Source organism: Aquarana catesbeiana, linkage group LG02 (genome assembly GCF_042186555.1).
Source record: "Aquarana catesbeiana isolate 2022-GZ linkage group LG02, ASM4218655v1, whole genome shotgun sequence".
Taxonomy (NCBI): domain Eukaryota; kingdom Metazoa; phylum Chordata; class Amphibia; order Anura; family Ranidae; genus Aquarana; species Aquarana catesbeiana.
The window spans coordinates 443,387,663-443,459,751 of NC_133325.1; the positions used below are offsets into that span (position 1 = coordinate 443,387,663).

Genomic DNA, 72,089 nt, shown 5'->3' on the forward strand with positions numbered 1-72,089 from the left:
GACGTTCCGTGACAGGTTTAACCAATAATTTTTTAATATAGAATTCTTCTTTAAGGGGGCGTGCCTTATGCCTACATACGTTTGGTGTCCCTCATTCCCATCTCAAAATGTTGGGAAGAATGCCTAACCTCCTTGTGGGAATGCTATTTGACCGGCTATTATGAAGATCTAATCAAATCAGCATTTTCCAAGTTATTGACCTGAAATCAGTATGTCTATTGGTCAGTCTACCTCCATCTCCAGCAGGGAGATGGACCCTATAGCCTTCTATTGGGCTCCAGAGCGCAGGCACGGATAGGAGATGTGGGATGTAAACAATTCATGGAGGCTTCAGTTGTTGTATTGAAGTAAAGCTGGCCATAGCTAGATAAAAATAAAAAAATTTAAAAAATCGAACAAGAAATGAGTCTGTAATTTTCATATTGTTAGTGCGTTTACTGCAACAGCTGATTTTTGTTTTAAAGTGGATGTAAATCTGATTCATGCAATTTGACCTAGGCACATACAGTATATCTGTAGTGTTTCCTTATCTTCTCCAAAGCACTAAGTCCTGTGTAATTCTGCTGTTTCGTTCCTCTGTTATCAGCATAACTTCTGACAAGTTCTCAGAGATGGGCGATAAAACCACTGAAAAGTGTCGGGGTGGTTGCTATAGACTAGCAGAGAGCTTGTCTTGTCACAGCACAGCTCTGCAAGTATCTTCTGCCTATGCGGAGATGGGGGGTGTGCCTTTCCTCCAATCAGCTGTCTCCCAGTGTAAGCCAAGACTACACTCCTACTGCTGAATGAGGAAGTGAAAATTCTAACCCGATGTAAGAATTATAAAGAATATAGCAAAAACAGCAGATATACATGTAAAACTTATATAGGGAGATTTGTTTCATCTCTGTGTATCATCCGAGTCTGTTCACTTCACTGAGTATATGTGAGGGTTTACATCAACTTTAAGGGCCAATTCACACCACACGCAGTCCAGTGCATTTTTTCTCTCTGCATCAAAAACACATGGATAGCAGGTTATATGGTTTTTAACAGCATAGCTCACACCAGTGCGGTCAGTTCCAGTGCGTTCCAGTACCAGAAAAAAAGAACATGCTGCATTTTTTCTGCACTGAACTGTACTAGAAAGTGGTAAAACGCAACGGAACCCACCTAAATGCACAAAAAACACACGTCCTTATTTAGGATGAAGAAAAAAAAAGTGGGGGGGGGATACACTGGAACGCATCAAAAACGCGAATGCAGAAAAGCATCCTGTCTGCATTTCTATGGTGTGTGAACTGGCTCTAAGATCAAAAATGAACAAAGATGCTGGATTATTTTTTGTTTTTTCTAGAACAAACGATTTTCTAATTGTAGATCAGTCGTTCAAAAAATGTTTTTGAAAGTGGAAGTAAACCCTCCTATCGTTTTCAGCCAAGGAAACTGCCAACTTGGCATCTGTTTGATCTTCAACTTCCCTAATGCTGCACATGTGATCAGTTTGTAACACTAGCCATTGTGACAATGTCAGAAATGTAATGTTTTTTTAGAAACTGTTAAATCGATGGGTTTACTTCCGCTTGTAACATGCCCATGAGCAAGTAGGGGTAGTAGAAGAGTAAGTGATTGGGAAAAAAAAAACAATAATTAATACTGAAACAATCAGAAAAATGTAGAAATTCACTGAAATTTTTCCAGTACAATGACTGGGCCACTGAATGCTAGATCAAAAGAACATTTTCATTTTTGTTTGAATTTTTATCAGGTTTCTACTCGCTTAAAGTGGAACTTTAACAACTTGAAAAAAATAATGTTCTTTAGAAAGGACCATACATTCCACATTTATAATTATGCTACCAAAATGAGTGTGTGCTGTAAATTGCCTCCAGCTTTGCTCCTGTTTCTTTTTAAGCGGAACGGATCCAAAAAACAGTTAAATAGCTAGAATGCCGGAATTGCTATCTGTCACATCTGCTTGTGTCCTCAACTAAACTGTCAAACGGCTGGTGTCATAACTAATCACATGTACAGCACCCATGTTAGTTGCAGATCAAGGATAGAACGGTTTAGATTGTGTGAACCCAATGCAGGAAGATGCAATGCAGGAACCAGCGCAATTCCTGTGCAGGTTCCCGCATCGCCTTGTCACTCGCAGGCAGTTCACACTGCCCTCTGTGCACCGCTGCAGGTATCAATAGAAAGTTAATGACACCCCCAGATCAGTTCGCAAATTGCAGTGTGAACTGTTAAACGGTACAGGAATCGGATCGCATGGGTGTGAACGCCCATGCAATCTGATTCTTGTGCAGACCAAAAAAAGAATTTGCATCGCATGTGAATTTGGCTGAATTTGCATTGCATGTGATCTGCACAGCAATGCGAATTACATGAGATGTCTGTGTTCGCACTAGTGTGAACCCAACCTGAATTCCACTTTAAGGCTGTCAGCAGATCGGCTTCTACAAATTTAGCAGTGCCTAAAAATAGAGAGTAACTGAGCATGTGCAGAGTGTGCGTTACTGGATTTTACACAGTACGGGCACTTCCTAATGTTTTTCATAGCTATACCTGCAATAGGGGCCAGCCTGAAGTGATCTAACAGGACTTAATGTTCTGACTAAAGTTCTGCTGTTACATACAGTAAGCAGGCATGCTTTTTATTGCAGAAGAAAAATGCAACAACACCTACCTCTGCCTGCTCACAGCGATCCCCAGACTGTAAACTAGGTTGCGCAGGAGTGACAGCGTCCCACGCCGGCCAGTGAAGATGGCTGTAAATCAGCACACAGGAAAAGAGGCCAGTGCTAGCGACGGACTGTTGGAAAGGTGAGTATTGACACTTTTGTTTCCCTTTACGTATGCATCTGTTGGGTCAACTTAAAGGGGCAAACAGGATAAGTGCACATTATCTATTAGAGCCCACTGATTACCAATGATTGTAATTAGTGTGGCCAAACACACTGTAATGCTGCACTGGCAAGCGGATGTGCTTCAGGGGACACACCCCTCTTCTTCAGAGCTGAGCTTTTGAGCTCTGAAGGGTGTGCATCCCCCGAAACGCATCAGCTTGCCAGCGCAGCATTACAGTGTGTTTGGCCACACTATTCCCGCACTGGATTTAAGTTTAGTGTCACGCAACGTCTGGATACATCTATTTTTGTGAGAATCCATTTGGCTGTTTGTTTTGTTTTATACATTAAACATTCGGTAGTGCACTAGGCATGTGCACCCTCCTATGTGCTGATTTACATTTGTCTACTAGATTTCCCTATCCGAGTAGGGCTGCATCAACAATGCATTCTATTGCTTTTGAGTATCCACTGCATAAGTAGACTGAGGCAGAACTCTATGCGCTGGAAGTGTTTGTGTTTTGTGCAATTCTCTTTTTCTGAATCAAGGATGTCCATCATCATCCAGCTTTTTCCTCAAAAGCTTTATTGTTCCTGTCCCACCATTTTCATTCATTTTATTTCAATTCTTTCAATCATGTAAGCTTAGCATCATATGCGGGTGTTACTTAGGGCAGTCTGCATTCAAATGCTGCCTGCCTAGGAATGCCCGCTCTCTCCAGGCCAGCATCTCCCATCAACACATTTTGATATTTGCATAATTCCACTGCTTGTATCAGGGCTGATTATTCTTAATAGGAGAAATGAGGCTAGGTGCTCTGAGGTTTCCAGAAAGAAATGTACAGCACCATGTGCTCAAGCAATGATCTGCCTGCATGCAGATGCACAGAGACCTCATGCTTATTACTTTGTATTATATTGCAAATTAATGTGTTAAGTTAAAGCAGTTGTCAAACACATGGCATACTTACCTGCTCTGTACAATACCAACCTCCTCCTCTGGGGTCCCCTGCCAGCGCTCTCAGCTCCTTTTCTATGTGTGCCCTCATAGCAAGCTGTGTGCTATGGGGGCACACATGCAGGCATGCTCCCAAGCCCTGCATCCATATCCCCATGATTAAGCTCCAAAGGGCTGAGTGACGAACATGGAGCGTGGCTTGAGTCCGAGCTGAGGCTGCCATTCATCTCACTTCATGCACATGGGGCTGCTTCTTCTTGTGTGGCTTATGGATCTTTTCCTTTGACATTGCTGGAGCTTGGAGCTAGGGAGAGCTTCATGTCCCTGACTGCACTAACAGCAGTCTAGTTGGATTTTACCTCTCTACCCGAGTTGAACCTCAATTTTGTCTTTTCAGATCACTGTATGTATGTATACACACCTTGGCCAAGGCCCCTGGTCCCTCCCCTTCAGGCATTGACAGGAGCCAATGACTCCTGCTGCTACCCATCTGTCCTGTGGGAAGAGAGACAGAGGCCGCCCACCACTGCAGACAGGCACAAAACTGAATCAAGATAGGACTCATCAACTATATATTAGGGATGGGGGGGGGTCACATCTAACAGGTTGGTTATGCTCCAGGAAGAGAGCTTTCAGAACTCCAAAACTGGTCACTGTGGTTTCAGTTCCTTCAAGGGCAGAGGCGCTTGGAAGAATCTGTCAGCACTGGGGTCACATTAGCTGAGTGGGGGGGGGGGGGGGGAGCAACATTGCAATACTAGTCAGTAGCAGTGTGCAAAAGGTATATTTGCTTTGGAAGAATAAATCACATTGGGTGCCCTACATGTGTGGACATTGCTGCATTATGTAAAAAATGTGTTTCGTTTTTAGAATGGGGTTCCTCGTGATTGTGCAGAATCTTAAAGTGTGCCTTGACTGACAAAAAGGTTGAGAGACACTGTTCTAAGTATACATATTGTAATTTTTCAATTTTTTTGAAACTCTTCAATAGTTGGGGAAGATATTATGACATTGTGAGATCATTATGAGAATGTTTTAATTACACATATTTTAGTCTTTAGACATCAAGTGTTGCTTATGTAATGTTAACAGACAACAGTTAGAGAGGCATAATGGTGGTAAGCATTTGATGACAGCTAGTAAGAATGGCAGGGAAATCAATGTATGCCCTGTGTACTAAACTGAAGTTTTTTAAATATATGGATTAGTTAAACAACAAATAAATATAACTTAATGAATACAACTTGAAAACAGCACTTTGTCTTTTACTTCACTGTTGCAAATTTTTACTTCTATACATATATTAGTTCTCGTCACTTGGGTCATTCCAAGATGATTCAACCTCAAAAAGTATAAAGAAAGATGAAAGAAAATATATACAGGTTATCACGTAAATTAGTGTGTATACACATAACACAAGCCATAAGAACAATTTATTACTTTGTCCCAGTGATATAAAATATTAAGATTTTTCTAATTGCTAACACAGATTTTAAACACACAGAAATGCACGTAAAAATGAAGTTATGTCTTCTCTACATACACGTCTTATTGAAGAAAGTGTCTAAAGAAAAAGCATTTCTTGTTGCAACCAGAAAGCCCCATTCACTTACAGTGTTATACAGGAGAATGAAAGACCTTGGTGGTTATGGGCAGAAAGAACAATTCCTACTAGACTTTTATCAATAAGGCCTTCTGTGCAGGAAAGCACAAACTAGAGGAATATTTCACAAGTTAATTTTAGTAAATAGGCATGATGTTATCTACATTGGGCTTTCTTTAAGAACATGGTGCAAAAAGCAGTCATCTATAGTAACCAATCAAAAATAGGCTTTTAGCAGAATTATTGGCTGTTATTCCTCACCAATGTTTGCACAGTGCTATTAAAAAAGCCAGAATGTATTATGGTCTACACTACAGCACTTAGGAACCCAGCAGCTGAATGGCAGTAACCAGCGTAGTGTCTCATACAATGAATTGCTAAAGGTACTATTGGGCCGACTAGAAGGTCAACTGCATAGTAAAATGTTAGTTTTCTTTTTTTCCAGGCTAGCCATTATATGTTCGCAGTCTGTGCAGTTACTGTAGTTTTCTATACAGGCTCTTGCTTGCATTCCATTTCTGTGTGCTTTCAGAATACTGTCTCTTTCACATTTATGTTTTTTTTTTTTTTTTGCACAGCAGAATCTCAATATATACAGAACAATGGGAGACATTTTCAGGAGTTCTGGGTCCTCCAGTATAGGCTGAAGTGCATGGCTCAGGATTTTACTGACAGCCATATAATAATGCCCAGAATTATAGCTACAATTGCAAGGACAAGAACCAAAATACAAATCTTCTTCCGGGACTTTTTCTGAAGGGCAAGAAAAAAAAAAAAAAAAAAAAATACAGAGTTAAAAAGCAATTTATCATCAGTGAATGGAGAACACAAACAAGAAAGTGCTCAAACTATGCTAAACACCATTAAAAGGTTTGTCAACCAAAAAAAACAAAACCCCTTAAAAGTATGTTATACAGCAGTGGTTCTCAACCCTGTCCTCAAGTACCCCCCAACAGGCCATATTTGCAGGTTTTCCTTTATCTTGCACAGGTGCTTTAAATCAAAGTCAATGACTTTGTATTTTGGACAGCTATTTTATCTAAGAGAAATTCCCAAAACATGGCCTGTTGGGGATACTTGAGGACAGGGTTGAGAACCACTGTTATACAGCATGTGCTGTGCAATTTGGCGCCTGCAACACCTAAAATACCTGGCTATGCTCTCCCCCCTGTAAGCTGACCACGGTATATATCATAGCTACTGAGCCCTGACACCGTGGTCAGTTTACATGCCTCCATCATTGGCAGCTCTCCTCCGTCCTCTCCTCTGTCTGCTTGTGTCAGCATCCGCTCCTGCTGCTCTCATAATTAAAATAAAATCCTAACATGCCCTCTGTAATAGAATAATAAGTGCCCCTGTGCCTGTGTTATATGAAAAAAATGCCGATCTGTACTTATAACACAGCGGCTCCCGGCGATCACGCAACTCCTCGGCTCTCTCCTCTCTTCCCCTGCTCCACGGCTGACATCATTGGGAGTGCTCGGCCCCACCCACTGGAGCTGTCAGCCGGGCAGCGGAGAGAGCCGAGGAGTCACCTGATCACAGGGAGACGCTGTGATGTATAAAAAAAATATATACCTTAACATGGAGTTTTACGTAATCCTCTGCAACATTTCACACAGCAACCCACAAATGTGATTGGTGTGTCTTCTTTCACAATTTTTGCAACTGCCACGCTCTCTGCTTGATGTATTATCAACAGATTCAATTCTGATATAAGAAACATTTTTTATTGATCTACTGACACATCGGTCTTTCAGTATGTTATACACAGCAGAAAGCATACAGTGAGAGTGTTTGGGAATCCTTCTCAGGTAAACAAAATGGGGTTCCAAAATCACCAACTAAAGAGATTAGGAGGCAATGGATATAAAATATGATGTACTGAGAAGGAAGGCCATTTTATGTGTCCATTTTAGATTTATTGTACATATTACTACATATTACTGCAGTACACACACACACACACACTATACTGCCTAGCAAATTGTTGACTAGTGTGCATTTGAAAATTGGATTTGGACAAAATATATTCTAGTTAAAAAAAAAAAAAAAAGGGGGGGGGGGGGGGCACAAGGCAGGTGCACAGTCTATTGAGCCAAGTACAAAAAGAATTTCGGCAAACTGCTTTATTGTGATTAAAACTGAATATAGTATTCACTATACGCCTTCCTTCAGGGCAACAGGAACCCCATAAAGGACCTGACTGGAACAGTAAGTAAAAATGCTGTGGCCAAAAGGGTATTTTTTCTTGGATGCCAGGGAGGCTTTCTGTTCTTATTTCAACTCCAACAGGTTCCCTCTAAAATGGCAAAAAAAAAAAAAAAATATATATAAAAAGGAAGAAAAAAGTTTTTTTTAACCATAATCTTATTTGGCCTGAAACTAATAAAACCACTAAAGTAGTCAAAAAACACACAGTGGTTTTATTAAGGTTTTGGGTCAAATAAGATTATAGTTAAAAAAATAAAAAATAAATAAAAAAAAAGGTCGTCTAACTGAAGATCTAACTGTAAATCCTAATTATGTACATCCTCCCATTTTATTAAAATCAACTATTGTGTACTTATAACAATGTGGAAGAGTGTGTTGTCCTGATGCTGAAATGGTAAAGTACAGTCACAAGTTGCTAAAGTGGGTTCAGGCCTAAGGGGAGATATCATCGAAATGTGTCCCTGTGATCCCTTGCGGACAGAAGTAGACGGAGCAAGAAGTGGGAATACTACATGGGTTTTCCCAGCCACTTGCCACAGTAGGGAGAAGACTTTTGGCAAAGACTGTGCCTTTATAGTATCCGTTCCCATTGTATTCCATTTTTCCTTTTCTAATCTTAATAAACCTTTAACTATTACACACTTACAAGTACATATTATGTTTTCTCCAATTTCTATTTTTGCTGTTATTTGTGTACCTTTTATTTATATATTTTTAACTTACCATTTTGAAAATATATTTTTATCCTCACTAATAGGCAGCTGCTGTTAATATTATTTCCATTATGCCAGAAATCACCTATGTACTGTCCAGTAGTTTGGCCGTTCGTTTTTTTTTTTGCTTGTTCAGACTCTCCTATATATTCCAAACTCATAATGTTTAATTTTAAGTCAGGTCAGTGTTTGGACATGCCCCTTACATATCAAAATGCAATGCAGGTGCTTCAGCCACTAAGCACCACAGCTCCGATTAAGGCCGGGTTCAAACTGGTACGACATATGCTCTGACTTTGGGAGCACATGTCGCATGACGTGTACAAATCAATGGTTCCCTATGAGAGTCATCTCAACTGGTTTGACACAAGTCAGTCCAACTTTAGAAAAGGTTCCTGCATGACTTTGGTCCATTTTCAGCCCATTCAAGATCAAAGTCGGATCCTCGTCCTAACTACCAGACTTGTGACATCCGACATGGTGATTACAGCAGCAGGAAAAGGAATTTGTCACACTGGGATTGTTTAGATCAGTCAAATGACAAGTCGGACTATCTCAAAGTCAGAGAAAAATCGTATCCTGTTTATTATAGTCGGATGGAAGTAGGACCGATGTGGCAGGGCAAAGTAGGATGTACAACAGTCACAACGTACCAGTGTAAACCCGGCCTTAGAGAAGTCAAGATTTGTATACTTCATAGCGACAGGTTCACTTTAAGATGTACACAGTTAAAAAGTGATTGTAAACAACCCATTCAGTTTAAAATAGAAATTAAAAATGCAATATACATACACACAATCCAAGGGGTGAGGTGCATTTCAGTCACAGATGGTCGTGCTTAGCAATCAAGCCTTCCCACAGGCTTTAATATAGAAAAAAATTCAAATGGGATTACTGCACAAACTGTATTTATTCAAAAAGATATCATAAAATCAGGCATACTTGATATTAAACGTTTTCTGGCTATTGTAGCTCGCGCCCTTCCTCAGAAAATCATGCATCAGGCATGATTTTCCGAGGAAGGGCGCGAGCTACAATAGCTCGAAAATGTTTAATATCAATATCATGTATACCTGATTTTATGATGTCTTATTGATATCTTTTTGAATAAATACAGTTTGTGCAATCCCATCTGAATTTTCTATATCATAAAATAAATAAATAATTATATATATATATATATATATATATATATATATATATATATATATATATATATATATATATATATATAAACACACATTATAAATGCCTTTTTACACAAAGTGATCACATTCCCTGTGTTCTCAGCTGCATAAGAGCTTGGGGGAGGAGAAGCAACAGCACACTGATCTACCCAGTGATTGGAAGAGAGCAGGCTGTGTTCCCAGCACAGCTAGAGAACTGACCACTGTGTGTTCTCCTGCTTAGTGTGGTCAGTTTTTAATAGGAAATTCTAGGGACTGGCAAGAACACCAGCAATTTCACACAAAGAAAGCAATGCAAAGAGAACAGGAGACTTTTTCATACAAGTACACGGTACAGCAGGCACATGTCAGGAATATGAAATTTGGATTAAGCTTTATGTCCAGATCAAACATGTACTTACCTGGTAATATGCTGCTCTCTGTAATTGTTCCGTCCCTCTTTCTACATGAACTTCAGCACTTTCAACGTTAGCTTCTATACTATCTGCAAGAGGTTATTTTGACATCAGATCATATGCAGTACAGTTCTTTGTGCTTGATTTAAACCATTTACTACTACCTAATGAAATAGTTAAAAAAAAAAACAAAAAAAAAAACAAAAAAAAAAACAAAAAAAAAAAAAACAAACCTTGACCCCTCATTCGGCAAAAAAGTAAACTTGGTGGTTCACACAGTGGATGATATAGCATGTTTAAAAGTATTGTGTACTTAACACCAAACTTAATCTAAAACAAAGAAGTTCTGCTCATCCTCCTCCCCCTTCCTCTCTAATCATTGCAATTTTTTTTTGGAAGCGGGTACCCATTTCTGACAGGTGGTGACTGCCGCTTTCACTTTTCTCACCTAGGCAAGAAGAGCAAACATTTTTCCACGCCCTCCCCACAACCTCCTGGGACACATTATACATCCCAGAATGCTGTGGGACCAGTCCAAAAGTGCAGCACGTCTTCTGCGTGCACAGTGTGAGCCAAAAGGAAGTCACAGCTGGCTTCCCACAAGAAAGATGGCAGCGCTGGGGACCTAAAGACTGTAGAAGAATCACCCTGGGTGATGACAGCTCTGGACTGGAAGTGTCTGCTTATTAAAAGTCAGTAGCTACAGTATTAGCTGCTGCCTTTTCATTTTTTGAGAAAATGACTGTAGTTCCTCTTTTTTTTTTTTTTTTTTTTTTTTTAAAGTAGGGAAGAATCTAAAACTAAAAGAAAACGTTTTTTCTTAGAGTAGGGAAGCGTTATAATCCCTGCTTTTTTGCTTTCTGTATGCCCTTGGGGAGGTTTTGCTTGCCTGTCTGCGAAAGTGTAAGGAAGTCTCCCAAAGTGAGGGAAAGTCCCCTCCTAAACAGGGCAGCACAGACTATAAGAGTTCTGTCTTGCAGCACTAAGGTCACTGGTTTAAATCCCAAACACATGACTACTTTCATGAACTTTAAAATGTTCAGCCAGTGCTTGCGTGTACTTGGGTTTCCTCTCACACTCCAATGACATGCTGGTAAGTTGATTGGCTCCTCTCTATGTTGTCCCTAGAGAGTGTGCATTGTATGCATACATACACATGAGGTAGCAACCTTAGATTCTAAACTCCTTGAGGACAGGGGCTAATATGAATGTACAATATATGTACAGCTCTGTGTAAATTGGCGCTATAAATACCTATACCTTATCTCATGTTCTAGGAACTCTAAAATTTTGGATTTCCCCACACTTTCTTGGTGACAATGGTCAGGGCTGAATCTACCCAGTGGTGACACTAGCACACTACCAGATAGTGACATCAGCAAAAACCTCACAGAAGGTCAAAGCTTTTCTCAAAATAAAACAAAAAAATAAAAAAAAGGGGGGTGGGGGGGGAGGGGACAGATCCAAAACAAGAATAAATAAAAATGTAAGACCACGTTTTCAGCCAAATACAAAATTGCAATGGTGGAATGCTTACCAATCATTTCTCCTTGATCATGAATCATTACTGCCAGGTCTTTAAAAATCTGATTGACATCAAGAATGTCCGCCTGTGTCAAAACAGAACAAAGAAAAACTTCAGCTGATGATTTCCTGTGTTAAAAATTCTAAAAACAAGGTTTCTTTTTTTATTATTTGAGCTTTTGTTTCACATACAAGAATTTACATTGACCCAGGTGTAGACTCCGTGTACATTCTACAGGAGATTGCCAACAGGCATGTAGGTGTACTTGACTGCAGAAGAGACATTGCACGTCTCTTCTGCAATAAAGATCTTGCCTGTTTGCATTTTTTTTATTTTTCAGCTTTAAATTCCACTCTTCCTTAAAGTGAACTAGTCAACCACTTTACATTTTTAAAAGATACTGCCATTACCGTTTGTTCGGCAGAAAAAAACTCTAGCACATGCTCCTGTGATCTTAGTTCACCTGGTTAAATAAAAAAGCCCCAGTGGAAAAAAAAAAAGCCCTCTTTGGACAGTAATGGTTGGTGGGGTTTGGCCCCGAGCAGCCAGGGACAGGATGGCTGCACAGGGGAGGCTTCATTGCCAATGAAACAAAAGGAGCTGGCACCTTTGTGATGTCTGCTCTTAGGTAGTATTTTTATTGGTAAACATGACTGACAGATCACATTACATATTGATAGAAAGCCATGTCTTCCAAGTAACATTTTGTATAAAAAAAAAAAAACAAAAAACACAAAAACACACACACACACACACACACACACACCTTTAGTCAAAATTAAAAGTTAAATACTTTAAAATTCCTAAAAAAACATTAAAGTGGATGTTATTGATGGTGGTATTGTAATCTAAAGCCTGACACGGTCAGATTATTGGACTAATTTGTCAGTTTTTTGTTGGATGCTGGTCTCAAATCGAAAGTGAAGAGGGTACTAACCATCAGAAAATTTTCGGACGACGGAATTCAAAGTCAAAAGTGACATAATGTGTTGAATTGTTTTGAATGTGTTCTTTCATTTCTGAGCATACCTAGTCTTACTCTTTTTTTTGGCAGAAAACCGTACCAATGAAAAGAAAAATTGGACGTTGTGGTCACATCAGACAAAAATGTTGGAGCCTGCACATCCAGATTTTGTCTGCTGAAAATGTATAAAATCGGCTGTCAAAAGCAGCATACTAACGATCAGAAAAACAGCAGATCGTTCATCGGCCTTTAGGGTGCATTACCTTCCCTTCCCAAGACTGCCAGGGAAACACCTTTAACAACTCCAAAGTTATTTAGTGCTAGAGAAATTGCAATAATTTTGCAATTTTGTTTCTAAAAAGCTATAAAAAGATTAATAAATTTGTATTTTTTCATTATTGATTAAATGTTTACCCATGTGACAAACCTTACTGGAACTAGAAGATATAGTTAAGTGTCTACAACTGAACAGACAAGAACTTAAAAAAAAAAAATATATATATATATATATATATATATATATATATATATATATATATATATATATATATATATATATACACATACATATATACATATATACACACACTAATCCTAATCGTGACGGCCAAGCAGGAGGGTTTTATTGCTCCTTGCTTCAAAGGTATTAGGTCTTAACCAATTAACAAAGATTGGTTCCCAACTTAGCTGCATCCCATGCTACCCCAGATTGGCAAGGGTTTTGCGCAAATATGCATTATAGACAAGAGACCATAATGCATTTTATTAGACATCTGACCCTAATACTACCTATTCCTGCATTCAGCAAAACAACCCAAATGTAATTTACATTTAAAATTACCCCTCTGAGTAAATAAACAAAATCAATGGAAACCATCTGGCTGATAAACACTTTGTGGTCTGTGTTATCTGTTTCTGTCTTACATGTTTCTTATGAAGGAGAAGAGAAGTACGGGTATATCAAAAAGGGAATTTAGGTGGATTCTGGGAATGATTAATATTTCAGTAAAATTTCAACCATGATGCTGAGAACATAAAGGCTCAATGGTTCCTGCTGGCAATTTTTTTAACATAATTAACTAAACCTACACAAACTACATAGGGCGCATTCCCAGCAGTTCAATAAGATTCTCCAATTTGATTGTCAACATTATTTATGCATACAATCCTTTGTCTAACAGCATAAGGAAGCCACACACAAAAGTTTTGGAACAGTGTCAAACCTCTAATTTCTTGATGGCGCTTTCTCGCTCTTTAATGAGTTCCAGGTCCTGCTCCGTAATTCCAAGATCTTCTTCTTGGTCCTGCATCTGGTTCCAGTCCTCATTGCTTAGGAAAAAACAAAACAACAAGTTGTTTTAAAACAGTAGGGAAGTCCATGGGCATTGTCAGTTTAAAGCCCAATTCTGGGAGGAAAAAAAAAAAAAAACCCCACACGGTAGAGCCCTTGCTCAAATGATCATTAAAGCAGTATTAAACCCAAAAGCAAACATTGTTTACCAATTCTTAAAATGTGAAGACTGCATTTGTTTCCAATTTTTAGTCTCTTTCCAAGCTGGTTCAAACAAACAGTTTCCTTCAATGTCTTCAAGCATTGTATAAATTGCATGCAGCTTCAGCTACATACAGTACACAGTGCTGGGTTCCAGCTGTGAGACAGACACCCGAAACAATGCAGAGTCGGTCTGAGCGGTGCTCAGCCATTCATAGGAAGCTTTGTATTTGTATAGTCAAAGGGGCAGGCTGATGACGACACACTCTTCAACTCAGCCAATCTGAGGAAGCTTTGTACTCATTCACACAATACAAAAAAGGTGCCTGTGAACGGCTGAGCACCGCTCAGACCAACTCTGCATTGTTCCGGGTATGAGATGGGAAGTCTCTGTCTCACAGCCAGAACCCAGCACTGTATGTAGCATAAGCTGCATACAGCGCTTAGAGCCAATGCAGCACTGTAGTAAATAATTTGATTGGACCAGCTTGGTCCCAACAAACTATTTAAAGTCACAGGAAATTTGCTTTAAAAGAATATTGTACAATCAGATTGTAATAGGTTTGGTAGGGGGTGCCAACAGCATGGATTTGTCAGCTAATTATCTTAGTGTATTTTGGTAATAAATACTGCTGAAAAGAGCAAACCTAAATCACGTTTGTATGTAAGAGCTTGCTTTTGGCAATGGGAGACATCAAGCGGTTTGCAACGTAACTGCAATTTTCCACTCTGCAGTAAAACATTTAACCAGACAATACAGCTGTGGGTATAACAACCAATATTGGGCTACACAAAGTATTACTTTTGGCTGTATGAGATATAAAAGGTAACCATGCAGATGATATAAAAAAAAAAAAAAAAAAACACACACCACACACACACACGGGTTTGAGGAATTCCACATAAAATTGTAACGCCTTTTGGATAAGCACAGCAGCTGTAGAAGAGAGAACATCAACAGAAGTGTAATTCTCTAATGTCTTAACACAGATAGCACTAGGATTCAACACGACCATTATGGGAGTCCCTTCCATGGCAAGTGACCCAACATGGTTCTAACAGGTTTCTGTTTTTCTGGCCCAGAGTTCATAACACACACGCTATAAAGAATCATTCAGATGCTGCACAAATTACAAAGATCGCAAAATGATGCGTTTTTTCCTATGGTTACTTACTTGTCGAATGAAACAAGCTGTTCTTCCTTCTGCCTTTCATCTCCCTAATTAAAGAAAAAAATAAAAATTGCTTTTGATTTTCATTTTATCAAGTGTATAGCAGTCTGAGATACAAACAGCTTTGTAAAATCTTATAACTCCCCCCCCCAAAATAGATTTTTGCCATCTACCAGTTTGTATAAGCTATTCAACTACAGTACTTAGTGGCTGCAGATTATTTTTATCAACATTAAATGACAATATGAGATATATTATATATATATATATATATATATATACACATATACACACACATATATATATATATATATATATATATATATATATATATATATATATATATATATATATATATATATATATATATATATACACACACACACACACACACACACACACACACATACATATATACATACACACACACACACACTTTTTTTCCACAAAACACAAAATTACTGATACCAGAATGCCTTTTCTATTTACTGGATTTAAAGTATAACTAAAAGGCAAAACTTTTATTTTAATTTTGGATAGAGTGGAGAGGGATTAGAACACCTGTCAGTTTTTATTGCCGTCTATGCCCACATTAGTGAGATTCATTCTCTATTTGTCCTGTTTACCATTTTCATTCAAAGTGAAAGTAAAAGAAAATCCCAAACTCTGGGTTGTCCCCAGAAAAGTAGAGGGGGATTTTTACAATGGAGACACTAGCTCTGGTTACCTGGGGGTCCCCAAGGAATTCCCTCGATTTGCAAGAATTTCCTCACACTCCCCATTTGGCTATGGGACAGGAAGTGAAGGGAAATCTCCACAATGTAACATAGATGGTGAAAAACCTAACAGGGGTTATATAACCCTCCCTTAGTCTATCCAAAATGAAGACCAAAAAAAAAAAAAACCAGAAAATTGTGTGCAACTTACAGTAATTTTCTTTTCCTGGTGCCTATCCATGGCAGCATACATATGATAGTAGCCCCACCTACTAACGCCCACGGGACCAGTGCATAGTTATAGAAAAGTTAACACCCACACAACAGCCCATTTCCTGTACATCGCTAGGAACGAACTGGGTGGGTTCAGTATGCTGCCATGAATAGGCACCAGGAAAAAAAAAATTACAGTAAGTAGAAGACAATTTTCTGTTGTCCTGGTGCCTCCATGGCAGCATACGTATGACAGATCAATAACTGGCTATCAGGGAGGGAAGCTTCAGCAAATTAGATCATAAGAAAGTGAGCAAGCTACTGGGTTCCTGCCAATGACAAGTGTAGTGAGAACTACTAAGCCCATCAGTAGCGCTGAAAGAATGCGCCATAATAGAACCGGATTGGCTCCCTTGCCTTCCATGTTGGCTGACATCTCACTATGGGATAGGCAAGCAAATGCCCACAGGCTCCTGATCCCACGACAACAGGAAGGCTGTGAACTTCCCTCAGCTCGAAGAGTTTCCCCAATAATTCTTATACGAGAAGCTGGCTTCTGATATGGGTGAATGTCTAAATATATATGTTGTTAATTAATCTGCGCTAACCCCAACACCCTAGAATGTGATGCTTTAACAAAATAAGCAAAAAACGTGATAAAAATAAAAAAAAAAAAAAATGAAATGCTAAAAATAGAAAAATAAATTTTGAAATTAAAAGGTGAATGCTGCTATCTTCTGACAAAATTAAATACTTAATTAAGACAAATTATATAGACACAAAGAAGATTGCGCAAATTAATACACCCAAATATGTGAATAAAGGTGCCACTCATTACTACATAAAAATAATCTCTAAAGTGAAAAAAAAAAAAAAAAAAAAAAAAAAAATTCCAAAAACATTAAAATTTGGTTTTTAAAAAGAGAAAAAAAGAGAAACTTGATTTTTTAATAAATATCCAGATTTTATTGCACAAACAGATTTTTTCATATGCACATCGCAGAAATTGTTTGAGAACCTAGAGCTGTGTGTATATTTCTGCAATGTGCATGTGAAAAAATCTGTTTTTTGAATAAGTATCCAGATTTTTTTGCACTATCAAGTTTCTCTTCTTCTCTTTTTAAAAACCAATACCCACCGGAGGAGCCTGTGAAGGGAACAGAAGGAAAAGTCTTTTGATTATCCATCACGGGAGAGAGCCGCCATCCCTGCCCAGAAGACCAGGTAGAAGCATTACAGCTAGATTGCTGGAGTCATTGGAGTGCATGAGGCGATCGTTCCAGTGTGGCGTTCCTGATGAGAAAGAGCCGCTGATCCAATCTCTGGAGCCAATCGGGTGAGGGATTGCTGCAGTGTGTGGCTGCTACCAGGCGAGTGTGACCCTTATCATCTGGGGTCCATCTTTTTCAGTAAGAGACCATCCATGTGATTGTATGTTCCCTGTCCAGAGTTCAAATACAGGACCATTGTGCGGGGCGGCATCATCAAATCTCCTTGTCTTTACATTTGCATATCTGTTGCATTTTTGGACACTTTTGATACATTTTACATAAATATTTGTGTGGAATATATTCACTTTTTTTTTTGGGAGGATCATCCTTTCATCATAGACTTATTTAAACTTTAATGTTTTTGGAATTTTTTTTCACAGATTAATTTTATGTAGTAATGAGTGGCACTTTTATTTACATATTTGGGTGTATTAATTTGCGCAATCTTCTTTGTGTCATATATGTATGAATGTCTGCCCGGTAGAAAAAAAATTGAGCACCATCTGCGATACCCTCCCCCAGTGGCGTCACTAGGGTTGGTGTCACCTGGTTGTGCGGTTTAAGATGGTGTCACCCCTCCCCTCCACCCCACCCTCCTCCTGTCTAGCCGGCCCAGTGCCTGCTAGTTTTGGGCTAGCAGTGCACGGTCAAGGGGCGCACCCCAACCCGGCCCATGTAAAATGATTCTGTCAGTACCGTTGCACAGATCCATGCTCTGTCACGGATAGGGGTGACACCATCGCAGTTGAGTATCACTTCCTACTTGATGGTGTCACCCAGGCCCAGACTGGGACAAAAAAAAAATAAAAGAATAGACTAAGCAGCCCAATTTTTTTTGTTTTAAACCAAATTACAAAATGACGACAACTACCGGTTTTGATGTAATACTTACCTGCTCTGTGTAATGGATTTTGTACATAGCAGCCCGGATCTACTCAGGTCCCCCGCTGGCACTTCTGGCTTCTCCCCCTGACTCGGTAAGACACACAGAGCCATGGCTTGGCCCGGCCCCCACTCCCTCCTGTCTGTGATTGACAGCAGTGGGAGCTAATGGTTCCCGCTGCTGTGTCTCAGCCAATGAGGAGAGGCCCGGGAGAGCCACTGCTCCTGTGCACAGCGCTGGATTGAGGATTGGGCTCAGGTAAGTATTAGGGGGCACTGTGGGGTCAGCAATACACAGAAGGTTTTTGACCTTTATAGATAGAATGCATGAAGAGAAAAAAGAAAAAAATGCAGCACAAGAGGGTTAATTAAGTGCCACTGGTCACTAATGCATCAGTGAATACATTAACCCCCATCCATGTTGCATATTACAAATTGTAAATTGATTTAAACCCCCCCCCCCCCAAAGCAGTAAACACTTCACACAGCTAAGTCAATTTGACACACAACTCTGCTCACTTACTTGCAGTGCACGTGGGTTCTGGTTGCTGTAGTTACATAATGATACTGCTGACTGTTGTTCAATCCCGCGCTTCTCTGCCTATGGATCATGTCAAGCCAGCCGAAACTAGGAAGCTCCTGTTGGGCAGAGATCACTCTGCCTGACAGGGAAGCAACTGAAAGACTTGTGCCGGCTGGATGCAGGAGCATGCTGGGCACACTCCCAACACTCCGTTGCAGCTCTGTAAGTAACAACTGTGTGTAGCGACAGCCCCCGTGTCACCCCTCTGGTGGGTGTCACCCGGGTGCGGCCCGCACCCCCATAGCAACGCCACTGCCCTCCCCATGTGCACTAACATTCAAATTTCCAGGACAGGCCCCCGGAGCGCACCCCCTTCTCAAGGGGACACCCTACCAAAGCCTGCCCTAAAAATTATAGCGCAAACGGAAATAGGACAACAGACAGCACCCAAATGCTCCCGCAACAAGTGTGTTTATTTGGCTACAATCACCCTAAGCCCCTGGTAGAACACAGGGAAAGTGAGGATAGAAGCCTAGGTGGCAGCCTTGCCAATCTGTTAAACTATAATCTGTAGCCAAAAGCTCAGGATGCACTCAGATTAGAGTGCATGTTGTCAGTACAGGGTGGAACCTGAACCGTAGACCATGGAGATGGTTGATGGTCTGCTGATTCGACTTGACATGATGGAGCTACAAATCAAAGCATCAATACAGGATCCATCTTGAAATACAAGAGGAAAGCAAAGGCTGAGAGATAAACTTTCCACCCCAACTACATTCAACCAAGAGACGGAAACTTCCTTTGGTGAACTGGATGCAGATCAAGGAACTGAATAAGGATGTCCTGTTTGAGAAGACAGAAACTAACTGGAGAAAAATGGAGAACTGGTTTCTAATAACCTTGTCTTGTGTTAAACCTGTGAAAGTTTCTATGCCAGAAAAGGTCACCAGCCAACAGTTACCTCCCCAAGTGAAAGCTATGAGTAAACTACTTAAAGTGGTTGTATAGTTTTTTGTTTTTTTTTTAAATAACAAACATGTTATACTTGCCTCCACTGTGCAGTTCGTTTTGCACAGAGTGGCCCGGAACCTGCTGTTTTGGGGTCCCATGGCGGCTGTCTCGGCTCCTCCTAAAGCTAATCCCCTCTGGGAAGCTCTTTCCCGAGGGGGTTAACTTGCGGGCGCACTCCCGTGTATGACTTGATCCCGCCCCCCCAGCGAGACAGCAGTGCGAGCCAATGGCTGCACTGCTATCAATCTATCCAATCAACGGCCAGACCCCGTGGAGAAGAGGATGCCGGGGGACGCACACAGCAGGTGAACGGGCTCAGGTAAGTAAAATGGGGGGGGGGGGGGGGGGGGGGGTCATGACAGCGAGGCGTTTTTTCACCTTAATGCAGAGGATGCATTAAGGTGAAAAAATACAAACCTTAAAACCCCTTTAAAATCCCATAAGTCACTTTGGCAGCAATATTAAGAGGCAAATGCTAGCCTAGGCCCAGCTGCAGGAGAGGACTTGTCCAGCGAAGCAACTTTGGGAGAAAGTCCTGAGGCTTACACCATTATAAGCAAATCACCACATGTTTAGCAATAGATTTAACATGAAGTGGTAGACCCCACTGCTTAGCATCAAGGGATTCCTAGACTCCATGATGCCCGGTCTCAGAATTTGAGCTTCAATTATCAAGCTGTCATAGGCAGTTTGAAGCTGGATGGCAAAACACATTCCTTGGGAACAGATGTTTCTGATCCAGTAGATCCCTTGGAGCAACTGGCCAGCACCCCTTTAGGTTGGAGTACCACAACTGCCTGGAACACTGGAATGCTTTCCATTCCAAACATGCGAGACAAACATGAGAAGGAAGTACTGAAAGTCACAGGAGCATCCTACCAGAGGACCACTGCACCTGAGCCAAAACTGCCTAGCCTTTAGTTTGACCTCAGGGGTCCCATAGTCAACCTCTGAAGTTGCCTACCTGGGACACACCTCCAGGAATAAATCCAGGGGTAGAGAGCAAGCTCACGGGTTTAGGCACTGCTGTCTGATGCAGTCTGCCTGCCAAGATCTATACTTGGAATGTTCATGCCTGACAAGGCTGGAGCCTGACCTTTTTGCCAAGGATACCAATCTATCCTTTTACTACTGTAAAACTCTGAATCCACCCGAAAATTTAAGTACACCACCTTTATGGCATTGTCTGCTTGGATCCAGATTATGTAAAACAGCCCAGAACTTCTGGATGTTACCTTGGAAAAGACAACGCCAAAGACAACCAACCCCTTTGAAATCAAGGGTGTCCAGGTCTCTTAAGAGTGGTCCACTGTCTGAGCTGTCTTTCCATGGCGATTCCTTAACAGGAAGAGAAGCCTTCCTTACTCTAGAGCCAGACACCTGAATCTCAGCAATAGGGAAACAGCCTGAACAAAGACTCAACTTGTCCCTCGAAGAACAGAGGCCTGTAAAAGCCTGGGGTGAAACCAGGCCAAATGAATTGCCTCACATTAGGCTACCCTCAGTTCTAGGCTTCGCCTACACAAGTGGAGATCCAGATCGCTCTTGGTACAGACAGTTTGAATCTGAGATTAGAATGTAGAAAGTAGGGCCATCCAGACATTCCCAAAGTGAGCCAGTTCCAGCAACGATCTCTGAACCTATCCAAATTACTGACATATCTGGAGGACCAGGTCAGGTTGCTTGATAGAGCTTGCACCAATAATTCTCCATCTAAGGATCTCTTCTCTATGAGAATATTTCAAGAAGGCATTGAGGCCAATACTAGGTCCAGCATCCTAATACATTAGGTGTTGACCAATAGACAAGGAGCAGGATCCCAGAATGGTAGTGCATGGGTCCAAAAGCAAGGCACAGAAATGCTTAGGGGTGGGAACATTAATTATCTTTGATGACTGCCAAGCCAGAAAGTGTCCTAGGCAAAGGGAGGCAACGCAAATGATGTATTTTTCTATGGAAAACTCGCATCTGAACCAAGCACCTTAAGGCTACGCTTCCACTACTGCGATCCCAATGTTTTGCGATTCAGAGTGCGACCTCGAGTGCAACTTTACAGTCTCTGGATCAAAATTGCATCAAGGTAGTGCAGGAACCCCTTCAAAGTTGTTGCAATTTTAAATCGCACAGACTGGAACGGGTGCCACTGAAACCAATGGGCTGTGACCTGTCATGCGACCCCGTGTCCAGAATTGCACCAGTGGAAACAGAGCCCAAAGCTTTAAGATGCATACCAGATAGTGCCACCATGGGCTTTTTGGATAGTGAACAGTTTGCCACCAAAATTGGGGCAGAAACATCTTGACCCAGAAAACCTTTAGAGGATATGCAGAGACCACAAATGGAGAAAAGACGCTTATTAACAATTAGAAGGAGAAAAAGACCTTGCAATCTGTACTCTAGCCTTCTTCTGCTAGCAACGACAAGTGTTCAACTTCAGCCATGTCTCTAATGCTGTTGACCTGGACTGTCTCAAAGAGAACCTGTCCCTGGAAGGCCATGCGGGCTACTTCTTCCGACTGAGGAAATGCTGTAGCAAGTTTCTTACCTTGTCCATCTGGTTCTTCTCCACTTATGGTAAACTTACCTACCTTAAAGAGAATGGCCAATAGAGGCAAAGCCTTAGGCTGAACTTAAAGTACAAGCTTAACCTCCCTGTTCTTCCTTGCCAGCAGTTGGCCTGCTCTCTGCTGAGGGAGGCTTTATGCAGTTGGTAGCAACAGTATTGGAATGCAGCCTGAGGTTTCTCAATAACATAGATGTGGCAACTTCACCCAGGCCCACAGATATCCTTTGCAGCTATGAATAGTGGGCAGGAGAGCTTCTGTCTACCCCTTTAAGGCAATCTCGACACACTATCTTGTAAAGGCAACTTCATCCAAGCTCACAGCAATCCTTTGCGGCTATGAATAGTGGGATGGAAGAGCTGTTGTCCTCGTTAAAGCAAGCTCGACACATTATTTACTCTGTAAATGCAACTTCACCCAGGATTCACAGCAATTCCTTGAGGCTGAGCATAATCGGCTGGACAGCTTCTGTCTGCCTTTTTAAAGGCGGTCCCGACACACTCTTTTAGGCCATAGTGTTGGCATTCGCAGCATGGAAGAGAATTTTCTCTACCTTGGACTGGATTTCTGCTGTTCCTCTAATGCTGAGCTCCTTAGCAAAGGGAGAGGTCAGTTAGAACCTGAATGCACACTTTTAGCAGCAAAATACCTACCTGGTCTGATGACCCTTACCTATAGGAACCGTGTGGATCTTTGTTATGCAGTGAGCTCATAGTGCAGGGCAGCTGGAACACTGACATTTAGTCAGGTATAACATTAATGCCACACTGAGACATGAGTTAGAACATATCTATCCACTAGGCAGCAGGAAATGTACTTTGCTGCAGGGTTTTGCAGCTATGGGCGTGCTAGCATGCAGTCCTAGCATGTGAATGCCCTATCTGTAAGCCACTGGGTCTTTAACCCCATGTTCCTCAACTCTTCTGCCTGCTTCCCACTCCTGGCAAACATATCACCTTGCCCACTTCTAGGATGCCTTCCAAGTAGTCTTGCCCAACTCCAAGATGGCAACTGGGGGAGTTTTTGCCCAAACCAAAGATGGTCCCCATGTGAGCTTTAGCCATTTCACCTGTTCAGCATAATGCATTATGCTCTTGAATGTAGACACTTAGCTTTCTCTTCCACATTTGCCACTAGAATGCATACTGGAACACAGTGCAGCTGCAGCTCATCCGAGAGGAGATGTAACACACAACTTATGAGGCCATTCATAGATGAATTCCGAAAAATTAGAAAAACATGCTTATCCCGGAAATGCGGTGTCAGTAAAATGAATCTACTGACCTGTGGGAGGCAGGCTCCAGACACGGATAGCTCTTCTGAGGAACAAAGCACTGGCTGCACTGCTATATGTGGGGCTAGTTAGCACCCGATTTTTCACCCCAAAAGATCCACAGAAGGGGCTCCCTGCCTTATCAGAGCATTTAGCATCCCAAGGTCAGGGACTGCACTTACAGGAGAGGCTGAACCTGAACGGAAAACCACCAAAGGTGGCAGGTAAGGGCTTCTTCTCTTCACACTGGCTGTGAGTTCCATGAGGACAAAAAAGGAAAAATGGGCTGTTGTGTGGGTGTTAACTTTTTATAGCTATGCACTGGTCCTGTGGGCGGAAGTAGGTGGGGCTGCTATCAAAAGGTATGCTGCCATGGATAGGCACCAGGAAAAAGTTTAGCCTATAGTTCTACATTACAGTGTAACTAAGCCCTGCATTCACTAGATCTGGTTTCCCACAGTACAGAACATGGAAATGCAACTTTTTTAGTAAAAATAAACTGCTAAATACCTCTTCTCATCAGCACTATATAGCAGTCTTCAGTGCCTGGTAAAAGCCTGTAGGGGGAGTTTTCATTCTACTCTGACTGTCCTATGAGGCTGCAGGACCCCTGACCCTCTGTATGGACAGTGCTGATTAGCCCTGTGCTGATCACATGCATCCTCCCAAGAAAAAAAAAAAAAAAAAAACTCCTCTCTAGCAATACACACCAAACTGAGCATGTGCAGAGTGACTCCAAAAGCTCTGTTTTGTCAGGAGATGGATTGGGGACAGTGAAAGAAGGGGAGGATAAGAGAAGACAGGATCAAACAACCTTTACACATAGCTAACCCCTTAGGTTCCACTGTGAGTATAATAAGCATGCTTTACTGCATATGCAGACTGATTTTACTGTTGTGGGTTTAGTAACACTTTAAGGTTTTCACATAACCCTATTTGTCGGTCTGGCTTTCATACATCTGCTCCAGCTATATGCGCTTCTTCATAAAGTAACGTCAATGCCTGCTAATGGACACAGGACTTGGAAACTTTTTTCATAAGCTTGATAATATGCAGTATCTCCCAATAGCCATGCCCTGCAATGCACCACCCCCAGAATCATGAAATATTTTTTAGGATTACCTGTTATAGTTAAATATAGTTAATATCTCTCCCACTCCCACCCCCTACCCAAATTCCTTTAACATAAAATGGATGTAAACCCCATTCATGAAATTTGAGCTGGGCACATATCTGCAGTGTTTTCTTATCTCTCTCCAAAGCACTAAGTCCATTGGCTTTCTCCTGCTCCATTCTTCTGTTATCAGCCTGATAACTTCTCACAAGTTCTCCAACACCTGTGATAAAAGCAGCCTGAATTTTGTGTCTGGGAGGGAGCTATAAATAGATTAGCAGGCAACTTTCTGTGTCACAGAACACCTCTGAAAGTCTCTACCTATGAGAGGGGGTGTGTGCCTTTCCTCCAATCAGCTGTCTTGGCTGTATGCCCAGATTTCACTGCAGTGGTGAACAGGAAGAGAAAATCTAACAGGATCTAAACTTTCTAAACAGTATATAAGTCTGAAGACAGTAGATATAGATGTAAAACTTATATAGGGAGATTAGTTTCATCCCTGTGTATCATCTGGGGCTGTTCACTTCACTGGGTATATGTGAGGGCTTACATCCACTTTAACACCAAAACAAAAAACATGGATATACTACTGTTCAATAGATATTTAAATTTCATCTTGTATCAGGATTTATACAGGATACAATACACTAGGCCCATTGTTTTTTTCTTTGATATAGTTACTTATTTACCTCACATCTCTCAGATTGCAATTCACAAACAAGCTTTGTTAATACAATTAGTGTCATTTCACCACTACTAGTGCGGTTCTATCACGGTCAGTGTTTTATCGAATATATAAAAACATTGCAAAAGTCAATTCACAAAAATGACCACATAGGTATCACAGGTGTCAAAGCTATTCATCCAGTGAGTATTTTATTCTTATGACCATCAGCTCCATCTAGTGGCCATAATGCAGTATTTCCAACCTGGAGAGAATATAGCCCAAGACCCCATAAACACTACAGTATACAACTTTTGCTGTACGATTTCCTTTAGATTTACCAAAACCATGTAGTGCAAGGGCCTGCCTGATTGCATACAAAAATTGAAAAACGCTTAAGGTTTGACCTCATATTATATGGTTTTGGTAAATCTAAAAAGAAAAAAAAAAAAAAATCTAAAGAAAATTGCATAGTATGTATTTTTCCCCATTCATGCAGAACAATTCCTTGGTTGAATCATATCCTCTGTAGAGCAATATTTGGAGTTCCGAACAAATGCTGTCCAATATACATATCTGTTCATTAGTACATTCAGCATCTGAACACATTTATCCATCTTCTGCTTACATAAAGACCTTTGTCTGAAAATACTAACATTAAAAACTAGTTATACAAAAAACATTTGCTGCTACTTTTACTGATGTACTATTTAAAATAAAACAGTTAAAAAATTAAATAAAAACAATTTTTATATAGATATCATAAGCACATTCTTGTCTTATATTGGGAGAATGTGTGGTATTAGTTGTCTAGAAGGGTGGTCATGCCAAGTATACCAAGCTCAGATTTCTTAAATTCTCTGTTCTTGATAATCAAGACTGATATACCATTTTCCAGTGTTCTCTGCTGCTCAAGAATGAAATGGTCTGCCTGCATCCATTTTAAGGCAATCACTTCCCATTACTTACTTCATATACTGCTGTATTAAAAAAAAGGCTGATAATCTCACTGTGGCTACAGTATATAGGAATAAAGCCGTCCTTGATTAGCACGCTACGTACCGACAGACGAGATCCAGCTCTTGCACGAGCAACCGTCTCCTTTTCCTTCTCAGACACTTGTCTCTGGACAGCTTGGAAACGATTCAGTGCAGCAGAGAAATCATTCATAAGACGCTCCTTCTGCAGCTTCTGCTGACGCTGCAAGATGAAAATAGGGGCGATATCACTATAATACAATGTTCTAAAACACAAATTTCTACAAGGGGAAGTAATACATATACACAGTATGTATGATAAAGAGCAGGTGTAGAAATTCAAAAGGAAAAATATCCAAACATAAAATAAAAAGTTATCTTTAGCTTTCATTAAAGTGAACCAGTTATCTCAAATGGTTTTTTTAAACACTTAAGGACCAGCCTCATTTTGAGATTTTGGTGTTTACATGTTTAAAACAGTTTTTTTTCCAAGAAAATTACTTAGAACCCCCAAACATTATATATTGTTTTTTTTTCTAACACCCTAGAGAATAAAATGGCGGTCATTGCAATACTTTTTTTTCACACTTTATTTGTGCAGCAGTCTTACAAGTGCACTCTTTTTGGAAATAATTCACTTTTTTGAATAAAAAAAAAATAAGACAGTAAAATTAGCCCAATTTTTTTTATATTGTGAAAGATAATGTTACGCCGAGTAAATTGATACCCAGCATTTAAGGCTTCAAAATTGCGCCTGCTCGTGGAATGGCGACAAACTTTTACCCTTAAAAATCTCCATAGGCGACGTTTAAAAAAATTCTACAGGTTGCATGTTTTGAGTTACAGAGGAGGTCTAGGGCTAGAATTATTGCTCTCGCTCTACCGATCGCGGTGATAACTCACATGTGTGGTTTGAACACCATTCTCATATGTGGACGCTACTCACGTATGCACGCAGGCTCGTCGGGATGGGGCGTGTTTAAAATTTTTCTTTTATTTTTACACTGTTTTAAAAAAAATAAATAATATGCCACTTTTATTCCTATTACAAGGAATGTAAACATCCCTTGTAATAGAAAAAAAGCACAACAGTACCTCTTAAATATGAGATCTGGGGTCAAAAAGACCTCAGATCTCATATTTAGTTAAATGCAATAAAAAAAAAAAAAAAAATTGTAATTTAAAATTTTTTTTTAATAAAATGGCCCTTTAAAGAGCTGTGTGTAGAAGTAACGTTTTGACGTTGCTTCTGCCCAGCAATTATATGAAGACGGGTGGGGGCTATCTTTCCCTCACTCGTCTCCATACCTGACAGGACGTGATCGCCTCTGCCGCTGGCTCCGGTAAGCGGCAGAGGGCACCCACCGATAAAGGTGATCTTGCAGTGAATCCGCCACAGAGACCGCTTTTATCTTGTAGCGGACCACTCGCTGAAGAAGAGGATACCGGGGTTATGGCAGCTAGCTGCTGCCATAACAACGATATCCTCCTAACAGCCGCCGTAAAATTGCAGCGGGCGGTCCATAAGTGGTTAAGCAGCATGCTGGAGGGAGTTACGTCCGTGTCTTTAGATATTTTACGCTCCGCTGATCCCAGCTGAGCAGGCAGATGACAGGTTCTATACGCTCCGCTGTGCAGAGCTGACACAGACACAGTCCTGCTCTCCTCTATGGGGAAAGCAGGCCGCCTGTCCATTTTCATCCGATCCACCTGACGGATGGAAAATAGGACCACCATCTGTCTGGATTTTGCGGGCAGGATCGGATCAGATGGCGGCAGGTGTCAGCGGACATATCTCCGCTGACATCTGCCGCTCCATAGAGGAGACTGCAAGGTCCGATCAGGTCCGCCCGAAAAACTGACAAGTGAACCTGATTGGACACAGCCCGTGTGAAAGGACCCAAACTCTGAACATTCTCAAGAGCTGCAGTGAGCTGTACCCTCAGGAAAATAAATAAAAATTTACATACTTGTACTTTAAGTAAACAGGCAGCAATTTCATAAGATGTCCTGTAAAAAACAAACAAAAAAAAAAAAAAAAAAACCCACACAGCTTTTACCTGCTCATTTGGAGACAGCGGAGCAGGAACCGAGGCAAGATCCTTCAAATAAGTGTTTGTTTCCTTCGCCAAGACATTCGTGGAATGTTGAATCTGCTCTCTGCATAAAATTTACAAAAATTAGAAAAAGGACTTTAAAATTGAATATTACAGCTTTATCACTTTAAATAGTTTGAGACAAGCTGGCCAAACAAATGATTTTCATTATATAAAATGGTGCAAGCGCTGGATGTGCAGTGGTTCTCAACCTCATTCCTCAAGTACCCCCAACAGACCATGTTTTTGGAACTCCTCTTAAAATAAAATAGCTGTCCAAAGTACCAAACCATTGACTCTGATTTTTAAAGCGCCTGTGCAATATAAAGGAAAACCTGCAAACATGGCCTGTTAGGGGTACTTGAGGACTGATGTTGAGATCCACTGCTGCAATACACTGTAGTAGCATCAGCTACATGCAGTAAGTGGCACAGATGTAAGGGAGACTTCCCATCTACTCTCAGAAGTAAAGATGTCACCCACCCACCTCTTCACTCGCCAAACGAAGCCTTGTATTCATTGATAAAAATACAAGTATTCTCCTGAATGGCAGAGAAGCATTCCGGCTGACTCTTTATTCCAGCAGCAGATAGGAAGTCTCCCGTACTGTTGGCAGAGCACAATCCTGCTTACTGCATGTATTTAATGTTACTACAGTACGTTACAGCACACCTGCTTAGCGTCATGTAAATAATTTGTTTGGGCTAGCTTTCCCAAAACAAAAACGATTTTAAAAAGTCATTTTGTAAAAATTAAAAAAATCAGCAGCTACAAGAACTAAACTGAAGCTGCAGACTTTTTATAAACAGACACTCATCTGTCCCAAGATACAGCACCATCCTTACCCGAGCCCTTTTCCCCAGCCGTCTTCTGTTCCAGTCACCGGCATCTTAACTGTGGGCACCCGGCTGTGACAGCTTGTGGCTTCATTGCCAAGTGCCCACTGTGCATGAGCAAGCTACGCTACTCTTTATGACATGTCACAGAAGACTGTGGGGAGGAACTGTCAAAGAACAGGTACCTAAAGGTAATTTAAAAAAAAGTTTAAAACTTCTTAAAGTAAAGTGGAGCAGGGAAGGAGGCCTTAAAGTGGAACTTGCCCTTTTGGGTGAAGCTCTACTTTAAAGTGATATTAAAGCTGGAGTTCTACTTTAAGAAAAAAGGATGAAGAGTCAATTATACATCACAGCTCATTTGGCAATAAAACAGCAGTAAACCCATCAATTTAAAAGTTTGTGCTCTCAACCAATCTGTCAAACCATCAAATGGCTGGTGCCATAACTGATCACATGTGCGGCACCATGACAGTTGAAGATCAAACAGGCCAAGATGGCAGCTTCCTTGGCTGAAAAAGATAAGAGGGTTTACTTCCACTTTAACCCTTTCTAACCCTTTCTAAATCTCCAGTACATTTTACTCGACTAAAATCTAATGGGTGTAATTAAATTGTATTGCATTAGTTAACATTTCTCTACAATTTCCAAACTTATTATATACTGATGGAGTGAAAAATCGAATATGTTATTATTTATGGTACTGAGGTATGAACATGCACTACAGACCAGTGTTATTTGACTTCAAAATTTTCAATTTAGTTTTAGTCTTAGTCTTTTGACTAAAATGGCATTTTAGTTTTAGTCCCATTTTAGTCTTTTGCCTAAAATTCCATTTTAGTTTTAGTTGTATTTTAGTCATCTCAGTTGTTTTAGTTTTAGTCGTATTTTAGGCGACTAAAATAGTATTCATTTAGTTGACTAAAATGTTTTAGTTGACAAAATTAACACTGCTCCAGTTATCCACAGTGCCACCTGTCAGTGCTCACAGTGCCACAAATCAGTGCCAACAATCAGTGCCACCTATCAAGGCTCACGAGTTTCACCTATTAATACCTACCAGTGCCAATCAGTGCCCATCACTGCCACCCAGTGCCCTTCAGTGCCGCCCAATGCCACCTTATCAGTGCCCACCAGTGCAGCCTTATCAACGTACATCAATGAAGGAGAAAAATTACCCGTTTGCAAAATGTATTAACTAAATATAAAACGGTTTTGAATTTTTTTTTTTTTTTTTTTAATTTCGGTCTTTAATTTAAAAAAAAAAAAAAAAAAAAAAAAAAATAAAAAACCCAGAGGTGATCTAAAGAAAGCTCTATTTGTGGGGAAAAATATGATTTGGGTACAGTGTTGTATGACCACACAATTGTCGTTCAGCGACAGCGCTAAAAGCTGAAAACTGGTCTGGGCAGGAGGGGGGTTTAGGTGCCCAGTAAGCAAGTCGTTAAAATACAAGAATCAGACAATAACAAAGGGAGTTTGAAAATTATAATGACTAAAGCAGAAGCATGAATCACATTCAACTTACAGGTTCTGCTGAAGTTTACTTGAATCTTTACTGGTTCCAAGCTGATTTAATAACGTCTGAATCTGAGCGGCTGAACAAGGAAAAAAACAAAACACTATTAAAAGGAGTTGAACTGAAAGAAGCAATGTTCAAAAGAAATGTGCAGCTAAAATAAGATGTAGCATTCAAACAAAACCTTCCCTTTAATGATGGATGGTGTGCATAAGGCTCTTGCAAACATAAATCACAGGTTTATAGGGAGATAATGGAGCCATTTCTACACATATACTGCAGCTGCTAACTTTTCTGGGCCTCCATAGGAACCCCCCGACCTCTTATCAAAAAGGTACTACCCATACAGAGAAAAATTAAAAGGATACCGGTATCTAAAGCCAAACTCCCCCCCCCCCCCCCCTTTTGGATAGTGCAGGGAAGCATCTTTTGCCACCTGTGTAACCATTGGGGAAATTTCCCTTTGCTTCCTGCTCCACACAACAGAAAGTAAGAAGAAAGATCTCCAAAATTGAACAGCATCCTCTCATAGCTGCCAACCAACAAGTGCCCCCACTAATACATTACTCTCTTTTTTTTTTTTTTTTTTTTGGTTGAAGCTCAGACTTTTGGATTTGAATTCACTTTCTCTCCCCAAAACAGAGAGGGTGAAGCTCCCCGGGAAAGGACAGAGCAATCAGACAGACCTGACAAGGCTTCTAACAAAAAACAAAACAGATTAGACTGTAAAACACTTTAAAATTATTCATGAATTATCAATGGAAAAAGTCGTCAAAGGCAATATATAAAGCCGGTCATAGACAAAGCAATTTTCTTTCCTGCAACCACGGACAGTATTGATGGGGAAATCCCTCCCGTGAAGCCGTTGTTATTTCCCGGCAGGTAAACTGTCCCCTTTGGGAGAAGACAGTGATTATTGCTAGTAGCTATTATAGCCTTTAACATTAATCGCATTTAAAATCCGACAGGCTGGTTGTACCAAAGTTGATCAACTTGGCTAAATCAGCCTGCCCATACATGGTTCGAATCTTGGCTGGTCCCTTTTGAACCGGCCGAGATTTGAACCATCTATGGCCATTAAAGTCATACCTTTGACCTAGATAGATAATTTTGAACACGTGAGCTTCACTCATTGTCTATTAACCACATGCCGCCCAACCACCGTCAAATGACGGCTGGGCATTGTGGCTCTCGTTTTGGGAGGCCGTCATGATGTCCACCCAGAACGACCATTCTCGATCGCGGCTGCGCCGTGTTGCTAGGACATGGCGTGACAGCAATCTGTGTAAAGACCTGCGGCCCTTTAACCATGTGATTGGCTGTGTCCAATCACATGTAAACACAGAGATGCCGGTAATCGCGCTCCTCGCCTCACACTGACAGAGTGAGGAGAGCCGATCAGCAGCATCTCCTCACAGGGGACAGCTAGGTATGTAATCAGGGCACTGATTACAATTAAGTGCCCACCAGTGCCAGCAATGATTGCCCACCCCTTCCAGCAATGAGTGCCAACCAGTGCCCACAAGTGCCCACAAGTGCCAGCAATCAGTGGCCATTAGTGATGCCAGTCAGTGCTTGCTATCACTGCTGCCCATCAATGTCCAATGCCACCTATCCCTGCCCACCAGTGTCGCCTATCCGTGCCGCCGCCAGTCAGTGCCCACCAGTGCCACCCATCAGTGCGGCATATTCATGCCTCATCAGTGCCCCTAAGTGCCGCCTCATCAGTGCAGCCTATCAGCGCCCATCAGTGAAGGAGAAAAAATTACTTATTTACAAAATTTACTGACAGAAATAAATAAATAAATACTGGAGTGATTAGATACTAGGGGTGCAACGGATCAAAAATCTCACGGATCGGATCAGCAAATAATTGAATTTGCAAATACCTGTAAAAATTCAACACCATATAGTCCTAACTGTAATATCCACATCATCTCCCCCACTGTAATGGACATCTCCCCCACTGTAATATTGGCTGAGCATTATTGCAGAGTATGGCTGGGTATCACCGAGTATTGCAGAGTATGGCTGGGTATTGCAGAGTATTGGCAGGATGTGACTGCAATTGTCACAGAGCAGTGCTGTGGGCACTACAGATCCAGCCCACAGCGCTGCTGCCATCCGATCTTTCCCCTCCACCGTACAGATCAGTACACAGAGGGGAGAGAGGAACCAGCGTCATGACATGACGCCGGTTTGTTTACAAGTGATCGCTCTGTCATTCACGTGGTAAACAGCCGCTGGGTGTACCAAGATGGCCGCCGCTCCAGAGCTAGACCGAAGCCACGGCCTTTCCTAAGGACGAGGTAGCGAATTGCTCCAGGGATTGCGCGGTGTGCGATCCAAACAGGTTGACCCGTTCGGATCACGAATCTGACGATTCGTTGCACCCCTATTAAATACTGCCAAAAGAAAGCTCTATTTGTGTGAAGAAAACAACAAATTCACATGGTAACAGCGTAGCATGACCATGCAATTGTCAAAGTGCAACAGCGCTGAAAGCTGGAAAATGGCCTGAGCAGGAAGGGGGTGCAAGTGCCCTGTATTGAGGTGGTTAAACAGAACACTCTTGAAAAGGGAATCGCCCTGGAATAAATTTGCAAATCAAGGACTTTAATAGCTACATACATACTGTGGATCTAGGACTCACTAAATAGTGCTAGTAACTATTGCTCACCTCAAGATAAGTCAATGCCAAGTACTTTTTTGTCCTCCACTATAGCCATAAACATTAAACCAAATCAAACAGGCCTGCAGGTCTGGCTACCAAATATTTGTATGTTGCTTGTGTTCATCCGCCTGCAACTGACATTTTAGCAGGGTGGATAAAAATCTATGATTTAATTAAAAATAAAACTGGATTTTTTGATTTTTATTAAATGTATTTTAACAAAATGCTTTTGGAGTAAAAAAAAAAATCTAAAGCTAGTTTACTATTTAAAGATACATTAATAATTTAGTTTATTCAGCATGAAATGGAGCTTAGTTATGTAGCATGAGGCTGTATATTCTGCAATATTTACATTTTTGGTAAACTCATTCAATGAATACAAGCTCTGCAAGCTGATATAACATGCACTTCATTGATGCACTCATACAATTTCACAGTAACCATGAGATAAAGCAAAGTTCAGGGATATTCCTTTATCCCATGGTTTTGTAAATCTACAGACTGTATGATTGAACCCGTTCTGATATCGCTGTTTTACTAACCTGACAGCTTATTATTCTAAATAGAAAACCTTCATTGTGTTTGCAAATATTAAAGATTTTAACTACCAGCGAGTATGAGTCCATTTAAAGAGCACCTGTCATTTCAGATCCATCATGGCAGCGCCTGTTAGTGGACATCCACTCACCTGCTGTCACCACGTTCCTCTCCTTGTTGTGTCACTTAAAGTGAATGGGACTGTCGGTAAGTCAACAGCGGGCCAGAGGAGGAGCCGATGTGGGACAGAAATGACAGTTGCTTTTTAAAAATGATGATTTAAAAATCGAGTTGATTTAAATCAAGTCTCTTTGCTAGTGATTTAAATCGACTCAATTTAAATGAAATCCACCCTGCATTTTAGACCCCTTTCACACTGGAGATGTTTTTTCAGGCGCTACAGCGCTAAAAATAGCGCCTGAAAAAAGCCTCAGCTGCAAACCCAGTGTGAAAGCCCGAGTGCTTTCACTATGGGGCGCTGTGCTGGCAGGGCGTCACAAAAAGTCCTGCCAGCAGATTCTTTGCAGCGGTGGAGGAGCAGTGAATACACCGCTCCTCCACCGCTCCTGCCCATTGAAAACAATGGGCAGCGCTGTGATACCGCCGGCAAAGCGGCGTTTTGCGGGCGGATTTAACCCCTTTTCGGCTGCTAGTGGGGGGTTAAAACGCCGGTAAAATAGTGCTGCTTTACCACTGACACCAGGGGCGGCTCAGTGTGAAAGGGGTCTTAGCTATGGGTGGAACCTAAAAGGTTAAGCCACTCACCGATTTCTTTCAGCGCTCAGGAAATGGCCTCACTATACATCTTCAGCAGAATTTCCTATGTTCTAAGTATTAGTCCTCCTGATACATCAGAGGAAGTCTAACTTCTCCAACTGGATTTGTCAGAGATTGGGTGCGCGCCAATTTTTTTTTTTTTTTTTTTTTTAAACTCCAATGAGCTAAAGGCTGGGTCATTTTTGCCTTGCATCTTACATAGACAGGCGGACTGCTTGACTGTAGGGATGGTGTGCTTAAAGACAGTCGGCAGTTTTCTTCCTTCAAACAAGCAAGTTATTTTCTAGAGGGCCAATGAGAACTGCACAGCTGGAGGTGTGCCTCTGTGTAAATCTAGGAAGTGAACAAGCAGCAGCTTCAGCTGCCCACAGTTAAAATGGCTGCTGCCAGACTCTTCTGCAGCATATTTGGCAAGTACAGAATCACAGTATAATATATATCTGGTTGGAGGGAAGCTTCAGAATGGCAAAGATGTTTTTATTACAAATTATGTGAGCAGACCGCAGTTCCTCTTTAATGTCATCTGACCACAGCACTTTCTCCCAGTCCTTCTCTGAATAATTTAGATGATGTTCATTAGCAAACTTCAGACAGGCCTGTACATGTGCCTTCTTGAGAAGGGGGACCTTGCAGGCATTGCAGAATTTCAGTCCATGGCGGCGTATTGTGGTACCAGTGGTTTGTTTGGTGACTGTGGTCCCAACGGATCCCTTTTCTCATGATCATCCTTACTCCATGAGGCAAAATCTTGCATGAAACTCCAGAGCGAGGGCGATTGGTGGTTATTTTGTACTTTCTTCCTTTGCAAATAATCACTCCATCAGTTGTCTCCTTCTCATCGAGCTTCTTTCTGATGGCCTTGAAGCCCATTCCAGCCTTGTGCAGGTCTACAATCTTGCCCCGACGTCCTTTGACAGCTCTTAGGTCTTGCTCATGATGGTGAGGTTTGAATGGAAGAAAGATTCTGTGGACAGGTGTCTTTTTTCATACACATAATGAAGTTGGCGTTAGGAACACCTTCTTACATTGGCAGGACTAATCTGTGTACCACATGAGCACAACTGTAGCTGGCCTGTGGAAGCCACAGTTATTGTTGGTTGGTAGGGGATCAAATACTTATTATACTCACTGAACTGCAACTCAATTTATAACAACATTTGTATCGAGTTTTTTCTGGATTTTTGGTTGATATCTCTATCATTTAAAATACACCTATGATAAAAATGATAGACCCTTAATTTCTTTGCAAACTTACAAAATCTGCAGGGGACCAAATAATTAATTTTCCCACCATATTCATCAGGAGTCAGCCAACATTTGACCAGTTTATGCCCAGCTCTAGCACGTTATTCTGTCTGCAGGACGACTGCTCTCCCCTTGACACTCGCAAACAAAGCCAGCTTTACCTGGCAAGTGAAGGAAAACTCAACAATGTTATCTGATTGTAAAAGACATTTCAAAAACGCAGTCATGTGGAGGACATGAATAGTTTTCTAATATAAAGACAGCATTGTAATGTCAAGGTTGTAACTGCTCAAAACATCTTAAAAGATCGAAAATTAGAGGCCAAGATGCCCATCAGTCATTAGCTTTCCAAAAATATAAACAAAAATATAGTGCTAGAATTAAAGTGGTGCAGAAATTCATATTTATTCCTTATGAAAATGTCTGACAATAGAAGTGTACTTACAATCAGATTTAAAACTGAATTGTAGCCTGGACAAAATATACAAAATTCCAGACTAGCACTTGCAGGGGGGATGTTCATACTTTTACATGCATACATTTTCAGGCCGCTCTGGTCGAGTCACATGATCGGCTCCCCTGCGCCAGCCAATGGCTGCTACTGAGGAGAGGACGAAGTGTCAACAATGACTGGGACATGGGAGCCTATGGGTGCCGTCGCTGCACCAAGGCATTACCAGCCGTTGTGGAGTACTCATTCCTCTCCCCCATAGCTAATGCAAGGGAGATCAGGTGACCAGACCGGAGTGGCCTGAGAATGGGGAGGGGCTTATAGCAGAATTCAGTCATTTTTTTTTATCTTTCCTTCTATTAAACCTTCTGCCCTCGTTGTTTTAAAACGGAGTTCCACCCAAAAGTGGAACTTCCACTTTAAGCACTCCTCGTCCCCTTATATGCCACATTTGGCATATAATTTTTTTTTTTTTTTTGGGGGGGGGGGGGGGTGCTTAGTTTCGAGTGGGACTTCCCGTCCCACTTCCTGCTTCCGCCTACTAGCCGTCCTACTCCTCCTCTCGCCCTAGGCAGCCCCTCCCTCTCAGCAATCTTCTGGGACACACGACAGGTCCCAGAAGATTGTCTGTCCACTGGGAGAGCGCAGCGCACGCCCAGCCATGAAGCCGCAAGCTGTCACGGTCGGGTGCCCACAGTTTCAGAGGAGGAGAGGAAAGGAAAGGAGGGAGGGGAGCGGGGCTCTGTGCGACCGCATTGCTGGACAATAGAACAGGCAAGTGTGTTTATTAAAAGTCAGCAGCTAAACTATTTGTAGCTGCTTACTTTTAATAAAACAAAAAAAAGCCTGGAACTCTGCTTTAACTTTGGATAGTAAAACATTTTTTTTGCCAGTAAATACCTTATACAGCCCACTTCCTGTTTCTTGTCTGGTCATTAGCCTAGGCTTATGACATCATGCACAGCTCTCTCCGTCACACACACACACACACACACACACACACACACACACACACGTGAGTTTTTCAGAGAGGGGTGATGAGTTATAAGAGGGCCAATGAGAGCTGGAGGTGTGCCTCTGTGTGTCTGTGTAAATACAGGAAGTGAACAGGCAGCAGCTTCAGCTGCCCACAGTTAAAATGGTTGCTGCCAGACTCAGTGGAAGGAGCTTCTGCAGCGCATTTTATATATATAAAATTAATTTACATTCTTATTCAGCGCAAGGAACAATACTTACATGTAATAAGGAGAGTCCCTTGTGCTGATGGCTGATTTCCTAGTCTAAAGTGACACTAAACTCTGGCTTATAAAAATATATTCAAGTATGTATTCTAAACTCAAAAAAGTACCCTTTTATTGTTGTCAGCCTTCTCCAAATTTGCATGGAAGATTTTAGCTAGGACAGCAGCCACCAGTACAAGGGACGCTTCTAATTGATTTTAGGTGCTGTCCCTTGTGCCAGTTTTAAAAAAAGGAAAGTTAAAAGTAGAACTATTAGGCAAAACTTTTTTTTTGTTACACTTTAACTAAACATAGACTTTAAAGGATAATTGTACAAATTATGTCTTAATTTGCATCAAAATGCAAGAGGACTGCTACCATTTGTTAGAGTGTGCTTGTGCAGCTCAGTTCTCCCACCACTCAGAGCTCTCTACCAGGGACTGTGCACAGCAAGGTGGCCAAGTTGCAGGCAGTATAAGCTAGACCTAAGAAACATGCAAACACAAAGCCACTTAGAGGTATGTATACAAAACATTGCAGCTGTCACACAAGACTGCTAAATATCACAAGGGTTAAAAAAAATCCTTTAACCATTAGCGGGTCCACCTCTAAAAATGCTAGTTCCTTGGCTGTAATCTAATCCCATGTCATCAGTATCTTCTGATTAACTGAGCAAGAATAAGAACTCCGCATGAAGTCTGAACCCTGATCTGAGCCATTACCATTATCTGACTCACTGAGCTAGAACAAGAATGCAGATCAGGAGTTCTGACTTCATTATTGAGCACTTCTTACAAGTCAGTAGCTCAAAGTTCTGCAGCCAGAAACCACCAGATAGCTAGCATTTTCAGAAGGTGATCAGCAATGTCAGATTCCAAAGATCTCTCAGTAAAGGTTTTCTATGTGGGCCCTATCTCATTATCCCACACTGTGCACCTCCATGGACAAAGGGAACACTGGGACTACTGGAGAATGCAGTTTGTAAAGTTATTCTAACTGCCGGTTCACACTAGTGTGATGCCAGACATGTGATTCGCACCACATTGCTGTGCAGATCACATGTAATGTCTGTGTAATGCGAATGCAGTCATACAAACTGTAAGGCTGAAATCACATTCACACCAAAATGGTGCAGGACCCTTTTTTGGTCCGCACTGGAATCAGATCGCATGGGTGTGACGATTCCTGCACTATTTCACGGTTCGCACTGCGATCCGATTTGGGGGTGTCATTAAGTGTACATTGACACCCCAGTGGCTCTCAGATGTCAGTGTGAAGCACTGTGAAATTCAGGTGCGATGTGCGAAGTACATCTGCTCCCTGGGGACTCTCCTTCCTCATTGACTGAAACCACAGCCAGCAAGCTGATGAGGATAAAGGGTGGGGCTGAGCTGCAGCTCTGTGTCTGAATGGACATGCAGAGCAGCAGCTTGGGAGCAACTGCTTGGTTGCCCTCATTGCAAGCTACTTGCTCTGGGGGCACTTGGCAGGAGGGGGGAGCTAGGAGCGACAAGGGACCCGATAAGAGGAGGCTCAGGGCTGCAAAACCACTGCACAGAGCAGGCAAGTATAAAATGTTTGTTATGTTTGCCTTTAATATCACTTTAAGTCTCATGCACACCATACAGTGTGCAAAGCCTGCGTAATGACATTCCCAGGACCCCCTGCTTATTGAGATGCATTAACAGAGGCAACTATACGTGGTTGTGCACCAGAAGCTGTGTAAGGCACCTGCATGAGTATTGATCTATTCTCTGAACACACACTATACGAGTTTAGAACCACTGCGCATGCAGGTGCTTAAAGCCCCATACACACTATTAGATTTTCTGCAGATTTTTGTCTTCATATTATATGGTTTTAGTAAATCTGAGGTCAAACCCTAATGCTGCGTACACACGATCGGATTTTCCGACGGGAAATGTTGGATGCGAGCTTGTTGTCGGAAAGTCCGACCATATGTATGCTCCATCGAACATTTGCTGTCGGACTTTCCGCCAACAAATGTTAGCTAGCAGGTTCTCAAATTTTCCGCCAACAAAACTTTGTTGTTGGAAAGTCCGATCGTGTGTACACAAGTCCGACGCACAAAAGTCCACGCATGCTCAGAAGCAGAAGCGGTCGGTCTTGTAAACTAGCGCTCGTAATGGAGAATGAACATTTGTGACATGACAAATTATGAAATCTCCAAATGCAGCGCACAATTCTCTTCTTTTTTAAATGGGAGAATAATGAAGCTGCTTTGCTGGTGATACTGATGGAATTATTGCAAACAAATTTTCAAAGGATTTTTTTTTTTTAGATTATTTTTTAGATTATTATTATTATTAATGCCAAAAAAAAAAAAAAAGTGCGAGTCAACTTTAACCAAACTTCTACTTAGCAGAAGGAGCCCAAAGGGTGGCGCTAAAGAGCTGAAAAACCACGTAGTACGTCACTACGTTCCTAATTGTTGGCCAACATTTGTGTGACCGTGTGTATGCAGACAAGTTGGAGCAACAACCTTTTAACAAAATTCCATGGTTTGTTGTTGGAAAGTCCCGCTCGTGTGTACTGGGCATAAGAGTTTCAATTTGTATGCAATCAGGCAGGCTCTTGCACTACATGGTTTTGGTAAATCTGAAGACAAAAATCTGCAGAAAATATAATAGTGTGTATGGGGTCTTAGGCAACTTCTGATGCACAACCGCATACAGCTAGCTACCTTTACTAATGCCTCTTAATGGGCGGCTTGTACGTGGTGGTAGCAGGACCTGGGAATATCATTACATAGCCTCTGCACAGCCACGTGCATAGAACCTTACAGTACCAGCTTCACTCTTCTCTTGTGCACATTCCAACATTCTTACACAATACGATAACTATAAAGCTTCTAAACTATACTACTGATATGACCAATCTGATCTCCGGAAACATGGGAGAGAGATTTTTTTTTTTTTTTTTTTTTTTTTAGAGCATATGAAATAGAATGTACGGATGTGTCACCAAGGCTGGTCAGTTATTACTACTGCATATAATGGTCTATACGGCTGGGTGTGTCAACAGATTCATGACATGCTAATAGCGAGAAAATAGGTAAAGCATCCTTGTGTCCTTTCTGGAACTTTTATAGCATACTAAACATATCTGCTTTGATAGAGACAAAACCAAAAACCGATTACAGTTCAATAACTCATGCACATCTCAGAAAACCAATTACTGTCAATAACTCGTGATAGTCTCACCCAACCCCCACCCAGATCTCAGCTCCTTCTGGGAAATGTCTAATATATCCATGTTTCATTTCAACCAGGGTTCCTCCAAAAGTTGTTAGTTGACCTATGGCCGATTGACCTCCCGCTTGATGGTGCCTACCTAATACCAGGGCCAATGCCACTTGGCAGGGACGCTGCACACCAATGATCTTTTAAGGCGTCTCAAAGGGTTGCTATTCTGACTGCCACTGTAAGGCCTCTTTCACATGGGGAATAGTCTCTTCCGCCCACCAAAATGCGTTCTGCGGTAGATAGATTTTCAGAGGGAAGCCAAGCAGAATCTTCCATGACATCAAGAATCGATCCTCTCACCCCCCCGATTGGCAATTTCTTTTCAATCCCAAGGAGGATTTTGTATTGAAGTACTGTATCATAACCATGATCCAAAGGTTTGGCTTGCATGTGTGGTGCGGTTCAGTTGGCCTTAATGGGCAAGTCTGAGAGGTGGTGAAACTCAGCAAGTGGAGAAAAATTTCCTGTGGCAGGTGTACATATTTACATGTAGGCAGGATGAAAAACGCACATCAACAGTCTGTTTTTACCGCCCCCTGGCTGCCAGTGTAAGAGGCCTAAGGGCACTAGGTTAGTGGGTTCGAATCCCAACCATGGCAATACCGTCCTGGAGTTTGCATGTTCTCCTTGTGTGGGTTTCCTTCCACACTCCAAAGACATGCGGGTAGGGGAATTGGCTCTGCTCTAAACTGCCTATGTATGTATGCATGCATGCATGCATGCAAGTTAGGGACCTTAGATTGTAAGCTCCTTAAGGGCATATACTGATGTGAATGTACAAAATACACTCACCGGCCACTTTATTAGGTAAGAAAGGGAGAAAAGGGAAGCGCCATCTAAGTGTAGAGGTTAAAACCTAATTTTAAATGCGCAAGGATTAAAAATCACTTACACTTTGTGGACAATTTTCTTTTTTTTTTCTTTTATATTATTAACACTCTCATGTTGTGAACCTCCATTTCACTCTTGTATCCTAATGTTATGTAATTTCTACATTGAAAAACTTTAATAAAAATACAATTAAAAAAAAAAAAAAATCACTTACATGATACTAAAATTTAACAGGCTCGTCAAAACCAGGGGAGGAAGGGATGCCATGCCTCAGCGTCCTTCTATGTTCTGTATCATTCTCAGGGCTGTTTAGGGATAGATGAAAGGTCCTCAGGGTCTCCTGTGGTCACCAGGGAGCAAAACCAGCTCGGAATGTGGCCGGAAAGGACGTCACCAGACACGTTCCACGTGGAACGGGAGGGACATGGTCAGCAACAATACTCCAGGTAGGCCGCGACGTTTAAAGTGACACTAAAAAAAGGTAAATTTATTTATTTTTTAAAAATAACAAACATATCGTACTTACCTCCACCGTGCAGCTCGTTTTGCACAGAGTGGCCGCGAACCTGCTCTTCTGGGGTCCCTCAGCGGCTCTCTCGGCTCCTCCCCACATCAGATCACCCCCTAGGAGAAGCGCTCTCCCGGGGGGGGGGGGGGGGGGGGGGGGGGGCGGGTGTTACCTTACGGGCGCACTCCCGAGTCCATCATTCGGCGTCCATAGCCGCCGAATGTATGATTTGGCCTCGCCCGCCGGCGGCCGCGTCATTGGATTTGATTGACAGCAGTGGGAGCCAATGGTTACGCTGCTATCAATCTATCCAATCAACAGCCGAGAACCCCAGGCAAGAGAGACGGCGCGTCCCCGTGGGACAAGTTTGAGGGTTCAGGTAAGTAAAAACGGGGGGGGCTGGTCACTGACAGGTGTTTTTTCACCTTAATGCTTAGGATGCATTAAGGTGAAAAAACACGAACCTTTACAACCCCTTTAAACGATGCTCAATTGATACTAAGGGGTCCAAAGCGTGCCAAGAAAATTTCCCCCACAGCATTACACCATCAGCCTGAACTGTTGATACAAGGCAGGATGGATCCATGCTTTCATGTTTACACCAAATCCTGATTCTACCATCTGAATGTCGCAGCTGAAATTGAGTCTCATCAGACCAGGCAATGTTTCTCCAATCTTCTATTGTCCAATTTTGGTGAGCCTGTGCGAATTGTAGCCTCAGTTTCCTGTTCTTACCTGACAGGAGTGGCCCCCTGTGTGTTCTTCTGCTGCTGTATCTGCTTCAAGGTTCGATGTGTTGTGTGTTCAGAGATGGTATTCTGTATACCTTGGTTGTAATGAGTGGTAATTTGAGTTACTGTTGCCTATCATCTCAAACCAGTCTACCCAGTCTCCTCTGACATCAACAAGGCATTTTCATCCAAACAACTCCCGCTCACTGGATATTTTCTTTTTTTCGGACCATTCCCTGTAAACCCTAGAGATGGTTATGTGTGAAAATTCCAGTTTTTGAAATGCTCAGTCAAGCCTGTCTGGCACCAACAACCATGCCACATTCAAAAGTCACTTAAATGCCATTTCTACCCTATTCTGATGCTCAGTTTGAACTTCAGCAAGTCGTCCTCACCACATCTAGATGTCTAAAGGCATTGAGCTACTGCCATGTGATTGGCCAGTTAGCAGTTTGTGTTACCAAGCAATTGAACAGGTATGCCTGATAACATGGCCGATGAGTGTATATGTGGAAATTGAAGGTGCTATAAGTACCTGTAACAAATAAAATAATTATTAAGTGGGGGATCACCAATGTAAGCTGCATTCTCTCACTGACCCCCCCCCCCCCCAAGGATTGGTTGTGAAGGGGGCTCCTGAAAATGTTCCTAGGGACCCAGAGGAAGTTTGAGAAAGGAAACATTGTAGTCTACGAGCTGATCTTAGCAGGCTGGACTGTTCCTGCATTTATCCATCAGATGATGGGACATCTATACAAGCCAGGACTGCCTAGGGAGCCAACAAGAACCATCACATGATGATCACACACACACACTGGAGCGGTCCCCACATCATGGCATGTTAGTATCATTGACCTGAAGAGGAATCTAGAGCAATCACCGGGGGGGAATCATGTATGTAGGTACTGCCATTAGGCGACTCCTATCCAGAATTAGTACAACGGACAAACCAAGCCAATTATCTATAGCAGGGATATGCAATTAGCGCACCTCCAGCTGTTGCAAAACTACAAGTCCCATCATGCCTCTGCCTCTGGCTGTCATGCTTGTGGCTGTCAGAGTCTTGCTATGCCTCATGGGACTTGTAGTTCTGCAACAGCTGGAGGTCCACTAATTGTATATCCCTGATCTATAGCAATGCATAGAGGTGACAGTGCAATGTATGGGAGATGAGCCATGTCTACATTCCCCATCCCCAGCTGCTGACAGTCCTGACACATCCCCATCACTCATCTCAGGCACGCTGCTGCGCATGCTTACTGTTGTTGGTAATCCTCTGGATGTTGCCGCTGCATGTCTGTATGATACTAGTGAAGTCCTTGCCGCGGGCCCCGCTCTGCTGCCAGTGACCGGACATCTTCGCGTCTGCTCTGCCAGTCACAGATCCGTCTATCCTGCCGGTCACTTTGCTAGTGCGCAGGCGCGGAGTTACGCCCGATAGGAGAGGCCGTGTAGTGTCGTCACTCGGCGAACAGGAAAAAGAAGGCCAGCTTGTGGGCGTGGCTGCGCGTCAGCTGTCTACAGACCCCGCCCCGGGCTCTTCCTGATTGTGCAATGATGTGTGATGGATGGCTCAGGAGGACAGGGAGGGAAAGCAAACCTAAAAATAAACATTTATTACATTGCAGCTTTTAGATTGGATGCCTGCAGAAGTTTCGTTTTTTTTTTTTGGCTTTCTTTCTTCGAGTTGCATCTAATGGATCCAGAGCCAACAGGTCTTGTTTTTCAACAGAACAAGCTCTCTTCCAGATGTATCAGTATAGGGATGAGACAAACCACTTACCACTGACAGGGCTGCTTACAATGATCAGCTTGTATTTCTTTATGTAAAACCTTGATCTCAAGGTTGATCTGTTAAAATAAGGCCACTTACCTGTCCAGGGCGCCCGCGATGTCCTCACCCGAAGCCGACCCATCCCTCGGCTCTGGGTGGAGGCATTGGCATCTTCACTAAGGGGATCAGGAAGTGAAGCCTTGCGGCTTCACAGCCTGGCTCCCTACTGCGCACATTCTGCGGCGCTCTTTCCCTGGAAGTGGGAGCAAATACCTGTATTAGACAGGTATCTGCTCCCCCCTGAAAGGTGCCAAATGTGACACCAGAGGGGGGGGAGGAACTGGATTCTGGGTTTCTGGGTGGAACTCCGCTTTAACCACTTCAGCTCCAGAAGGTTTACCAGTGTGATACAGCACTGCGTTATTTTAAATGAAAATTGCGCGGTCGTGCGATGCTGTACCCATACAAAATGTGTGTTCCTTTTTCCCCCCACAAATAGAGCTTTCTTTTGGTGGTATTTGATCACCTCTAAGGTTTTTATTTTTCGTGCTATAAACAAAAAAAGACCGACAATTTAAAAAAAAAAAAAAACAATGTTTCTTACTTTCTACTATAAAACATACCCCCCCAAAAATGTAAAAAATCTAATTTCTTCATCAGTTTAGGCCAATATGTTTTCTGCTACATATTTTTGTTAAAAAATCCCAATAAGCTTATATTGATTGGTTTGCGCAAAAGTTATAACATCAATGGGATATTTTTTTTTTTTTTGGTGTGGTGCGCGCCCCAGATCCAGAGGTGTCAGATCACGTACCAGCACGTGATTCTACGCAGAGAGCCGCCCAACTGCAGTAAATGTACGTGAGGCGGTTGGGAACTGGTTAAACTGCTTATAAAGTGTGAACTGGAGTTTGGCGTCAGCTTGTTAGTATATCTAAATCTGCTAGTCTATCTAACACTCCCCTCCCTCCAGACCAGAAGTCGCCAACCAGTGGTCCATGGACCATCGATTTTGGTCCCCTGCAAATCAACACTGTGGCAGATGTATACCGCCCTTTTCTATGAATCTATTAAAATGTATTTTTTTTCCATCTAAGCTAGTGATCTCCAAACTGTGGCCCATGAGCCGGCTACAGCCTGTTGTTTATCTCTAACTGGACCTTGGGGTACTGCTCCTCCCACTGACATCAATGATGAGCAATTATTCCTTCCACCTACACCAACAGTGGGACACTATTTCTTCCACAGACACCAACAATGAGGCACTACTCTTCCCACTAATGTAAATAATGAGGCACTATTTCTCCCACTGAAGCCAATGATGGGGCATTATTCATTCCACTGACACCAGTGATGAGCCACTATTCTTCAAACTAGCACCAATGATTGAGCGCTATTCCACCCATTACCACCATTGGTTGGACACTATTCTTCCCACTTACACCAATGGTTGGGCTCTATTCCTCTCACTGACACCAACAATGGCGCATATTTCCTTCCACTGATATAAACGATGAAGCACTATTCCTCCCAATGATTTAAACAATGGGGCACTATTTTCCCCACTGATGCCAATAGTGGGGCACTAATCTTCCCAGAGGCATCAATGATTGGGCTGGGCACTATTCCTCCTCCTACTGACACTAATGATGGGATAGGAGGCTAGAGCCCAATCATTGGTGTCAGTGGGAGGAATTACACCAATGATGAGGTATAAATCCTCCCACTGACACCAGTGATTGGGCTCTATTCCTCCCACTGACACCAACAATGGGGCATAATTAGTCCCAATGATATAAACAAATGGGCACTATTCCTCACATTAACACAAAAGATTGGGCACTAATGCTTCTCCCTCCTACTGACACAAATAATTGGGCAATATTTCTCCTCCTACTGACCACAGGCACTATGCATTTTTTTCACTCCCACTGACCACTAAGCCATTGTCTACTCCCTAAACTGGCCCTTTGTTTAGACATTGTGGAGACCCTTGATCTAAGCTATGATACTTTTTTTAAATTTTATTTTAGTCATGTCCTCATAATGTGACATTCATCAAAATAGTCTTATGCCCCGTACACACGGTCAGATTTTCCGACAGAAAATGTGTGATAGGACCTTGTTGTCGGAAATTCCGACCGTGTGTAGGCTCCATCACACATTTTCCATCGGATTTTCCGACACACAAAGTTTGAGAGCAGGATATAAAATTTTCCGACAACAAAATCCATTGTCGGAAATTCCGATCGTGTGTACACAAATCCGACGGACAAAGTGCCACGCATGCTCAGAATAAATAAAGAGATGAAAGCTATTGGCCACTGCCCCGTTAATAGTCCCGACGTACGTGTTTTACGTCACCGCGTTTAGAACGATCAGATTTTCCGACAACTTTGTGCGACCGTGTGTACGCAAGACAAGTTTGAGCCAACATCCTTCGGAAAAAATCCCAACATTTTGTTGTCGGAATGTCCGATCAATGTCCGACCGTGTGTACAGGGCATTAGACTCTGATTTGATCCAAACCAATCATCTTGAATCCTACTAGCCTCTCAACATTTTCTTGTTTTCCCAGAGGTGCCTCAGGTCTATTATGACCCTAGAAATGCCCCTGATAATTAAAAGATCAATTATGCCATTATAATCATTAGAGAAGTTGGTCAGATCAAGGCTTTGATACCGTAGCTAAGAAATCATGGTGTGATTGGAAGTTTTTGATTGGTTATCATACTAAAATTGCTGATGTCTTCAATAATGATTGCTATCAATTCTTGCCTTTAGGGATGGCAGAAAGGGCTGCTTTTTCTTGTGTATCTTGTTCCTATCATCAGTAGGAAGTCATCTCTTATAAGCATATTTACTAACAAGGGCATGCTTGAAATTTCTGGCAGGTTTCCTTTATTTGAGTTATAATAGTGTAGCATAGTTTTTTTTTACCCCCGAAGGAGCTGCTAATAATTTTCTTCGGCTTACTGTTACCATCCTCACAGTGTTCATCCTAGGGGTACTTATCACTTGCTCAATTGAAATACTGGCTCCAACACTTAGTCCTTTTTTCCAAGTTTTATTAAAGAACAACATACGCAATAGTAAGGTAGAGGGTGAAAAGGGATTCAGGTACCTTGGATCTTGCGGTTTGAAGTAATTTCTATATCCAGCGAATACCACTTCCACGGCTGGATTCAACAACCACCGGATAGGCCTCTCTCACCGACCTAGCAGCTGATGTGATGCTCGAACACGGTCTCTACCACAGACCTTACAATCTTGAATCAACTGACTGCTGTGATTAGCACGGTCCCTGCCACAGACCTTACAGTCTTGAATGCACTGACTGTTGTGTTTGATCCAAGATGCGTCTCCGACTGAGTTCCCAGGCTCTTCTCAAGATACCAGCCTTATGCTCGGTCCTCTCCCGAAGAGTCCTCCCCTGGTCACTGCAATCCCTTGCTTCTTCCCGCAGGCCAGACAGCAAAGAGACCATCCTTCGGACCAATAGGCCACTAAAGCTCTGCTCCTTCTTTTAGTAGCTAGGCCTTAGGTCCGCCAACCTCAAGGCAGAACTTTAAGCAACCGCAGTTCCCCAGGCCAGGAGGGCCATGAGGTCAGGAAGCGCCACCCACTTCCGCACGGTGTTTGTTCCTTAAATACCCCTACCCAGAATGTCCCGCGGGTGAACCACTCCCACCGAATAGCTTCTGAGCAAAGAGTATTCAGTATGTTCGACCAGACAGTATTTCCCACATCCACCAATGATGACAGCACCACCCATGGTTGGATGGAAATCTGCACAGTCCAGCCAAACTGAACCATTAAATGTAGGTAATAATAAGTTGAGCCTAACTGTAGCTTCAACTAATTTAAATTTCAAAAGAATAGCGTCTGCTCTTCAGGAGCAGGGTGCTACAATAGCATGCTGAGAGATTGCAATGCTCATCATACAAGACTGTTTCTGCCTAAAAACAGACGTAAACAGAATAGATGTAAACAGAAGACATAGGGGTTTCTAGCTGGAACAAGGGTGGGTGGGGGTAGATGGGTAGGTTGTAGGCGGTTGACAGTTCCTCCATGTTCCCCTCCTCTTTGGGCACCAAATGTGGGTCATATAGGAGGCATACTCTGGGGTGGGTTCTTCTGGGTTACGCTGGGCACCTTGAAAAGGGTCACTGCCTTACACATGGCGTACCTATACTTAACCACTTCAATACAGGGCAGTTATACACCTTCCTGCCCAGACCAATTTTCAGCTTTCAGTGCTGTCGCAGTTTGAATGACAATTGCGCGGTCATCCAACACTGTACCCAAACTAAATTTTTATCATTTTGTTGCCACAAATAGAGCTTTCTTTTGGTGGTATTTGATCACCTCTGCGGTTTTTATTTTTTGCTAAACAAATAAAAAAAGACCGAAAATTTTGAAAAAAATAAAAGTTTTCCTTTTGTTTTTGTTAAAAAATGTTGTAAATAAGTAAGTTTTCTCTTTCACTGACGGGCACTGATAAGGGGCACTAACAGGCACTGATAAGGCGGCACCAATGAGGTGGCACCAATGAGCGGGCACTGACGATGGGCACTGATGGGTGGCACCGATATGCAGCACTGATGGGCATTGATAGGCGGCACTGATGGGCACTCATGGGTGGCACTGGGTGACACTGGTGGGCACTGATGGGCACAGATAGACGACACTGATGGGCACTGAAAGGCTGCAAAGATGGGTTCTTATGGGTGGCACAGATGGGCACTGATAGGTGGCACTGCTGGGCACTGATACGTGGCACTGATGGGCACTGATACGCGGCACTGATAGGCATCCATGGTGGCACTGGCAGTGGTAGGCATTGTGAGTGGGCACTGATTGGCAGCTGCCTGGGCATTGATTGGCAGCTGCCTGGGCACAGATTAGTATTTCCCTGGGGGTCTAGGGGGAAATACCTGGTGGTCCAGTGTGGATGACCATCCTGGTGGTCCTGGGCGGCTTCCCTGGTGGTCCTGGGTGGGATCCGAGGGGGGGCTGTGCTGATAATCAATCAGCACAGACCCCCCCTGTCAGGAGAGCAGCCAATCGGCTCTACCCCACCCGCGTCTGTCAGACACGAGTGAGGAAAAGCTGATCACCGGCTCTTCCTATTTACATTGTGATCGGCCATGTCCAATCTCCGTCAGAGACTCTTTACCTAGATCGGTGTTGCGGGTGTCAGACTGACACCCCGCAACAACGATCACCGGGCTCAATATCCTGCGGATGTCATATGACGCCCAGTTAGGATATTGAAACCACTTTGCTGCCGTCATTCTGCTATATGGCGGGCGGCAAGTGGTTAAACAGATGACTGAACTCTAGTTACTTCTCTCAATGTTAATGTACCACAGTCACTGTTGTATTTAGGAGGGACACGCTGAGCCAATGCCACCTGTCCAGTGTATCTCCTCTACCTAACTCCCAGTAATGTAATGGGGTCCCACCGTGCACCTAGCACCGACTCATTGCATGTACTCACTTATCTCTTCCTCACCTGTGCACAGGCTGAGGACCTCTGCAGTGCTGCTCCTATGGCATAGTTGCCAACTGTCCCGGATTTCCCGGGACATTCCCGGGACTTAGACGCCATTCCCGAATTTGTGGTGTCCCAGTAAATGTCCCGAAAAATCCGGTTCTTCACGATTTTCGCCTCCGCTAGAGGTCCGCGGTCGGCGGAGACATTGTCTCCGCCGGCCGCCATTTTAACGAAGATCAGGAAGACAGCTGGGGGGGCTAGACGGAGCTCCTGTGTCGCCGCCACCCTCCGCCCCGCTCCGCCTCGCCTACCCCCCGCCCCGCTGCCAGTCTGTTATGGAAAGGGGTGGGGGTTCTAGCCATGCGGCCGGCGGACACCTCTGAGGTAGGGGGGGCGCACCGCTCTGGGAATCTGATGTAAGGGGGGCTCCACTGGGGACACCTGATGCAAGGGGGGGCTCCACTGGGGACACCTGATGTGAGGGGGGGCACCACTGGGGACACCTAATGTGAGGGGGCTCCACTGGGGACACCTGATGTGAAGGGGGGCTCCACTGGGGACACCTGATGTGAGGGGGAGCTCCGCTGGGGACACCTGATGTGAGGGGGGGCTCCGCCGGGGACTCCTGGTGTGAGGGGGGCTCCGCCGGGGACTCCTGGTGTGAGGGGGGCTCTGCTGGGGACTCCTGGTGTGAGGGGGGCTCCGCTGGGGACATCTGATGTAAGGGGGGCTCCGCTGGGGGCACCTGATGCAAGGACGGACAGCTGGTGGCAAACGACGTGGCTAGTGACACGCTCAGGGATCCCACTGATTCTGCATTATGGTCAGTTGAATGATTTAATTGTATATTACAATGTAATAATAGAAATAATGCACTTCAATCATCCTGACACCATAGCAACCATGGTGCCGGGATGATTGAAGTGCTAACACCAGGTGTTTGGAGTATCTTTATCTGCTGATTGTTAAACTTTCTAGAATACACATATTTTTATTGTGTAGGATCTGGGGCTGCTGTCCCGTCATTTCCCTCTCCCCCTTTCCCCCTCTCCCCCTCTCCCCCTTTCCCCCTCTCCCCCTTTCCCCCTCTCCCCCTTTCCCTCTTCATCATTCATCTCAGACTCTAACCACACCCTCTTGAGCCACGGCCATTTAAGCCACGCCCACTGGCGAACACAATGGCGAACACATCGGACAATTTTGACACGTTTTTGGGACCATTGGGATTAATACAGCGATCAATGCTATAAAAATGCATTGATTATTGTAAAAATGTCACTGGCAGTGAAGGGGTTAACACTAGGGGGCGATCTAGGGGTTAATGTGTTCCCTAGTGTGTGTTCTAACTGAAGGGGGATGGGGACTGTGCAGGGGAGATGACAGATCGCTGTTCATACTCTGTATGAACAGACGATCTGTCTGTTCTCCCCTCAGAGAACCAGAAACTGTGTGTTACACACACAGATCCTGGGTTCTCAGTGTGTCAGCAGCGATCGTGGAAGCCCGGCAGTGATCGTGACCGCCAGGCAATCGCATCGGCTTGAGAGAGCGCACGCGCCCCCTAGTGGCCACAGGGCGAAGCAACGTTACATAACGTTGTTTCGCCCAGCCGTGCCATTCTGACGCAGTACAACTGCAGCTGCTGGTCGGCAAGTGGTAAAAGTCAGCAGCTGTAGTATTTGTAGCTGCTGACTTTAAAAAAAAAAATGTGGAACTCCGCTTTAAATAACCCATTACCAGGGACAGTGACAGACAGGTTGGTTACCTGAATTCTGAGAGGCTGAACTAAACCATAAAGTGGCTCTTAAGATACAAGGTTTTTTACCTTCTTGCATTGTCTGCATGAAAGTAAAAAACATTCTGCATGCAGCCCCCCAGACCCCCTTATACTTACCTGCACCAAACTTGTTCCAGCAGCTTTCTTGGCTCTCTCAATCCTCATTGGACAGAAAGGTTGCAACGGGAGCCATTGGCTCTTGTTGCTGTCAATCACAGGCATTGAGGAGAAAGCAGGGGGCATGGCTAAGCTGCACTCTGTGTCTCAGTCAACACACAGAGGAGGCTCAGGAGCGAGCACACATTGGAGCGAGCGCACACAGAGCGAGCAAGCTGCTTGCTTTGGGGGCACTTGGCAGGGGGGAGGAGCCAGGAGCACCGACCGGGACACCGGAAGGGTTGCTCTGTGCAAAACTATTGCACAGAGCAGATACTGTAAGTATAACATGTTTGTTTTTAAAGATAAATATTTGCCTTTAGAATCACTTTTTTTTTCCATAAATTTTTATTGATTATTGACATATAAAAGGAAATAATAACTGTTGCAGTTACATATGATGAGTGTATGAAACAGTATACAGAAGCATAAAGTAATATACACTATATTACCAAAAGTATTGGGACGCCTGTCTTTACATGAACTTTAATGGCATCCCAGTTTTAGTCTGTAGGGTTCAATATTGAGTTGGCCCACCCTTTGCAGCTATAACAGCTTCAACTCTTCTGGGAAGGCTGTCCACAAGGTTTAGGAGGGTGACCTCACAAATGTGCTTCTGGAAGAATGGTCAAACATACCCGTTTGACCATTCTTCCAGAAGCACATTTGTGAGGTCAGGCACTGATGTTGGACAAGAAGGCCTGACTCGCAGTCTGTGCTCTTATTCATCCCAAAGGTATTCTGTCGGGTTGAGGTCAGGACTCTGTGCGGGCCAGTCAAATTCCTCCACCCCAAACTCGCTTATCCATGTCTTTATGGACCTTGTTTTGTGCACTGGTCCAATTTATTTGTTGGGGGGGGGGGGGGGAATTATGGTGTGGGGTTGTTATTCAGGGGCTGGGCTTGGCCCTTAGTTCCAGTGAAGGAAACTCTTAAGGCGTCAGCATACTAAGAAATTTTGGACAATTTCATGCTCCCAACTTTGTGGGAACAGTTTGGGGATGCCCCATCCTGTTCTAACATGATTGAGCACCAGTGCACAAAGCAAGGCCCATAAAGACATGGATGAGTAAGTTTGGGGTGTAGGAACTTGACTGGCCTGCACGGAGTCCTGATCTCAACCTGATAGAACACCTTTGGGATGAATTAGAGCACAGACTGCGAGCTCGGCCTTCTCATCCACATCAGTGCCTGACCTCACAAATGTTCTTCTGGAAGAACGGTCAAACATTCCCATAGACACACTTCTAAACATTGTCGACAGCCTTCCCAGAAGAGTTGAAGCTGTTATAGCTGCAAAGGGTGGGCCAAACCCAATATTGAACCCTACTGACTAAGACTGGGATGCCATTAAAGTTCTTTTTGGTAATAAAGTGTAATTTTTCCAAAAGGGTTATTCAAAGTGAAGAAGCAGACCTAATAGCACGTGTCACAAAATTCTTAATTTGGAGATATCTTGAGATTTCCCAACAAGGTAAGTTGTGTAATGTTTTCATAGCAGAGAGATCTAAAACATTTGTGGATGATATTAGGTCATAAATTCTGTATAAGTTCTTAGAGGTCCACCATCTGATGCTAGACGGTTGGAGATACCCTGAAGTGAACATTGGATTGCGTGTAATAGTAAGTAAAGGGGAAAAAGAGGATATAAGGTTCCTAGTGAATTAAAAATTGTCCCAGACTGAAAGGGAGTGTTTATTAATCGGATTAGAAGCCATTTTACGGAATCATTTGGGTAACCATAGGATAGTCTCAGTGGATATAGGATCTAACATGGAGGCTTTGATGGAGGTCCAAAGAGGTGGGTCTTTATAGTTATGATATGTTGTAAGTTGAGCTATTTGCGCTGAAGAGTAGTGAAATGTTATATTTGGGACTGCAAGACCTCCTTTGTCTTTTAGCTGAAAGAGTTTTACGATTGACTCAAGGTTTAACCTTGTTCCAGATAAAGGCATATATCAGGTTTTGAATTGATCACAATATGTGGGAGGGTATCTTAACTGGGAGTACATTAAATAAATAGAGCACTATAGGGAGAATAACCATTTTTATTGACGATATGAGTCCCAACCCACGAGATCTGGTATCTTTTCCAGGTCTTAAGAAGAGTGCGCAACTGTCAAATTGTTTTGATATGGGAGAGAGTTTCATCAGGAAGATTAATATTGAGGGCCTTAGATTTGGCATTAATGTATAGGCCAGATATAATTTGAAAGTTGTTCAGTTCTTTTTGTAAGTTAGGTGAAGTAGTAAGAGGGTTTGTTATGACCATAAGGGAATCATCTACAAAGAGACACAGTTTATTATTATAACCTACAAATTCAAAGCCTTTGATATTCATGTTATATCTTAGAGAATTTGCTAGCGGTTCACTGGCATGTACAAATAATAATGGTGAAAGAGGACATCCTTCTCTGGTACCTCTCTGAATTTCTAAATAAGATGAGCAAAAAAAAGCATATTGGACAAATGCTTGTGGTTTATTATAAAGGGAGTTTACCCATCTACCAGTGGCGGCCCATCCATGCAGGGCGCATGGGCGCCGCCCCCCTAATATGTGGGCCCCGGCCCCTAATCAACATGAAGACACCGGACGAATTGATTTTTTCTTTTCTCTTTGAAGCACATGATTAAAGCCTGAGGCTCTAATTGGCTTCAAAAAAGGGTGGGCTCGGGGCACAGAGCACTGTGCCCCGAGCCCACCCAGTTGTGTGACAGGGCACAGTGTAATCCTGATTCTCCTCCCGGGCCAATCAGGAAGCGAGTCCTGAGACCCGATTAACCAGGGAGTCTTAGGACGTCTGGCCAATCGGGTCGCAGGACCCACTTTCTGTATGGCCGGGAGGAGAAGCAACGGCCCCGGAGTGAGGAGGAGCAGCATCCCTACCCGGGATCCTCTTCATCTGCCTCCTAAGGTAAGGAAGCCTCTGATCTTCCGTCTCCTGCGAGGGGGAGGATGGGTGATCGCCACCTTCCCGTCTGTCTCTCACGGTGGGGGGGGGCTCTTAGCATTAGTTTGCCGCCCCCCCAAAATATTGAGCAACAGCCACCACTGCCATCTACTAAGATGTGGTCCCATTTTTTCCAAGAGGAAAATCAATACCCTGTTTCCCCGAAAATAAGACCTAGCGTGATTGTCGTTGATGGCTGCAATATAAGCCCTACCCCCCAAATAAGCCCTACCCTGTTTCCCCGAAAATAAGCCCTACCCTGAAAATAAGACCTACAAGGACTTTAACTAGGGCTTATTTGGGGGGTAGGGCTTATATTGCAGCCATCACCGACAATCACGCTAGGTCTTATTTTCGGGGAAACAGGGTATGTAAAATTCTGTGTATATCATTGCTCAGTTGCCTCCTAGGCATGAAGCCAACTTGGTCTTTTCCTATTAATTAGTTTATATCAACGTCTAGATGGGTTGCTAAGATCTTAGCAAGAATTTTAGCGTCGTAATTAAGTAAGTAGATTGGATGGAAATTAGACCATGATGTAGTGTCACTATTTGGTTTTGGTATCATACATATAGAGGCAAGGAGTGTATTGGAATCCAAAGTATCCCCTTTTAGTAGAGCATTGTAATAATATGATAATTGTGGAGCTAATATAATCTACAATTTTTTTATAATAGAGGACAAATAGGCCGCCTGGACCAAGTTTCTTTTGGACTTTGATTGATTTGAAAGCCAATTTAACATTAACGATAGTTATTGGGTTTTCAAGAGTTTGATAAAGTGATTTTGGTAATGCAGGTAATGATATTGAGGCAAAGTATTCTTCAGCTAGTGATTTATTATAAGTAATAGGGGCGTGGTAAAGTTTAGCCAATTGGTTTTGAATTGATTCTAACCTTTTTAATTGGATTACTAGTGGTTATGGTGGATAAGTTGGTTTTGAATCTAATTGGTTTAATTGTAGGGTCAGATTTGTGTAATCTGTTAGCTAAAAGAGTATGATGTTTACCACCAAACATGTAGAATTTGTTTTTTGTCCGTCTAAGATATTTTTCAGTAGTGTGTGGATAGACACAAATTTATTGCGTTTTTAGTAGATAATTTCTTTAGTAGTGAAGGGGAAGGATGCATTTTATGTTCTGGAGTCAGAGTAGTGAATTATTTTTCCAGTATCTTTAGTTTTTCTCTGCGTTGATGTTTAATTTGACTAGCAAGTTGAATACATTTACATCATACATCATGAGCGTTCCATGGTGTATTTTGAGATATGTCTGGGGATGAATTGAGTATGAAGTATTCTTGTAGGTTATTGTGTTCTAGATTGCTTAGTAGGGAGTCATTAAGTAACCATTTAAAGTCTTTAGGTCTAGTGAAAAGCGAGCTTAAAGTAGTCAACTTTGCATCATGATCAGACCATGGAATAGCAAGGATATTACAAGATTGTATAAGGGGTAGAGAATGTAGAGGAAGGAAGAAATGGTCGATTCTATAGAGTAGGTTTTATGAGGGTTAGATAAAAATTTGAAATCTTTTTTTAAAGGAGAAATATGGGAATCCTGTTTTTTGCAGAACCATACTTAGATGGGTGCAGCATAGGTCCAATGCTGCATCTGTCCCCCGGCGCCTCTTCACTGAGAACTGAGCCACAGAACACCACCAATGGCTTGGTTTTCTCGGCTCCCCTAGCGGAGACCTGCTGACTGTCAATTAGCAGCTCTCCTGCTCTGCTCCTCCACGCTCATTGGAGCACTGAGCTGTGGAGGGGCGGGGAGCGGCCATCTCAGCTGGGAGCTGAGAGGCTGAGACAGCCATCAGTCCAGGCACCTGGCAGATACAGAATTCTACAGTCGGGATGATGCGGTGCCTGGACTAATCTTGGTGACGTCAGCAGGGAGCAGACTTCAGACTGCTCTCTGCTGAAAACGGGTCACAGGAGTGCAAAACGAATTGCACTCCTGTGACCCATAGGAGTAGCTCAGCCGAATGAGCTCAGGCTGGACTGCTCTAGCCTGACTGCTTTCAACCTTGAAAAAAATCACGTGCCACTGATGTAACGCGTAGGAGGAGCCAGTAACCCCAGTGCTGTGTGAGCAGGAACAGCTAAGTGAGGAGATTGTCTCTGAATATATGCAACTGACCTTCTTAAATGCGATCTTATTGCGGGGCATGTGTGAGTGCAACACTGTTTTATTACCCACATGTCGTTTTTAGTTTATTTATTTGCGCAATGAGGTATGTCCTTTTTTTTGTTTGAGCAATGAAGGTATGAAAGCAATCCACCACATGTGAACATCATCAGAGACTACACACCTGATCATTTGGGTATTGTTGTCCTTTTGTGTTTTATCTTACAAATGAGTGGTATTTGACGTCTTTCCCAGTATCTCCAGAAATCTACAAGCATTTTGGAAGAACAGTAAATAATTTATATCTAGTGTTGTTTACTGGACACTTATATATGATTAGTTTATTTTTTATAGGATCACATCCTTTATTGGATCACATTATTTATTGGATCACTGTGCTATATTAAGGTTCATTGTAGCGCTTTATTAACTTTTTTTATAGATCGTAGAAAGAGAAGTGATAATAGAATCACTTTAAAGAGTATGTAAACCCAACATTTCATATTCATGATTTGTACCTGCTGTACCATGTACTTTTATGAAGAAGTCTCCTGTTCTCTTGGTATTGCTTCCTTTGTGTGAAATCCCTGGTGTTCTTGTCATTCTCATTTCCTATTAAAAATTGACCACACTAAACAGAAGAACATACCATGGTCAGTTCTCTAGCTATGCTGGGAACCCAGTGTGCTCTCCTCCAATGATCAAACCTGTCCTGACATCCCCCCCACAACCATTTACTGGGAAGTTCAGTGTACTACTGTTTATCCTCTCCCAGTAATTATGCAGCTGAGAACAGAGGGAATGTGATTACTTAAATGTAGCACTATCCCCGTAGGGCTTGCTGAGTGTTGACTTCATAGGCCTCTCTCTGGTTACCTGCAGCTGGTTGCTAATATTTCCCACTTAGTTGCTGAGGGTTTCTCACTTTGGCGCTAGGGATTCCGCTTGTTTGCTAGGAGCTCCCACTTGCCCCACCCTTACTCCCCCTTGCTCATTACTCTATGACCAGTCCAGGGTATTTGTGTTTTTGTATTTTATTTTGGAACTTGGATGGGAAAAGGGATCAGCAGGATACTCCAAATGGAACTATTTACAAAGGAAAAGGACAACTCTCACTTGACCTCTCCGGATTATTAGCAGAAGCAGTCACACTGCTTTAACCATACAGCCACATGTTAAGTCTTCTTGCTCTCACTAGCAGCAGACTTGATGCACTATATTATCTTCAGGACACTCTCTTGCATCCCCTTTACTGACACCCGTCCAGTGACTCTTCTAGCTGAAGGGGGCAGCCCTCACTCGGCAGGCCCCAAAGACACAGATCTGTACTCACAGTAGGCAGAATCAGATCCTTCCTGGTGTCTCCCTTCCAGGCAGCTCTGCAGGACCTCTGGTTCAGCTTCTCTCTCTCTCTCTCTCTAGGCCCCTGGGTCGACCACCAAGGGCTGCACGGCCTCCTCCTCGGAGAAGAGGGCAGCCGCCCCCTCCCTCCTGGATTCTGTTCCCTGGCTCAACTATCTCTGAGCACATGCACTCTGGCTTTATATACCGTATCCCAACATGCAATGCAGCACTTTTCCTCTGCCAATTGCAAGGGCTGTAACAAAGCCTGTGCACTCACTTGTCAGGTCCACTCCCACTGTCAAATATGGACCAGTGGGGGACAGTCAGAACAAGCTGAGCTGCACCTGAGTACAATGAGCAGACCTAACCAATAGATCATGTTCCCTGGTAGACAGAGAGCACTCTAAGTTTTACCTGACCATCTTCCTGGTAAGCAGAAAGACCAAAAACTATACTCTCTTCTAGCACCTACCTAGGAGGGTGCTAGATATATAAATATATATATATAGGCTGAATGGGTTGTTTTACGAGGTGATCGTTTACAATTACTTTAAAGGGCCTAACACAGTTTAAAATCCTGAAGCATGTCCCCAGCCCCTAACAAATCCTACAATGTTTTTGGTCATACAGTATGTGTCTCTGACCATCTTTCTGTAGAATTGCATTCATGCTATATTATGATATCAGGGGCTGCTCTTAAGGTCCCTTAACTCAATTAAGTTGACCACACAAGGTGTGTGAATGTGTACCCTATGCCAGGGCCATGTTTAAATGTATAGAGCTGCAGAGGGGGGACGCATTGCTACATCCCATGTGAACGAGGCTTAAAGAGTAGGAGCTGAATATTTCAGTACATTTCAGACAGAATTTCCAGACTCAAGCTAACCTTTTACAGCTTGCACTAAAAAACGCCTTCCTCAGAGCAAGATAGTGGATGGCCTTTACTCAGAACAGGGCAGGATATTGCTCTTTGCAAACAGGATAAAGGACACAGTAGCTGCTTTATCAACTGGAAGACTACAATTGAGTTGTGTGTCACGAGTAGTCAGCTGATTGTCATTCATCAACATTCCTAAATAGGAAAAGCTAGAGAAAGAAGGCAGTGCTTTTCCTTTATCCTTGTTTCCCCATGGAGAATAAAATTTAAATGTTACAGTTTAAAAAAGAAGGTACATGGAATGGAATATTGTAAAAATTAAATTGTGGAAAAATAACCATGTATCATTAATACAATTTTAAATATAATCCAGGAATTGCCAAGGTACAAAGGATGATGTATGTACAAATGATATATATATATACATTATATATTAAATTATAAGACAATGCAGTGTGGTACTGCAAAAAAAGAAGCTCACAAACTATACTTATACATTTTTTCCCACTGGACAACTTCTATAAAGGACTTACAGCAGTAATAATCTCAAAAACAACATTTAATATATTGCAGTTTTCCCGCCATTAGATGTGGTGGATGCATTTGTTTTAGCCAATGGCTCACACTGCTATCAATCTGCCCAATGAGGAGGGAGACAGTGGTGGGGGAGATCCTGCAGCACAAATGGTATTTTACCTTACTGCATACAACGCAGTAAGGTAAAAACCTTGAGGCTTTAGAACCACTTTAAAATTATTCAGATTGATGGAAGGTTACAGGAGAAAATCATGCTCTATGCTGATGATACCATGCTCCTTCCTGAGGATACCTCTGAATCCCTGCAGGAAGTAATGTCAGTCATATCCACTTTTGGTACATATTCAGATTGGTTATTAATTGGTCTAAATCTTCCACTATGTTACTAGATGCCACACCTGATAATCAGGAGACCACGTTGCAAAACATTCCAGTATCATCCTCCTTTAGACTCGATTCATCTATGTATGTTGCTTTTGAGCGTTTCTGCAGTGCTTTTTGCGGTGCTTGCCGTGTTTTTGGACATGCGTTTTTACCGCGATTTGCGCTTTGCATTTTTTTTTTACACTGTATATAGCTGGTTGCTAAGGAGGGGGCCGGCCATCACGTCCTTAACAACCGATGAGTCATCAGTTGTCAGCGGGCATCCCACTGAATGTAAAAAAAAAGAATTGCCAGCTAAAAAAAAAAAAAAAATAAAATCGAGAGAAAAAACAGTGTGCCCCCCCCCAGGTCCATACCAGGCCCTTGGGTCTAGTATGGATTCGGAGGGGGCCCCCATGCCAAAATTTTTTTTAAAAATGGCGTGGGGGTCACCCCAAAATCCATACCAGACCATTATCCGAGCATGCAGCCGGCAGGTCAGGAAAGGGAGCAGCCCCCCCCCTCCTGAACCATACCAGGCCGCATGCCCTCAACATTCATTAAAAAAAAAGTAGTGTTAAAAAATACAGTAGACACTTTTTGACAAGTCTTTTATTAAAAATCTTCTTCCTCTTCTCCGCTTCTTCCTCTGGTCTTCCTCCATCTTCTCCCGTATCTTCATCCTCCGGTCTTCTCCTTCTCCCCCCGCTTCTTCTTCCGCTCTTCTGTCTCCTTTGTCCAGTGTTCATCTTTCTCTGCTGCCGCTCCTGCCGCCGACCCTCCTCCGATGCTGCGTCTGTCAGAAACCATGAACCAGATCGAGACAGAAGTACAGTAAAATCACACTTGTTTATTAATAAAAATAAAAAGGTAAATAGAGTAAGTGTAGTCAAAGCATAGCCAGAGTTCAGTAACCGGATCGGATAGTCAGCCAAGCCATAGTTCAGTAACCAGATTGGGTAATCAGCCAGGCCAGAAGTCAGGGATCCAATTAGAGGAACAGCAAGCAGGATAAGGAGCCAGAAGGGATGTCAGCGAATCCAGTCTTTAAACAGGAACGCAGGAGATGGTTTCTTGTGATGTGACCAAGGCGAAGGCAGGAATGAAGTGAGCTGGAGATCTTTAAGTAGGCGGGACTGACGAGCAGATCCACAACAGCTGGTTAACTGTGGAGAGAGATGAGAGCTGGCAATTAGTCAACAGCTAAGCGGCCAGCTCAGAGAAGGAAGGGCTGAGCCAACCCTGACAGCGTCCCGCTGATCTGTCGGTGCCGATGTCCTGCATTTCTTAAATAATGATGGGGGCATGGCAATTGGATTACATCATCTAGAGGCCACACCCCCTTGTGATGTCACGGACCCATCATGCCCGAGCGGTGATGTCACAAGGGTGCATGGCCTCTGGATGACGTAATCCGATTGCCACGCCCCCATCGTTATTTAAGAAATGCAGGACATCGGCGCCGACACAATAGCGGGACGTAGCATCGGAGGAGGGTCATTGGCAGGAGCGGCGGTAGCAGAAGAAGAACACCGGACAAAGAAGACAGAAGAAGAGCGGAAGAAGAAACAGGGGGAGAAGGGGAAGACTGGAGGATGAAGATGTGGGAGAAGATGGAGGAAGACTGGAGGAAGATGGAGGAAGACTGGAGAGAGAAGCAGAGAAGAAGAAGATTTTTAATAAAAGACTTGTCAAAAACTGTCTACTGTATTTTTTAACACTACTCTACTTTTTTTTTAGAGAATGGGTAGGGGTACAATATACCCCATACTCATTCACATGGGGGGGGGTCAGGATCTGGGGGCCCCCTTATTAAAGGGGGGCTTCCAGATTCCGATAAGCCCCCTGCCTGCAGATCCTGACAACCATCGGGCAAGGGTTGTCGGGAAGAGGCCCTTGTCCCCATCAACATGGGGGCAAGGTGCTTTGGGGTGGGGGGGCGCAGAGTCACCCCTGCCCCACAGCACCCATCCTCCCATGTTGAGGGCATGCAGCCTGGTATGGTTCAGGCGGGGGGGGGGGGGGGGGCGCTCGCTCGTCCCCTCCCTTTCCTGACCTGCCGGGCTGCATGCTCGGATAAGAGTCTGGTATGGATTTTGGGGGGACTCCCACGCCATTTTCTTTTTAAATTTTGGCATGGGGGTCCCCTCTGAATCCATACTAGACCCAAGGGCCTGGTATGGACCTGGGGAGGGATCCCACGCTGTTTTTTTTCACGATTTTTTTTTTTTTTGGCCGGCTTTTTTTTTTTAAATTGAGCAGGAAGCTAGCTGACAGCTGATGACTCATCGCTTCCCAGCCCCCTCCTTAGCAATGCTGCATTTTGCGGGGGAAAAAAGTCCCTGACACTTTCCAAAAACGCAGAGGCACAAAAATGCATTGATGTGAACATGTTCCATAGGAACCCGTGTTAAAAAATTTCCCTGCATTTCTGCAAAATGCATCAAAAAACGCATTAGTGTGAATCAAGCCTTATCCACTTCAGCCTAGGAAGGATTTGCCCTCTTAATGACTAGGCCATTTTTTGCGATACGGCACTGCGTCACTTTAACCGACAATTGCGCAGTCGTGTGACGTTGTACCCAAACAAAATTGATGTAATTTTTTCCCCACAAATAGAGCTTTCTTTTGGTGGTATTTGATCACCTGTGCGTTTTTTATTGTTTGCGTTATAAACAAAAAAAGACCGACAATTTTGAAAAAAAAACTTTTTTTTACTTTCTGCTATAATACATATTCCAAACAAAATATAAAAAAACAAGTTTATTCGTCAGTTTAGGCCAATATATATTCTTCTACATATTTTTGGTAAAAAAAAAAAAAAACGCAATAGGCGTATATTGATTGGTTTGCGCAAAAGTTATTGCGTCTACAAACCATGGGATAGATTTAGGGACTTTAATTTTTTTTAATTGTTTTTATTGGTAATGTCAGTGATCTGCGATTTTTAGTGGGACTGCGACATTGCAGCGTACACATCTGACCCCAAATGACACTTTTTGGGGACCAGTGACATTATTACATTGATCAGTGATAAAAAAATGCACTGATCAATGTAAAAATGACACTGACAGGGAAGTGAAAATTGAACAAAAAGGTCTGGATTAGTTTTTTGTTTTTTTATTTATTTATTTTTTTTAAAGAATTTCTTGAGTGGGATATTTTCCACCTGTTTAGGTGGTTTAATTATGTCATGCATGCATCACCGTTAAATTTTTGGTCTTTATTTATATATCTTTTTTGGGTTTGGCTTGTTTGTCTTTATTTTTGTCTGAAGAGTTAAGCTTGTGATCATGTGAGAGAGAAGTTCAGCTGGCACCTTTACATCAACTGAGAGCATTGTGTCACCTGTAGTGGGCGTGCACCATGACTAATCACACTAATTTACGGTTTTGTTTGCTTGCATATATATATCTTTGTTATTATTTTAAAACTTAGCTATGAATAAGCACCTGCTGTAACGGTGTGAAACGTGTCAGTGGTTTTACACTTGCTGCATGGATTTATTATAACATTAAAGAAATTGTTTTAATTGGAGTGCGGCCATCCGGACCTTGTTTGTTACATTTTTGCATATGGAGAGGGGAGAAATCATTAGGAAGTAAACACCTGGAGTGGGTTCTTCTTTTTGTTTCAACTGGCAGGGAAGGGGTTAACACTAGGGGGCGATCAAGGGGTTAAAGTGTTACTAAACCCACAACGGTAAAATCTGCCTGTATATGCAGCATAGCATGCGTGTTATGCTCATTGTGGAACTTAAGGGGTTAATACTCTGCATTGTGTAAAAAAGGCCGTTTTATCCTGTATGCACAGATCCTGCCCTCCTGCACTGTCTATCTAGGGAAGGCCAGCTAACATAGGCAGGGTGGCCAACCTGCACATGCTCAGTTGTGTCTTTTATGCTGGAGAGAATAATTACTTGTTCTCAGAGCTAGCCAGGTCACATGATATTAGGCGTGTATACAGGCTGAAGTGGAAATCTGTGGTATACAGATCAGCCAAAAAGGTATATAGCGGCAATATTTTAATGTAAAAAGAAGATTTATAAGCTGTGGGCACTGTGGGGGGGCAGATGAACTATTTTCATATTACTGGGCTTAGTAACACTTTAAGTGTGTTCCCTGGGTGTGTTCTAACTGTAGGGAGGGGGCTACCAGGGACATGACAGAGATCACTGTTCCCGATCGCTGGGAACAGAAGATTTCTGACATATCATCTAACAGAACAGGGAATCGCCTTGTTTAGATAGGCAGTTCTCCATTCTGCCTCTGTACACTGTGATCGCGGGTCACCGGCGGATATCGAGTCCGCCAGACCCATGGGCACGTTTCCACGGCGCCGCGCCCGCTATCTCCTTTGCAAAGACCGACGTACATCTACAGCGGTTTGCGCAGGAGAGCTGACCTGCCGCCGTATAATGACAGCGGCTGGTCGGCAAGTGGTTAAATACTTAGGCATCTATGTCAATTCTAATTCCTTGGAGTATGTTTCCCTCAACTTGTCGCCATTACTAGGGCGTATTTGAGACAAAGCTAAGGTATGGTCCAAACTCCGGTTGTCCGTGGTAGGGAAAGTTAACCTTATTAAGATGATTTTTATGCCACAACTCCTTTATGTTTTGCACAATACTCCAATGGCGATCCCTTTCAACTCGATATTTAGGTCCTTCTTATGGTTAAATAGGCCCCCCACGGATTAAATTGGAGCAACTTCAGAAACCTAAAGATGCGGGAGGATTGACACTGCCCAACTCTTGGTGCTACTATAGACCTGCCGGCAACGGGTGGGAGTTAGGATTCCACTACTATCTTGATGGGTCATGTGACTGGGATTAGTGATGAGTAAGGATGAGCTCCGGCGTGTTCGCACAGCCCACATGCAGAGGCTTCCAGGAAGTCGGCACTGCTCTGCACTAATCACAGGCAGTGAGACATTACCCGATCTCTGCAGCCGTGCATCGGGACAATGTCTCACTGCCTGTGACTAGCGCAGCGCCGTGCCGACTTCCTGGAAGGCTCTGCATGTGGGCTGTGCGAACACGCCGGAGCTCATCCTTAGTGATGAGGCTACGGGTCTGGAGGCATTCGTTTATGCCAAATCTAACATACGTTTCCCAACGTATGTCCTCATGCAAAAGGTGTGGAATAAGACCAGACATTTACAGGCCATCACTGGTTTTACTAATTACAGTCCTATTTGGGATAACAGATATTACCCTGAACTACAACTAGTAGATTGTGGGGCTGTAGTTGGATGCCCCTTGGTCTAGATTCTGGTGCAGGTCCCTTTAACTCAACTCCCCACAATCCTCTGAGCTCCTGGACACGTCCGGGGGATATAAAAGTCAGCTCCACCCAGCTTCCTGTGGTCAGAGAGATCCTGCCTGATGGGACAGCACTGGCAGTGACTGGGCAAGTGAGCTGTTCCCAGGTGCTGGGTCCTCCCCTGTTAAGTCTGGTGTGCGGGCCACCAGCAGTGAGCACAAGAGCACGCAGTATCTTTCCAAGCCCCAGTCACTGGAGAGGACTCTGTTACAGTCCATTGGCGGAAGCTGTCCATGAAGTGAGTTGGTCCTATCTCCAGCCACTGAAACCCCCTGACCGAAGCAAGTAGAAAGCGGTGCCAGCGTGAAGTTTGTGTCAGCAGGAGGTCCACTCAGCTCACAGTCTGTGGAATGAATGATTACTATTTTGGGACAGGTGAGATTCCTAAGTTTTCATTTCTATCTGTAGATTGGACTCAGAACACGCTGCTGCCACCTTGTGGACATTAGTTGAACGGCAGTGTAATTGTTATATCCTCTTCCTTTACAGTTCATATTAATGTTCTGTACTGTATACCCATGTTCGCACGATTTCCGGTACAATTTATGTTGACGTTCACCGTTAATTAAAGTAGAGATTGCATATCACCACTGGTCTGATTATTTGGCTGTGACTGTTACACTACAGGGCTAGATGGAAAAAATATGGGGTCATATTTTTGAAGCATATCTTTCTCAATGGTAAATTATCCTCTTTTACTGACTTACAAGAAAGATTTCAGGTACCGCAATCAATGTGCTTTTACTACTTCGAATTGCAGCATGCTATTAATACACAATCAGATGGGGAACCCTGGCTACAGTCCTCGACCCCCATTTTTAATTATAAGTCTCCCAACTTAACTAACTTGTTACTCAGTGTTGTCCTCTATATTTTTACGGGGTTTCCCCACTGAAGTCATGAGTAAATGGGAGAGGGACAAAGGTACAGTTGAAGAAGAACAGTGGGAGGAGGTTCTGCAGGCTGTCTTGTTCTCTCAATGTTACACAACGCTTGTCCCAACTTTATATAGTCCTTCGAGTGCACCTTACGCCTGCTAGGCTGTGTAAAATGGGAGTGAGGGATGATCCTGTGTGCACAAGATGTTCTAGAGACCATGGAGATTTAATCCATCTACTGTGGAGATGCCCAAAGCGATATTTGTATTGGTCACTGGAGATATAAACGATTAATACGGTATTTCAGGTCAGTATTCCTACTGATTCCAAAACTAATCAGATTGGGGTGCTGCTGCTGTATTTAGAGCAAGCTAAATGTAAAAGTTAAAAAAACAATTACCCATCCAAAATATGTGATGACAGAATATGGTGTCACTGACGCTGGTTATGGAAATCGTAATGTTCCATAAAACTGCTGGAGTTCCAGTTTAAGTCCCTTCTAGTGCAGTTTGCCATAACTGGAATGGTTGCTCTATAATGCCCTGCAAACTCTACTTTTTTCCTATGCATAAGAATTTATAATACTTCAATACAGTCGCTGTTGCCTGCTTTGCTATTCTTTGAATAACCAGCAGAGGGAGGCATGTGACAGCTTTGTGTTAGTATACAATTTTAACAGTTAGTGGGTTTTAATAGAAATAATAATACTACACACTGATTGCTTCTTACATGTCTCCTTAACAATACTTTCTTTGGAATTGGAATTTCCATTTTTTTAGTCTCCTACATGTATTATACATCTTTTTTTTATCTTTTTAGTACCGGTTCCTGCCAGGAATCACACAGGAACGCGCTGTGCATTCCTGTGCGATTTACCTGCAGTGCAATTTCAAATCACACTGCTCAGCAGCAAAAGTAGGGCATGCCTACTTTTGGAAACTCACTGCAACTACATTGTATGGTACTTCTGTACCACGCGATCTGGTGCAAACGCTCTGCGTTTGCTACCTGCGTTTGGGCTGTCTTTACCTTTATATTGACACCTGCTGCAGATCGCAACTGTAGTGTGTTTTGAATGCGGTGCGGGAAATGTGAACGGAACTTTGTCCCACTGCCCCGCATTTTTTAAATGAAATCCGGGGACATATTTTTTTTATTGGCAAATGGTAACTATTTTATAAGCATATTTTTCTCAAATTATATATCCAATGTACGTGGTATGCGTTTATGGAATGATTTTATGATATATACGTTATTTCTCACATTTCGTCCATGAGATTAAAAAAAAAAAAAGATACTTCTTAGAAGTTTTTGGGATATGTCTACCAAGTGTTAAGAAGATAAGAGAAAAAACTTGGAGGAAGGGATGGGGCGGCAAAATTCAAATCCAATCCGGGCAGGGGCGGCTCCAGACAATTTTTTTTGGGGGTGCTATGGTGGTGCTTGAGGTAAAAGTGAGGGTGCTAATGCGGTGCTCGAAGCCTGTGAGCTTGGCAAAAAAGTGGGTGTGGTCAGCATGTAGGCGTGGTCAGCAAGTGGAGGTTTCTTCATGGCGCACAATGGCCTCTGTATACCAGAAAAAAGCCAAAAAAATGCAGCACAACCCTACACTTCCTTTCTACAGATGGACTTATAAGTGCAATGGCAAAACCTATAAATGAATATCCAGTACGAATCAACCAATGTATTGCAATATAGTAGTGATGGTGTCACCCCGTCTGCAAAAGGTTAGAAATATTGCAGAACTGTAATGTGCAAATAGTGGTGAAACCCCCATATATAAATATAATAAAATGCACAATTGATGTACATGTTTTACATTTTATTATTATTATTATTATACAGTATTTATATAGCGCCAACAGTTTACGTAGCGCTTTACAACTTTAGGGTAGACAGTACAAATACAATACAATTTGATACAGTAGGAATCAGAGGGCCCTGCTCCTTAGAGCTTACAATCTAAGAGGGAAGGTCAACAGATACAAAAGGTAACAACTATGGGTGATGTGCTGATTGAGAAGATAAATGTACAGTTGTTAGGTGGGGGCCAGATAGGCTTCTCTGAAGAGATGAGTTTTCATGGATCGTCTGAAAGTGGATAAAGTAGGAGAAAATCGGACGGATTGGGGTAGAGCATTCCAGAGGATGGGGGAGGCTCTGGAGAAGTCCTGAAGGCGAGCATGGGATGAGGTGACAAGGGAGTTTGAGAGCAGGAGGTCTTGGGAGGAGCGAAGAGAACGATTAGGTTGGTATTTTGTGACTAGGTTAGAGATGTAGCTGGGGGCCAGGTTGTGGATGGCTTTGTAAGTTATAGTTAGTATCTTGAATTTAATTCGGTGACTGAGTGGCAGCCAATGGAGAGATTGGCAGAGGGGTGTGGCAGACACTGAGCGGTTTGTGTGGTGGATGAGCCTGGCAGCAGCGTTCATGATGGACTGAATTGGGGATAGCCTATTTAGAGGTAAACCAATGAGGAGGGAGTTGCAGTAATCGAGGCGGGAGATGACCAGGGAGTGGATTAGAAGCTTTGTGGTGTCATTGGTTAGGAAGGGGCGTATCTTGGAGATGTTGCGAAGACTGAGGCGGCAAGCTTTGGATAGTGATAGAATTTGGGGTCGAAAGGTTAGTTCAGAGTCCAGGATTACACCTAGGACCTTGGCGTGGGGAGATGGGTTGATAGTTGAGCCGTTGATCTTGACAGGGAAATCAGGGGAAGTGGCACCTGAGGGAGGAAATATCATGAGCTCAGTTTTGGATAGGTTGAGTTTGAGAAAGTGATGTGACATCCAGGCTGATATGTCTGCTAGTAAGTTGGTAATGCGTGAGGAGACAGATGGACATAATATTATTATGTGTAGGGGGTTTCACCACTATTTGCACATTGCAGTTTTGCAATATTTCTTACCTTTTGCAGAGAGGGTGACACCATCACCATGTTCTAATACACTGGCTGATTTGCATCTCTGTTATTATTATTGTATGTAGGGGGTTTCACCATTATTTGCACATTGAAGCTCTGCAATTTCTCAAAATATTTTTGCAGAGGGGGTGACACCATCACTTCTATATTGCAATACATTGGTTGGTTTGCAATGGATATTCATTTATAGGTTTTAACATTGCACTTTATGCTAATGGTCAGTGTGCCCCTGTATGCTGGTGCTACTTGCAGGGTGCAAGAGGAAGCTATGTGCGGGAGAATGCTACATGCAGGGTGCAAGGTTCAGAAGAATGCTGTGTGCAGGATTCAGGAGGATGCTACATGCAGGGTTCAGGATGATGTTACTTCGTGAAGGGTTCAGGATGATGCTACGTGAAGGGTTCAGGATGATGCTACGTGAAGGGTTCAGGATGATGCTACGTGAAGGGTTCAGGAGGATGCTACATACAGAGTGCAGGATTCAGGAGGATGATACGTACAGAGTGCAGGGTTCAGGAGGATGCTACATACAGTGTTGCCTCAGCAACACGTTGTCCAGCACCAGGAGATTGTAACCTCCCAGGGTCTGGAAATGCGTTGCACAAACCTTTCTTCAAGGCCTCCTGAAGATGTCAGGCAGGATAAGTTGTGCAACCTTACCCTTGTAACGTGGATCAAGAAGGGTTGCCAGCTAGTAATGATCCCTCTTCTTGATACCATAAATCCTAGGGTCCTTTCGCAGGCTTTGCAGAGGCATTCAGTTCCAAGTCCTCTGGGTCACTAAGGACCCCATGATCTGTAACTACCTCTCCCAACCACGCACAACTCCTTGGGTTTCTGGGGACTGAAAACCATCCCTTGAAGACTGCTTCTGAGTGTTATGCTCTACATACATGCTGACACAATGCTCCTCCTCTTCTTCCTGTGTGTTTGGCGGGCCCGCAGGAATGCTATCTGGATAAAGGGGACCTTGAGAGGTAAGGAAGTCCTCCTCTTCCTCCCGCTGTTCTGCCTCAAGTGCCCTGTCCATTATTCCACGAAGCGTATGCTCCAACAGGAAGACTAGAGGGACAGTGTCACTGATGCATGCATTGTGGCTGCTCACTATCCTTGTGGCCTCCTCAAATGGTGACAGGACAGTGCCTTGATCAGTAGCCACTGGTGTGGCGAAAAGAAGCCAAGCTCCCCTGACCCTGCCTGGTGCCATACTCGCACTGGGACTCATTAATGGCCCTCTGCTGTATGTGCAGCCACTGCAGCATTGCCAAAGTTGAGTTCCACTTGGTGGTCATGTCACAAATGAGGCGGATGGTGGGCAGGTTGCATTCCCTTTGAATGTCAGCCAGCCGAGCACTGGCATTGTATGACCGGCGGAAATGACTACAACTTTTCTGGCCTGCCTCAGGAGATCCTGTAAGCCTGGGTACCTACTCAAGAACCGCTGCACCACCAAATTCAGGACTTGTGCCGAACATGGATCAAGTGTCCCTGTTGGAGGGCGGAGAGAAGGTTGGTGCCATTGTCACATACAACCATTCCTGGCTGAAGCTGGCGAGGCGTCAACCACCTCTGAGCCTGCCCCTGCAGAGCTGACAGAATCTCTGCCCCAGCATGGCTCCTGTCACCTAGGCAGACAAACTCAAGCACCGCATGGCATCTTTTTGCCTGACTGCTTGCGTATCCCCTTGAACGCTTATGGAGCACTGCTGGTGCAGAAGAGGCCATAGAGGAAGAAGAAGAGGGGGTGGAGGACAGAGCTGTGGCAGAATCACCAGCATTTTGGACGCGTGGTGGCGGAATAAGCTCCAACAATACTGAACCCTGTCCTGCATCCTTCCCAGCTGCCAGCAGAGTTACCCAGTGCGCCGTGAAAGAAAGGTAACGTCCCTGCCCATGCCTGCTGAACCACGAGTCAGCGGTAATATGCACCGTACTGATGACCGCCCTGTCCAATGAGGCCAAAACATTGCCTTCCACATGCCGGTAGAGAGCTGGAATGGCCTTCTGTGAAAAGAAATGGCGTTTTGAAACCTGCCACTGAGGTACAGCACGTTCCACAAAATGGGGCAGAGTCTACCAGCTGGAAAGGCAGCAGTTGCAGTGCCAGTAATTTGGCCAAGCTAGCATTTAGACGCTAAGCATGTGGATGGCTGGGACCAAATTTCTTTTTACGGTTCAGCAACTGGGGTAGGGAAATTTGCCTGCTAAAATCAGATAGTGGTGTATTGCTAGCAGATTGGCTGCAAGTACTAAGGGACACCTTGCTATACCTTCATTCCTCTCAGTGAAGGTTTTTGAGAAGACTGTAGGTATAGTAGGGTTGGAGATCCCAGATAAGGCGCAAGGAGAAGTCCGCCTTTTTCTTTGATGTGGGTCTTTTAAGTGCTGTTGCCAACGGACTGCATTGCAGGTCGTCATGTCTGGTCAAGCATATGATGCCCAAGCGGCTGCTGTTCTGGCCACACTTGATCCGCTTCAGACAGGTTGCATACAGCAATGGTGCGATCTGCTGCACGTGTCGAAAAAGGCCCACACCAAGGAACTTTTAAAAGTCAGCGGGGAGTCAGCAGTGCCTTGCACCTGCGGAGCTCTGCGGTGTGATGCAATAG

General features: G+C 43.2%; 1 protein-coding gene across 1 annotated transcript; it reads right to left on the reverse strand.

Moving 5' to 3' along the window:
• Window positions 1-5,821: 5,821 nt before the first annotated feature.
• STX12 (syntaxin 12) lies at window positions 5,822-44,435 on the reverse strand. Its single transcript, XM_073615537.1, has 9 exons — window positions 44,211-44,435; window positions 30,720-30,789; window positions 28,323-28,422; window positions 26,348-26,485; window positions 15,058-15,101; window positions 13,614-13,719; window positions 11,439-11,511; window positions 9,908-9,990; window positions 5,822-6,145 (listed from the first exon to the last, which is right to left on the reverse strand). The coding sequence occupies exons 1-9, from the start codon at window positions 44,305-44,307 to the stop codon at window positions 6,050-6,052; spliced, it is 807 nt and encodes a 268-aa protein (XP_073471638.1). The 5' UTR covers window positions 44,308-44,435; the 3' UTR covers window positions 5,822-6,049.
• Window positions 44,436-72,089: the final 27,654 nt, after the last annotated feature.

What these genes read in the sequence shown, in the direction of transcription:
- STX12 (XM_073615537.1), bottom strand. Translation starts at nt 44,307, where the DNA reads ATGTCCGGTCACTGGCAGCAGAGCGGGGCCCGCGGCAAGGACTTCACT. An exon ending in CGCTGTCTCCAAATGAGCAG is followed by an intron (nt 26,486 to 28,322) that starts GTAAAAGCTGTG and finishes TTCATCTTGCAG; the next exon opens with CGTCAGCAGAAGCTGCAGAA. An exon ending in TGATCAAGGAGAAATGATTG is followed by an intron (nt 9,991 to 11,438) that starts GTAAGCATTCCA and finishes AACCTCTTGCAG; the next exon opens with ATAGTATAGAAGCTAACGTT.